This window comes from Lacerta agilis, chromosome 1 (assembly GCF_009819535.1).
Source record: "Lacerta agilis isolate rLacAgi1 chromosome 1, rLacAgi1.pri, whole genome shotgun sequence".
In the NCBI taxonomy this organism is placed as follows: Eukaryota; Metazoa; Chordata; class Lepidosauria; order Squamata; family Lacertidae; genus Lacerta; species Lacerta agilis.
This window is the reverse complement of record NC_046312.1, coordinates 51,278,750-51,350,838: the sequence shown is the minus strand read 5'-3', so window position 1 is coordinate 51,350,838 and position 72,089 is coordinate 51,278,750. Positions and strand designations below refer to the sequence as shown.

The window sequence follows — 72,089 nt, the reverse complement described above, 5'->3', positions numbered from 1 at the left end:
GAGCCAGTGTGGTGTAGTGGTTAAGAGCGGTAGACTCGTTATCTGGGGAACCGGGTTCGTGTCCCTGCTCCTCCACATGCAGCTGCTGGGTGACCTTGGGCTAGTCACACTTCTCTGAAGTCTCTCAGCCCCACTCACCTCACAGAGTGTTTGTTGTGGGGGAGGAAGGGAAAGGAGAATGTTAGCCGCTTTGAGACTCCTTCAGGTAGTGAAAAGCGGGATATCAAATCCAAACTCTTCTTCTTCTTCTTCTTCTCTGCTTCTGTTGATGCAGCCTAGAATAGTATTAGTTTTTCTGTTGATGCACCACATTGCTGACTCAAGTTAAGCTTGTGGTCTACTAAGACCTCTAGATCTGTTTCCTCCATCTTACATTTTTGCAGCTGATTATTCCTGCCTAAAGTGTAGAATCTTACATTTGTCCCTACTGAGATTCATTTTGTTTTGGCCCAGTTCTCCAATCTGTTACGGTCATTTTGAATTCTGAGTCTGTCTTCTGCATCATAGCTACAAGAGACAAGCCTCCTGCTCCAGTTCCATTTCCTGCCTTCACCACTGGTCTCTTACCTGCTCTAGGCCCGGCAAAAGAAAAAGGTGGGAATGCCATCTTGGAAGGGATTTTTCTTTCCTTTGTTCTTCCTTTATCTTCATTTCTTGGATCCACTCTTTCAGCTCCCTTCTGTTATCCATACCAGGTTCCCCCCCCCCCCTCTCGGATCTACTTTTGACTAGGTCTCCCTTTGGGCCTACAGTCTTTGGAGGCCTCTGGACTTGGGAGGAAAGCCTAGGAAAGGACTGAAACCCAGCAGAACGGGTTTTCCTTCTCAGGAGGAGACTTTCTTTTCTTTGAGATGGAACTTTCTCTGGATTCATCAGAGGGATCTGTGGGAACCCAAGCTACCTCCGCAAAGGGGCCTGGAATTCCCTTGAATTTAGCAGGATGGCAGGGTGCCAGGGAGGAGTAGTGTTGGCATTTTCACCCCTCACATTGCAAGAATCACCTGATCTTTTGTTTTGCTTTCATGTTATGAGAAAGGAAGGGGTGGAAGCTAATCTTTGGTTCTTCTGTCTCTGGTACTGAAAAACTTTTCGCTCTTATCTGTGTAGAGATAAGATGGCTGTATGAGAGCTGCTCCTCTCATGCATGTCTGTAGTGATTTGTAGTGACTGTTAGAAATAAATTAGGTATACTTCAAAACTTCCACAGCTTGCTTCTGTTTTTACTCTGCTGAGTTTGAGGTGCTCGCAATGAGCAGATGTAGTCCACTGCACCAGGACCTGTTCTCCGGGAATGCTGTGTCTATGTTCCTGTGATCGGAAGGTCGGTGAAGGTGCTCCAGTCGCCTAGCCCATGCACGTGCTTAAGACATGGGCTGATCCCTCCCCTTCCCCCTCAGAATACTACTCTTCTTGGAGCAGCCCCTTGTCCCCTCACAGGGGCTAGGAGAAGGCAGGGGCCTCAGCACAAGCGATGCCGGGTGCTGAGCAGGGGAGAAAGGGGCTCTGGCAGAAGGGCCTACAGGAGAACTGAACCTTCCCTTTCCCCTAGGGCAGCCAGTTCAGAAGATGCCTCATGCCCTCAACCCCTTTCTTCATCTTCCAGGCTTCATCCACGTCCTCAGGGAGGAGGGGGAGCATCTCCCCTGACTCTTTGAGCCCAGACATCAAGCAGCTCTTGGGAAAGGCTGCAAAGGCAGTCAGTCTCCCTGAGGAGGCCCAGCAAGCCAAGGAGCAACTCCAGGCAGCCGGCAATGCCTCCAAAGCCTTGCCCAAGCACAAGGCCCTTTCCAGTAGAGTTTAAGGAGAGCATCTTGCAGGAATGGCAGGCACCTGGGGCCTCCAAGGCAACACACTCTCTCATAAAGCGGCTACAGTATATCCATTTGATAAGTCTAGAGTGGGATTTCTGAGATGCCCCCCCCATATGTTCCCTTACTCGTGGATTCATGGTTTCCAGAGATGGGCAGGATTACTGCAGGAACCCTGAGGACAAAAGGGCAGAGTTTCTGCTATGCAGATCACATGAAGCTTCTGCACTAGCCATTAAGATCTCAGCTGCAGCTTCCTTCATGGCCAGGGTGGCCTGCATCTGGGCTCAGGCCTTTCAAGCAGAGGTCCCACCAGGGTTTGTCCATGTCTAGTCGGATGCCTTGCAATTTGCAGCAAGGGCCATGGCGGCAGTCGTGGCAGTGCACAGGAAAGGAAGGGAAATTCTTCTTCCTTTCGTTCCAATGGGGGCTCACTCAATGCTAGAGATTTCAAGAGATACAAACCCTCCTGGGGAGGGCAGGGTTTCCCAAATAGATCCTCATGTAGCCAGAGCTCCCTCAAGCAGCCTCAAGGCAGCAATTACAGGGGAGGCAAGAGGCGGCGACAGCAGGAAGCCTCGACCACAGATCTGTGGGTGTTCAGCATTATTCAGGAGGGTTACAATATAGAGTTGGACCAGTCTCTCTCTCTCCTGCCCCCATTCATTTCCTCCACACACTCCAAACACACACACACACACACACACACACACACACACACACACACAAACACCTCCCTATGCTTCAAGCAATCCAGCATCTGCTGGAGATCAGGGCAATAGAGCCTGTGCCAAAACCACAGCGAGGATCTGGCTGCTACTCTATTATGGTCCCAAAGAAATCAGGAAAATGAAGGGCCATTCTAGATCTCAAGTGGGTCTATCAGTACCTGACCTGAAAGAAATTCAGAATGGAAACCTTGAAGACCTTTCTAAAGGGTCTCAGGCCTGGAGACTTCATGGCTTCCCTAAACCTGACGGATGCTTACCTCCACAGCCTAGTTTACCCAGCACATTGCCAGTTTCTGCATTTTCCATACCAGGAAAAGCATTATCAGTACACCTGCCTGGCTTTTGCATTGGCCCAAAGTCTGATAATGTTTTCAAAGGTGTTGATAATTGTGGTGGCCCATCTATGGAAAAAGGCCATTTATCTTTTTCCATGCTTGGGCGATATTCTGATCAGGTCAGACTCACTCCATCAAGCCAGGAGCGATGTAGCAGAGACCCTAGACTGCCTGCAGCAGCACAGATCTTAGTGAACATGGAGAAAAGTAAGCTGTTTCCAGTGCAGGTCATGTTGCCCTAGGGAGCTTGAAAGCACCAAGCCTCTCCTCAGTGTGTGTGGGCAAGATTCGGACCTCGGTCCGACAGGTCCTGGGGGCAAAGAGGGCAGACACCTTCCAGCTGGCCAAACTGCAGAGGTACATGATCGCCTCCATGACCCGTGTGCCATGGGAGTGATTTCATGCCAAACCCCTGCAGTAGGCTCTCCATCCCTATCAGATGGACGTCATACTGCGGAGGCATGTCAGGCTGCAGTTGAGCAGGGAGACCAGGCAATCCCTAGAGTGGTGGCTTTCCCCAGCTTTAGAGAAGGGGCACTCTTTCAGGGAGCAGCCACAGGTCCAGATAACCATGGACACGAGTCTCTCGGGGTGGGGAGCGCACACAGGTGATCATTATGCCCAAGGGACCTGGTCCAAGGAGAAAGCATACTAACCGATAAACTGGTTGGAGCTCAGAGCAGTCAGACTGGCCCTCCTCCGCTTCAAGAAGTTGGTGGAGGGAAAACATGCTGATGCATTCAGACAACCTGGCTACCAAATCATATATATGCAGGGAGGACAGAAGCAGATCCCAGACCCTCATGCAGGAGGCCACCATTCTTCTGTCTTGGGCAGAAAGGCATCTAGAATCCCTATTGGCAGAGCACGTGTCATGCTCCAACACACAAGCGGACTGGCTCAGCCGTCACCGGGTATCTCAAGCAGGGTGAACCTGTTTGCAAGTTCAGAGAACTGAAAGATGGGGCTCTTCTGCTGGTTCATGATGAGGGGAGCGATGGGCATGGGTGCCTTGACCAGTGGCCAGGGGGACTTCTATATGCCTTCCCTCCCATGGCCCTGATCCAGAGACTGCTCAGGTGGGACAGGTCCAGCAGAGATCATTGTTGTGGCTCCCTTTTGGCTAAGGAGGCCTTGATTTGCAGATCTGAGGGCCTCATCAGTAGCAGACCCTTGGCCCCTACTTCAAAGGAGCAGTCTGTTGTTGGGAGAGGTCCACCACCTAGACTTAGATTGGCTACAACTCCATGCTTAGCTGTTGAGAGGGAATGCCTAAGGGTTGGGATTGACTGACGAGGTAACCTCCACCATCTTAGCTTCCGGCAGAGTCCACTCGGCGCATCTACGAATTCACCTGGCGGGCCTTTGTCAGGTGGGCACGTAGAAATTAGGTGGGTCCCCTAGCAGACATTCTAGCCCTCCTACAGGAGGCCTTGGAACAGGGGCTATGGCCAAACACCCTCCGCAGGCAGGTGGCAGCCTTGGGATCAATTCTCAGATCAACAAGAACTCCTCTGGGGTCCCTCTCCCTGGTAAGACACTTTCTGTTGTTGTTTAATTTTTTATTTATACTTGTACATCATACAAACAAACATTGAATAAAATGAACAAATAATACAAAAACAGAAGAAAATTCAAAAACAAAATTACAAGGATATAAACATAACAACAAACTACAATCGAAAACAGAAAAAGAAAAAAGTGACTTCCTATTAACTCCATGTGGATCTTTATCCCTCATATCACTGGTTGTCTGTAATGATTAAATTTAATTTCATCGGTAAGACACTTTCTGAAGGGAGCAGCTAAAACCACCCACAGTACAGATTCCCCTCTTGGAACCTTCACAGGGTACTGAAGGCACTCACAGGGCATCTCTTCACGCAGCTGCACTCTGTCCCCCTAAGGTTTTTGAGCTGGAAGGTCCTTTTCCTGGTGGCGGCAGAAGAAAGACTCAGAATTCAAAATGACCTTAACAGATTGGAGGAGTGAATGTTGGTACTTACCATGGTAAGTTCCTTCTCTGTAGGGAAAATTGGGAGGTGACACCAAATTTGCAGGTGACACCAAATGCCAGTGCCTTAAATCAGTATGTGAGCAGATCCACACCGCATAGCCCACCTGCTTTTTCTTCTTTTTTTCTTTTTTTAATCTTTAAAAGTAATCTGTATTAGATATTCAAACCATACACATCAAATTTAAAATCATACACACATACAATAAAAATTGACTTCATATTGCTTTTACATTGATTATCTTGAAATATATAACATTCCTATGCTTCGTCTCCTTTTCAAAATTATTCCCTTACACCTTGAGTAATCAATTAAAGCATCTCACCAATTCTGTTACTATTCCTTCTTTTTTTCAAATTAGCCCAGCTGCTTTTCTTGATGTCCATGGACAGTGCCAACATTGAAGGGAGAAAGCCTTTGCATGTTCAGCTGTAGGCGCAAAGGTATCAACACAATCACAATCTGCACAAAAGCTCCACATTGTTAACAGATAGGGAAGCTGGCGTGCATGGGGTAGGACTAATTGGCAAACCCCCACTCACAAGTTGAAGTGGCGAACAGGTCTGAAGGGGGCAAGGAAAGGGCCAGTGGTAACAGCATTAGGAGGACCCACCAACTCTATAGAAACGGAGTTTACATTACTCCTGGCAATTAGCCATGAAAAATGAAGGCTATTTCACACTTTGTAAAGAGAAACAGTGATTTAGAGCATGGCAACTGTCATTTATGTGGGGGGAAAGGCCCATGTGTTCCCTGGTAAGGAAGAAAACTTGTTCACTTGTGGCTGCTTTTTTAGTGCTGTGGTCCATAAGTGTATTTTGCCACAAAAACTGACTCCTTTGTGGAGTACTTAAGTATGGTTAGCACCAAGGTCTTTACTGAACACAGGTGCTCAGATATAGCTGGGAAATTAAATGCAAACTCTAAAAAAAGATGTAATCTTTATGTGCAGACTATAACTGCCTTAAAATACTTCTTTTTCCAATATAATTGCAGCAGCATACGCAACCATTCATGCACTGTTACACAAAAGAACCAGATTTACACCATATATGGACTAATACGTAGTGATTATTTTCATATATTGGGGCATGGGATTTGTACATGTTTGTACATGCACAGCCAATTGTGAAAATGTTCTTATTTAAGCATGGTAAAACAAACCATGACTCGTATGAAACAAGATACAACATTATCACAATTCAGAAGACTGGACTTATTAGAAATTTTTGACATACACATGTGCACATACACAGGCATTTTATATAATTTGTCTGTGTCAGCCACATACAAAATTGCTTAGAAATCAAGCAGAAATTGGGCCATGGGCTGTTAAAAAGTGGATAGTTTTTGATTTAATGAACATCTCTTCTGAGTAAGATTGTTGCTGGAGCTTTCTCATAAGAGCACAGAGCAGTGCATGGAAGGTTAGCCTTGTTGCACTTCTGACATTCTTTCCCGCAGCCACAAGGGAGCAGATCATAGCAAGTTAGGGAGGCATGATTTGTTTATCCTGCCTTTATTCAAGGACTCTCCATGCTTACTCCCTGCCTGGATTTCTCTACCATGTAACTCTGGCTGTGAGCTACCTCTGAATTGTTTTGTTTATTCAGGTTGGTCCATCCAGTTTCATTTATGTCATGTTCTCAGGCAGAAACACTGTTCAGTTACAGGTATGGGTTTGTTGCTATGGGTATTATAATGGGACTGTGAAGTCTTGGGTCCATTTCCAAAGAGGCTCTGTTGTAACTTGCATTTGTGATGTGGATGGTTAGCTTGTTCTAGCTAACGTGGCTTTAGGAGGCCCCGGCATCAACAACCAAACCAATGAACAGGTGCACCAGCTGCACCTGTCAGAACCAGCTACTGAAATTCAGCAGTCACAAACACATGCATACACATGCTGCTTGGGAGATGTCTGTTCCAATTGGACTGATGTTGCTTGCACAACCCTGTAAGAAAGGTCTCGTAGCCAGGTTGCCTCTAATGTCAAAGACTTATCTTCGTCCCCTTAATGTGTTAACATCTATGAACAGGACGAATTTGGACGAAAAAGGGGGAGGAGTGGCAGGTACAAGACACATTCTTGAAATGTCACGTGATAGAGAGTCCCAAGTGTACTGCTGTTCTTCTATAGTTTCATCACAAGGCCCACACAGTAGCAATGATCTGATTGATACACAACAAATACATTGAAATGCATTGCTGTATATCTGAAGTTGAGACAAACACCAGCTTAGATCAGATGGACGTTGCCTAGGAAGTATGAAGATGAGTTTGTGGTCGTGATTGGGAAGGTGGTTGGACCCAAGCCTTGGTACAAGGAATAGCAATGGTAGGAAATGCAAGCTTATTTCCCCAAACAACCATGTAGCATGCATTAGAAGACCACCCTAAATCCCAGTGGCAACTTTATACATGTTGTTGCACCCTGCCTATGGTAACTCATTCAGAAACAGGAAATTAGCCACTTTGAGGTTTCAAGCATGTTTTGAAGACTGAATACATAGTAGTGATTGGTTTCAGTACTGGGCAATTGTGATGGCAAAAATACTGTGCTTGGCATAAGTCTACATGTGCTCTCTGGAGAATGTTTCTTTGTGTATCTGGATGTGTTAATGGAACTCTCTCACACATATACCGTTTTTTGTTTTTGCATTTGACCATGTAATTATGCATGCTGGATCCCACTTTATCTGAAACATAAGGCTACATTATCAACATAGCATTTTCAAGTTGCCAAAGAACTTGGAAAGCTTTAGAAGAGAGGGAATTTGTTCATCCTCTATAGAAAGGAAATTGCAAACCCTTCTGCAGATGAGACACATAAAAAAATGGAGAAAATTGGCCAATACCATTTAAATGTGTTCATAAAATAACAGCTGATAGAAAGAACCAAACTAAATTGATGACAGTACACATCATAACTAAGTAATGTTATTTGGTACCTCAACAGCTAAGGGGTCAAAGAAAGGAATCAAGTTCACCTTAGTGAAAAAGAGATGTGCAGCTCTTTTTATAAATGTGTTGGCTGCCAAAAATGAGATGAGAATCTCAATGATATATTCAGACATGAAGAATCATTTCCTGGACTTAGAAAAACAACAGCCTCTTCCACATGGAATGCTCTGCTGGAGCTTACTGATGTACATTGTGTTTACCATCATGTTACATTACAGAATATGCTATGCATCCTGTTGGGAGGTTCATCATACTGCTCTACAACCAAACAAGCACCTGTGCTGAAGAACTCTGTGAAAAGTATTCTACCAACATGAGCTGCTTTCAAAGGCTTGCTCTTCCTTCCCCAATAAGCTATAGCTGGAAGTGACTGGATAATGAACTAAATATTAGAACGATGTAAAACAAAAAACACCCTCTGAACATCAGTGTTTGCTAAATAACCTGCTTATGCTGGCTCAGCTATTGGTTGCAAAGCACTGGAAGAAATCAAGCTTTCCTTTTATGGATATGTGGCTTCAAAGTTTGGTCTCAACAAAGATTACCCACTTTTAAAGACTGGAACAGTGGAAAATCCACACTGATAAACAATTGGATACCTTTTGTATTATACTGGAATGGAATTAAAATGTGAAGTACATCAAGACACATTGAATATTGTATAAATTCATTATTTTATAAAAAATACTAACAATTTTTAAAGATATAGAGAAATTATTTGAAAAATTCAGAAATGCCACTTTTTACATTCATAGTCAAAACCTTAAGGGCTTTTTGAGGTAATAAACACATACATACAAATAAATAAAGAATCTGCTTACTTCTGTACTTCTGTTAGCCTCTATCCAGCACCAGGGAGCCATGATGGTTAGGGATGTAAGGGTCTTGTGCTAATTTTTACTTTAAAAATACAGGTAAATTGCAGCTTATGCACATTAACTTTAGTGCATTCAGCTTTACATGGTCGGCAAAACAAGTTAGAAAGGGGGCAATTGTGAAAAAAGACTTTGGCAATCCCATCCATCCAATGTGTTTTGACTATATGCTATTTTGGCTTTACACACTATCCCCAGAACGTAACCCCTGTGTAAGTTGAGAATGGTCTGTAAATAAGTCTGAAGATATTTTAGCCCACAGAGCATTTTCTTACCCACTCAGTCACAGCAGCAGATAGAAATCAGGCATATGGGACATTTGTCTTCCATCAAGCAGTAAACCTATACAGTGGGATATGGGTTGCAGAAGGAGCCTTAGCATAGTGCAACTGCTCAGGTTTTGCATGATGTCCAGCCCCACTCTTGACCATCATGCATTCAGACCAGCATTTGCACAATTTGTGTAAAGGTAATAGGTAAAGGTAAATGACCCCTGGTTGGTTAAGTCCAGTCAAAAGCGACTATAGGGGACGGCACTCATCTCACTTCAGGCTGAAGGAGCTGACGTTTGTCCACAGACAGCTTTCCAGGTAATGTGGCCAGCATGACTAAACCTCTTGTGACACAACAGGACACCATGACGGAAGCCAGAGCATACGAAACGCCATTTACCTTTTCACCGCAGCGGTACTTATTTATCTACTTGCACTCGTGTGCTTTTGAACTGCTAGGTTGGTAGAAGCTGGGACAGAGCAATGGGAGCTCACCCTGTTGCACGGATTTGAACCACCAACCGTCCAGTCAGCAAGCCCAAGAGGCTCAGTGGTTTAGACCACAGTGCCACCCACATCCCTATGTACAAATTGTGTACACAAATGGGAATCCTGCAAAAAGCAGGGCTATCCACGTTCCTCAATTATCTTCTCAGCTTTTTCTTTCCCTACACTCCCTTTAGGATACTGTTTCTTTGTTTATACATTACCTACATTTACTTAATCCCCTTGAACTCTTAATTTAAATTACTTGCCTCCCAGTACCTCTTCCCAGTCTATCCAGATTAATAAACAGTAGATTTAAAAGTCTTTTGTGTGTGTTAGCATGTCCCCACCCTAGCTTTCTTTGATCCAAATGTTTAACACTGCTTGTCTCTTCTTTTAAACAGATACCATTTTTAATCAAGAACTGTGGACCTGAAGAAACTAAGTGTAAGTAACTTTTGTTTTCTGAGTACTCTGTTTCCCTGTGCTTGTGGAGTAGCACATTACCAGTATTTTGTCTCAAAAATGCCAAGCCCATACCCTCCAACATGTTGCAGCGGAAAACCGGGATCCCTGCCTTCTGGAGCCACGCTGTTGTGTGAATCATGTGACCCACATGAGAACATGCCCCCCAAAAAGGATGTCCTGATTTAATTGGGACAATTAAGGGGTATGCAAGCCAGCAAAGACTAACCAAGATTAGATAGTGGCATGCTACTTACTGGTAGCAGTGAACAGAAAAAGAGGCCTAGTCTACACTAGAACTTTCAAACTGGGCCCCTTACGTTCCTTTTGTTATTTTTCTGTGCACATTCAACTAGAAGACCCACATAACTCTGTTAAATTACTGAACTTACATATGTAGAATCTCAAAAGATAGCAGCACACCTTTTGGGGTGGTTTGCTATGGTCTGAATTCTAAAAGATTCAGCCCAACTGTCAGGCATAAATAGAAATAGCACTGGGTGTGGGTGCACAGGGTAATTTTATGACATGAAAATGTAATTTTTGCATTGCTTTGTTACTGCACACTGTATCTTCAATAAAGGTTTGGCAATCATTTTGCTTGAATGTGTATTTTTGTCAAACTCCCACAAGACTGGCCGGGCAGGTCTTACATTCTCATTCTTAATCATGGCTACTCACACATTCAAATTCACATTTAAAAAACAACGTTCTGTCTATCTCCAGCTTTATTTCATCCAATATATCAGTTTCCTGGTTTTTGTTTTTTGTTGATTTATTTTCTGGCCTGAAACAGCACTATATGCAATTATATTCTACAACAATTCTTTGATTGTTGTTTCTGGTTTGGTAGCCAGAGGTCTTCCTTCTCTGCCTCTCCATTTCTGTATCCAATTGTAGTCCCAGAATAAAAGGACAGACACTTGTCAAAAGCTGTAGCCCACCAGCCATATTTGGGTGTTTGGTTCCACCTGACCATTTTGTTGCAATCCCCCTTGTGACTGGGCACAACTCCCCCTCGTTACTGTGCTATGTGACACTTTAAAATGAGCGTCCTTATTCACTCTGCAGTCCCTAACCCTTCTGACCAGGCTTTGTTTGGAGGTGTCACTGGGAGGGAAGTGTTCTTTTTTCTGCTCTTATATGTAGTCTGCTGTACTGCAGTTCTGTAGTCACCTGATTTTGATTTATGAGAGTAGCATTGCTAAGCTGGTAATAAGTAGACCATTTATACTATTCCTGAAGTCAGGGTGAGCCTGCCTCATTAATTATTGTTCTGGGAATGGGTTACATAAGTCATGTACAGGCAGGGATGTTGCCAGAGGGGAAGGCAGAACTACTCAGGTGCTCATGAATTCAGCAAGCCACCATCTGGTTTTGGCAGTCTAGTGGGTTGGAATCTCCTTAAAAGTGCAGCACAACTTACATTAATTGTAGCAAATCCTATGTAAAAATTGATGGGGATATCCTAGTAAATCCCTACAAGTAGGCATGCCATTCACATTCTGCTCTATTCCAGGTTTCTCCTACGTTATCCAGTCTAAGATACAAACATATACAAATGAGCTTGGAGCAGCTTGATTTTCTCTCATTCCACTGCCATTTACCTGGGAGCGAGCACCCTTGAACTTAATTGCACTTACATCTGAGTAAACACGGTTAGGAATGTGCTGCTAGACTGCAAATCATTTGGAACAGAAGTAGTGCTTCCCTGAGTTTAAATAAACTTTGACATAGAATCACAGAACTGTAGAGTTGGAAGGGAACCTGAGGGTCATCTAGTCCAACCCCCTGCAATGCAGGAATCTCAGCTAAAGCATCCATGACAGATGGCCATTCAACCTCTGCTTGAAAACCTCCAAAAAAGGAGAGTCCGCCACCTTCCAAGGTTCCACGGTCAAACAGCTCTTACTTTCAGAAAGTTCTTCCTGATGTTTAGTCAGAATCTCATTTCTTGTAACTTGAAGCCATTGGTTCAAGTTACCTGAAGCAGGAGAAAACAACTTGCTCCACACCCAACTCCCTCAACTGTTCCTCATAAGGCTTGGTTTCCAGACCCTTGATCATCTTGGTCGCCCTCCTCTGCACACATTCTAGCTTGTCAATATCCTTCTTAAATTGTAGTGCCCAGAGCTGAACACAGTACTCAGGTGTGGTCTACTATTACTTCCCTTGATCAGGACACCGTATCTGGGCATAAAGTTATAAGTAGAAAATAGGAACTAACAACATTACTTGGCACAAACGACAAGGGTAAGTAATAGTGGTATGTTGGTGCACTAGTTTCAGAGCAGCAATCAAGAATAGGTACTTCGGATAAATGGGGCAACTGGAAGAGAAATGTAGAAAAGTTATCACTGCAAATTTTTCAGATGCTTCTCTAGCAATCTCTGCACACTCCTGCTCTCCCAGCACGTGGGTGTGGGTGCTATCACGCAGATGACCACCACTCCTCAATACCCCAGAGAGTGCCTGTGGATTCCAGACTTCTTGTGGTTTGGTTTTTCTTCTTCAGCAGCTATGTCACCAATTCTACCAGCACTACTGCGACTACTGATCCCACATGATTCAGAGTGGTTCACAGGGTTTTTCACATCTTCGGCATAACGTCATAATGACAAATTTAGCAAGAGGCTGACAGGCCAAAAAGCAAGGGTTGTCAGGTCAGTTCCAGCTCAGGCCAGCAGTTCCTCACCTCTGGGTTAAAAGAATTGACTTTCACAATGGCCTACTCAATAATAATAATAATAATATTTATTATTTGTACCCCGCCCATCTGGCTGGACCTCCCCAGCCACTCTGGGCGGCTTCCAACAAAAATCAGATACAAAAATATCACACATTAAAAACTTCCCTGAAAAGGGCTGCCTTCAGGTATTTTCTGAATGTCAGGTAGTTGTTTATCTCCTTGACCTGTGATGGGAGGGCGTTCCACAGGGCGGGCGCCACTACCGAGAAGGCCCTCTGCCTCGTTCCCTGTAGCTTTGCTTCTCGCAGTGAGGGAACCGCCAGAAGGCCCTCGGCACTGGATCTCAGTGTCCAGGCTGAATGATGGGGGTGGGACGCTCCTTCAGGTATACAGGACCGAGGCCGTTTAGGGCTTTAAAGGTCAGCACCAACACTTTGAATTGTGCCCGGAAACGTACTGGGAGCCAATGTAGATCTCTCAGGACCGGTGTTATGTGGTCCCGGCGGCCACTCCCAGTCACCAGTCTAGCTGCCGCATTCTGGATTAATTGCAGTTTCCGGGTCACCAACACAATAAATCCTATGTTCATCCTGCTTTACTAGTTTGGGATTTAGAAAGTTTTTGCCTAAGGAAGGGTGGGAATGTGAACAAACTGACAACACCTGTAGCAACTCTGTTAGGCAATTGCAACACTAGAGGCGTATGGCTTCACCTGGTGGGGCTGGGAAAGCCACCCACATATTAGTATTGCACAGAGAAATTTAAACTGTTAAGAGTTGGTGGTGGCGCCAATTTTCTAATCCATCCTAGCAGTTGTTAAAATATAAGGCAGGCTACCTTCCTCACAAGGTCATCACCTGGGATGGTGGGCCATTAAGAACAAAAGGCAATAGTCATTAAAAGAACACATGAAATGGGGTTCTGTGCCAGATAGCAAATGGGTGGGGGTCGAAAGGACGAAAGCCTGAGTTTGAAAGCAAAGTTTGTGTTATGTGAGCTAGAAGCTGGAAAAAAAGCAGCAAGCAGAGCATCAGAGAGCAATGTTCGATTTCTGATTGAATCTAAGGCTGCAGCTATTAGAGAAACAAGACCCTTTTAGGGTGCTGATGCTGTAGGCTCAGGTTGTAAATAAATTATATATCAGAAATACACCACAGTCTCTGCTGTCACTCAGTTACAAAAGGAAACATGGACCCGGAGTGAGTGCCTGGAATCCCTGGAAGCTTGCTCAGAAATTGGGGTAGTCAACAATATTTTAGTTCACAGGGTGCCTTACACAAATTTACCTTTTGTGCTGTTGCCACATCTACAGGTTATGTCCTGGCTCCTGTCCAAAACATGTGGATAGAGGCTCTTACTTTTAAGTAGGCAATAGATCTTTGTTCAGACAAGTAACAGCCATTTTCAGATTATAAACCGAGGCTCCCTAATTCTTCTGAATAGGACAAAAAAAGCAAACTGGAGCTGGTACTTTAAGACATGAAAACAAACAAGGTATCACACACCACTATCATATGCTGGCATTAATTACAAGAGATATAAAACTAGGTGAAATGAGAGCAAGGTATTTAAAATGATTTTTTTTAAAAAAAGTTTTGACATTCCTACTTGCTAGTTAACAAATGGAGCAATGCAGATAATAGCTTAAAAGAGAGTAGAAAATTGTCAGAAAGACAGCAAGATGAAAACTATCCATTCATTTGCACAAAAGCTACAGGTCACAAATGAAGTGATACATATTGGGGCAAAACGGTTGCTAATGGAGTCTGAGCTGGTGGTGACAGACCAAGAAGGAAACCTTGAGTTTGTGGTTAATAGCTGAATAAGGCAATGACCCAGCATGTGGCAGCTATGATAAAGACAAATTTCATGTTAGGGATCATTAGGGAAAAGATTGAAAATAAAACTGCCAATCTCCTGCCATTCAACAATTCTATGGATTAACCATGATTGGAATATTGTGTAAAGTTCTGGTTGCCCCATTTCAAAATGGATATTGTATAACTGAAAAAGGGCAACCAAAATGATCAAAGTGGACAAAGTGACTTCCCAAGAGGAAAGGTTACAGCATTTGGATTTTTTATTTTACTTCAGAGAAAAGGCACATGAGACATGACAAATATATAAAATTATACATGGTGTGGAAAGTGGATAGAAAGTAGTTTTTCTCCCTCCATGTTAGAAGCTGGGGCAATGCAATAAAGCTGAAAGTTGGAAGATTCAGGACAGATAAAAGTACAGAGTATTTCCTGCTCCTACAAGAAGTACCGGTAGTAATAGCCACCAGCTTGGATGACTTTAAAAGATTATAGACAAATTCACAGATGATAAAGCTATCAATGGTGTTTACTTGATGGCTATGTACAGTACCTCCTCCATTGTTGAAGTCAATACAGCATGTGTCAACACCAGGACTGCATGTGGGGATGGTGCTCGCGTCCTGCTGCAGGCTTCCCATTGCCATCCAGTTGGCTACTGTGAGAACAGGATGCTGGACTAGATGGGCCTTTGGCCTGATCCAATTGGCCTCTTAATTTTTCTAGATAGTCTCTCCAAGTGACTGGGTTGTCATGTAATGTGTTCATTATTACAACTGACACTCCAGACAATGATGTTGAGATAATCCTGCTTTTTTTAATCATTGCTAAAGTTTAACTCCCACACAACTGGGCATTACCAAGTACTGTAATTTCATATAGCGTGTAATGGTTGAGATAATCCTCTATAATCCTATGGGTTTTTCCCTTGAGTCGCAGGATACCTCACAAACCTCCTTGTATACATTTTCTTATGGTGAAGGCCTACCCACCATCTCTTACACTGGATAAACTGAATGTGCACCAATACAATATGAAGGTGCTGTAAGAGATGGACAGCAGAAAATGATAGTTGGGTATAGAAGTTTTCCATAAAGAAATCAAGTCAAATGTGCCTATAACCAAAATATCTGCAATCAAATGCTTACTCTAAGCATTGTACTTAGAGAATCACCACAATAAAAGTGTATTTAAAAGCAATTTGAAGTTCACTATAGATACAAACTGGGATAAATATATCCAATTAAAAGTGTTGCTAGAAAAGGAACAGCAACAGTAACAGAAGTTAGCTTCAAAGTGAAGCTAACGGCCAATTCCTCTATCATATGGAATGGACCTCCTGAGAAGAAGGTATCTGTATACTAATAACTTTCTCGAGAAAGAAGAGAGAGTATCTTATTTATTTTATTAAATTTGTATGCTGCTCTTCATCCGAAGATCACAGAGCAGTTCACAACACAAAAAAACAAAATGAGAACACAAAATATTAACAAAACAAAAACAAAACCAATACCAATAATCCTCTTTCCACAAACACATTTTAAAGGCCAAAGAATGTCAATCAGCCAAAGCCCTGGTTATAGAGAAATGCTTTTGCCTGGTGCCCAAAGCTATAAAATGGGGCTTTCCCCCCATATGCAAAAAGCTAAAAGATCCAATGCAACCTTCAGCCAAATGATTTATAGACACATGAACAATGAGATGAAGTCTTGTGATGTGTATTTTTTTGTGATGTGTATTCTTGTTATTATTAATTTTTGTTTGTTTGTGGTCTATGTAAAACTTGAAAGAAATAAAGAGTTTATTAAAAAAAAAACTAAAAAAAACAATGAGATGAAGTGAAACGTCTTGGGAGCTATAGCAGATACACCATGCAGGAAAAGTCACATAGCTGGCTACATGCCTGCAAGAAATTTGGGTGGTTCAAAAGTATTTGCCAATGCACATGAAAAGTTGTGAACATGCCTGTATAGATCTTAAACAGATACCCTCTGCATTGCAAGGCACTTGTTGCTTGCTGATGACATCATTTCTGAAGAGATACCTAGGGCTTGCTGATCAGAAGGTCGGTGGTTCAAATCCCCGCAACAGGGTGAGCTCCTGTTGCTCAGTCCCAGCTCCTGCCCACCTAGCAATTCGAAAGCACGTCAAATTGCAAGTAGATAAATAGGTACCGCTCCGGCGGGAAGGTAAACGGCGTTTCTGTGCGCTGCTCTGGTTTGCCAGAAGCGGCTTAGTCATGCTGGCCACATGATCCGGAAGCTGTACGCCGGCTCCCTCGGCCAGTAACGTGAGATGAGCGCCGCAACCCGAGAGTCGGACACGACTGGAACTAATGGTGAGGGGTCCCTTTACCTTTTTACCTCCTCCTGGGGAGCATAGATTTGAGCCTGCTTGCCCAACCATCTGGGGGGGGGGATAATTAGTTTTATTACGAGCTACTGTCTCCTATCATTTCCTCAGTTATGCCCCAATGAGGGAAAAACACTGTGGAGTTCAACCACACACAAATATCTCTAAGGAGAGTTGAAGAACTTAGCGGGGCAACATCTGCGCCCCCTCCCCCCAGCAGCCTCTTCCGATAACAGCAGTAGTAAGACTTCAGGCATGAAGGTCCCACGAGCCTCTTTTCATCCAGCACGTAAATATCTATATTGGGATCTGCTGCCCCTGTGGATCTTGCTTCCCGATGCAGTCGCCTCACCTTTGCCTCATGGTTGGGCCGGCCTTGAGCGTATGACTGCCTTCCCAGCGGACGTTGGACTCCACACGCGAGACACCCGATTGCTCCCCGCCTTCAATTTCCCCGCCGGAAAAAAACCGCCCACCTGCTTACCGCGTGGCCTCCAGATGAATGAAGAAGGCCTCGGCCAATCAGAGGCAAAGGAATAGGCTCCACCCCACCCCACCCCTGAGTACGCACTCGCGAAGGTACCAGCTTTTCTGTGTGGAGGAGGGCGGATTCGGGGAGAAAGAATGACTTGAGTAGGCCTCCGCGAGCGTGGACTCCCTGCGCGCTCCCCGCGAGCTGCAAAACGTCCAATGGGAGAGCGCGCGAGGGAATCAGCCAGCCAATGGCTACGCCGCGGGGGCGGGGCAGTTCCGTGGGATAGGCCCGGCAGGAGCCGGGCGGGCTCATTCTCGCCTCAGCCGTCTCGTCGTTGTGGTCGCGGGAGCTACGGCGGCGCTATGGGGGCCTCAGATTCTTTCTTGTCTTCCTACGCCGGCCTCTTCTACTGGGTCGGGGTGTCGAGCGTCGCCTACTTCGTGTGGCTGCAGCTTCAGCGCGTACTTTATGCCGTCCGCCTGTGGGTGCTGGGCGACCCGGCGGCGGTGGGCCCGCACCTGGGCGCGTGGGCAGGTGAGTCTACCCGCCCTCCGCCGCGCCGGTACCCCTTGGCTCGGAACTCTTCAGTGGAGGCCTCGGCATCCAACCCCCTTTTCCTTCTCTTGCTCCTTCGAGGTCTCTCCTCACAGTCCGGCCGGTGCCTTACACTCCTAGGCCTCTGTTCAGCCCTAGCAGTTTTCGGTTGCCTTCGTTTCTTCTTCTCCCCACTTCGTCAAACTCGCGCACGCCTTTTCTCTCCTGCGCAAGTGTGCTTGTGTCTTTCTCTAGCCCCTTTTATGTTGGCGGGGGTTAACTTTTGAGCGTTTCTCCAGGTTTTGAGAGGAGTTCTCCTTGTTCACCCCACCTCCTTACTGGCATTGGACTGGAATAAAGTGCGGTACACACTCAAGGTCACTCGCCACGGATTAGCCCGATCACTTCACATGCTGCTGCTGCTTTTCTGTAATCGGCGCTGTGGCAGATTTGGGGCGGGAAGAGTAAGTCTGTACATACTTTAATTGTTTAAAATTCTGTGCCCAGCGAAAGCTTCAACTGCACAGTAAGATTTATAAGATGAGTTCTTGCTTTTATACTTTTAAAAAGCCTTTACTTCTCTTTTGATGCATACTTATAGAGGTAATAATGTTTTTAGTGTTGTTGGTTATTGATGTAGATGGATTCCTGGCCACATGTATTGGAGGGGGACGACGATGTTATCTTGTTAATTGTTGTGATTTGGTTCCATCATAGAGATTGAGCGTTCAGAAGCAGGAATTGATAGTAATTATAGATTTTTTTGATCCAAGGAAAGTGGGGATAATCCTTTGTATCTACAGTATCTGCCTTTTGGCCCTTTCTCCCAAGAAATATTTATTTAGGGTCATTATTGAATTCATGTAAGACATCTTACTGGTAGAATGGAGCTTACTAGAATAGTTTTATCCTGTGCTTGGATCCCTTAAGGGTTAGGATGCCTATGGTATACTGAGGTTACCTTATACCCCAATTTTCTACAATTGAGAGTTACTCAACATAGTTTCCAAGTTTTTTTTTTTTAAAAAACAAGGAAAAGCAATGATAAAGGCAAAGCTTCTGAAATGGAAATTTAAAGCAGAATTAAAAGAACCTAAAGCAGGAACACTTTTTTTTAGAGTTTCTTTATAATGTAAAGGCTCTCATTAGGAGCCAAGTAAAGAAAATCAGAGTTATGCTTTTGTTTGATTGCTCTGCAACTGACCTGTATGAGCTTTTGAAACATGTTCTCATTTATGTTAATGTAATCAATAAATTTAATTATTGCCCCTGGTAAACTGCCAGTGTATTATAATATATGCATCATAGGGTCATGAATAATGTAGATTTTCCCCCTTAAAGAAATTAAAAACCTTATAAAATTGCTGATAACATAATATTTCTTTGTCATTGTACAGTACAGTGAAATTGGATGCCATCCCATCAAAACAACACAGAACACACTTCAGCTATGAAAACACGTACATACATACCCATCACAACTCTCTAGTTACAGCATTTAAGATGGTTATAGCTGTTGAATAGAAACTATTTTTTAATCTATTTGTTCTTGATTTAATTGTTCTATATCTCTTGCCCGAAGGCAGTAGCGCAAAAAGACTACCGGTATATCTAGGATGAGATGGAACTTTTAAAATATTTTTTACTTTAAGGCAATGGGAACTGTATAGTTCTTCCAAAGATTGGAGGGGATGACCAATAATATTTCCGGCTGTGGTTATGACCTTCTGGAGCACCTTCTTCTCCATTACTGTACAACTGGAGAACCAAGCACAAATACAATATGTAAGAATGCTCTCTATTGAGCTGCGGTAAAAGGACACCAGCATTTTCTCACTCAGATTGTTCTTCTTTAAAAGTCTGAGAAAATAAGTTCTCTGCTGGGCTTTCTTTACCAGAGCAGTGGTATTTGCACTCCAAGTCATACCCTGCTTGATAGTAACTCCTAAAAACTTGAATACAGTCACCCTCTCCACCCGATCCCCGCCAATATTCAGGGGCTGAATATCCCCCCCCCCCGGTAGTCCGCTAACAGTTCCTTGGTCTTGGCAGTATTAAGAGCCAGATTATTTTCTCCACACCTTTTATTAAACCAGCTTCTGTGCTTGTCAGTATGTGCCAGCTAGTAGCTCTTGATTTTTTTTTTTGAATTCTTCACCAGTAGTACCTTTAAAATTTAATTCTACTTTTCTGTTCTATTCTCTGGAACTGTGCAGAGTCATGTGCTGCAGTAGCTAGAATAGCATCCTGTGTGAGGCAAATAGGCATTACTTGTTTAACTCTGCCACATTTGCTTCTAGTAACAACTCCAAGTGCCCTTGAGTTACACCTTTGTTGGCATATTTTGCTCTGATTTCATTTAAGATGTTGCTATCCTTGTCTTTCTTGCTCTTCTATAGTACTCTTGAGACACTTTTGTATTATGGGCAGGTTATTCTGTAGTGCTGACACAGCAATCCTGATGGCAGTACCGACTTGTGTAGTGGCCTGGGGCAGTTTATATTGTGATTTTATGGGGTTTGGGGTGCCATAAATTAAGTGCTATAATTTAATCAATGCTTGGCTGCATTTAGCAGTGTAAAAATACAGGCCAGCCTGATAATGGCCGGTTTGTTAAGCAAACAAAGGCAGGGAATATGAGCCATTAACAGAGACTCTCTGTGCTGGACAGCAAAATGGGTGGAGCTCCACTCTGAACTGTGGGTAGCTAGCAGAAGACATTGCCAGTGTTTCTAGAAGGGAGTTTCAGGATTACAGTGGGAAATGATGTAAACTGGAGGGAAAACAGTTGCAGTTTGCAAGTGGTAGCAGGCTGGCAAAAGTGGGGAGAGAGCACAATGTGGGCAGACGGTTTGAATCCAAGGCTGCAGAAATGGAAGAAATGAAACCCTCTTGGAGTGTAATCCTGGAAGCCCCTACACCATAGGCTTAGGATGTATATATGTGTAAATAAACCATGTAACTTAAAGACATCACAGTCTCTACTGTGCCTTATTTCCAAAAGGAAACACAGACCCTGGGTAAGTGCCTGACCCCTGAAATCTTGCACTTCTGTGGAGATTGGAGTGGTGTGCAACAGTAAGATAAGAGGTGAAGTTTTACTGGCATTGGGGATTTCAATGCGCAACCCCATGCTCTTTGTGCAGTGATGCATGCATTACGACTATACTCGTTTATATTAACTGAAATTCTTGTTTTGTCCCAGAGTGTATCTTTGTCTAGTATCACTTGTGGAAGATATAGAAGTTTGATATTCCAAAAGAATCATTCCTAAATGGTTGATGTCATCGATGTGTAAAATGCAAAAGGAACAAGAACCCTGACTTCACAAGGAGTTGCTATGACTATCCAAATAAAATAAAAAGGCTACCACTCTCCACAACTATTTACCCCTCTCTGTATCCCATAATATTCACCCTTGTCTTTCTGCAGTAGTACATATTCTGCATCCCTTTCTTTCCCCTTTTTTCTTGTCTCTTTCTTATCCCCACCCCGTCTTTATTTCTTCTGAGTTCAGTAGCTGGAGTTTCACAACTAGTTTTCATTATTTCAATACAGTAATTCTCACTGTCTCAATCAGATTAGTCAGGTTCCAACAGACTGGAAAAACTAGTTCTAACTTTATCAGATCCTTCTAAATTCATGGTAAGAAGCAGTGATAGAATGTACTGTAGACAAGCTCCCATCCCTTCATCCCCCAATACTGGGAAGCCTGTTTGGCCTGCAGATTTGCACATACACAGAGAGAGAGATAGGAAAAGGCTATATATGGCTGAAGCTGCACATAGTTAGGGAGAGGACAGTGGTCTGCGCTTGGGTCTTATCTTGAGCAGGCTTGTGCTAATGTAATGTTTTTATTTTCATACAGTAAAAGGTCCAAATAAAAATGTTTTACGTACTCATTTTTTTCATAGATAACGTTTTAGGAATACGAGCATGTTGTGTGCTAAAAAGGCACTTAGATACTTCTACAAAAGTGCAAAATTTTAAACAGTTCACAATATAATGGTGTCATGTTAATTGTCTTAATACAACTCTAGGAGTCAGATGAACCACTTTTTAATACATTCTTAACAATTTAAATAAAAGTTTCTGAGAAAAAAAACCCATATCCGGTAGCTTGATGGCTGAGTATAGGCATACTAATTTAATTTTATAATCAGTTCCATTGGATAGCTTCCAAGACTCCAACTTTGGCAATCAAATTACATAATATTTATCCATTAGTACTTTCCTGCCACACTAAAACAACCTTCATCCTGATATCACTCACCTGATAATTCCATCAACCTATCAGATAATGTGTGGGTGTGCCTGTCTGTGTAGCTCTACCTAGGAGATTACATCTTGTGAAAACTGCATAATCTTGATCAGTTGATCCCAAATCCCACCCCCTCTTTAAAAATGCTTAGAGAACTGGCAGAGCACTCTTTGCTCCTTTTTTCTTTTGCCTTTTATAGCAGTGGTAATGCACTGTGCTATATGCCTTAAGATTTTTTAATTGTTTTTTGGCTTTTTATATCTTACACTCTATTTTATTGTAGTACAATTTAAATTTCACAGAGTTCTGTAGAATTCAAATTGTAAGCGTTTTTCACAGGCATGCTGTGGACCACACAAATACAGCTGATGGTCTGTGGACCACAGTTTGGGAACCCCCAGTCTAGGTGAATGATTATCAGAGAGTACTGAAACATGAGCATATTGTCCATGTGCTTAAGAGATACGCCACAGACATTATTTCTGGACTTCGCTCATGCTGTTGACAGTCCACAAGCTGCTTCTCACTTTCCCAAATAATGTGACATGTTCAGTGCCTTAGGCCAATTGCTCATTCTACACATGTAGCCACATACTTGAGATTATATTTGAGAGCAGCCTAGAGTAAAACAGCACTTTTCCAAGTTAACCTCCCTCAAAACATGTTACATTTACCATACATTAGCCATTATTCTCACATGCAATTCTAAAACCGAGTTTGTTCTTCGTGGAAAACCATACCCTTGCAGAAGGAAAATAGGAATGGTGGGGCTGTAGGGTGGTATTCAACTAAGGTTTACTCATAGTAAACCCAGTGAAATTAATCAACTTATTTGTCACTTTCATTTATTTTAATTAGTCTTCTCTGCATAAAAATTAGCTGAATATCACCTTTAGTTTCTTTACCTCCTTACTTCTAGTCTGCTGTATGTAAAAGTGTCATCCAGTGATGTCCACCAGTTTGCTCAGCAGATCTTCTGTTTTCTATTTTCCCTTCCAGAACAGATTTTAGGGGCACATCGGGGTGTGGAAAGGAAGAAGCCTAGATGTGCAGGTGGATGGCTGCTTGCACTATGGTTTGATCTTGCTCATATCAGCAACTAAAGGTCCTCAGGGTTACATTTACATTAAAAAATATCAGGCAACTATATTAAAATTAAAACTTGTAAGAATTACTTCAGCCAGAGATATCCTATCCACATCTGTCTCCCATTATTTAAGATAGAGACATAAACCCATCTTTGTTTCCGATAACATTGTGGTTTGTCCATATAGTCCATATAGGTAAGCCAAAATTCCACTCCTTTAATACATGCTTTGAGGTGGTCCAATTTACCGTGTGTTGAAACACAGCTAGTTTGGAATCTTGTACCTGTACCTGTCTTCCAGAAAAGTACCTCTCAGTTTTAACAAATGCTTTAGTAGGGGATAGGACAAACTTTCTATTTGTCTTCATCCTCATAGTATGACATTTGGGAATGGGACATGTTAATCCAGATAAAATCTCACTAGGGTGGAATAAACAGCCTAGTTTTCCTCTGTACAACCATCTCTTGTTCCTCAGTCAGGAATAAAGGCAGTGTGGACAAGTTGTTAGAGTGCTGGGCTAGGACCTGGGAGGCCAGGATTCAGGTCCCTACTCAGCCTTGAAGCCTACCAGGTGAGACTTTGGGCTAGTCAAACAGCCTAACATACCGTATTTTTCTCTCCATAAGACACACCTTTTTCCTCCTAAAAAGTAAGGGGAAATATCTGTGTGCCTTATGGAACGAATGGTGGTCCCTGGAGCTGAATTGCCCAGGGGCCAAAAGAGGATCATGCTTTTTATTTTACAAAGAGAAAAGGGGGTGTTGAAAGAACCCAGCTGATCAGTTGATCAGCAAGAGATCGGGAGAGAGATAAGAGTCCCCGGCTCCCTTTCAGCCCCGCCTTCTTGCCCAGGCCTCCATTGTTGAATATGCTGCAGAGGGAGATTGTTTGTTTCCCCAGCGACATGTGACTGGCTGATTAGATTATCTGTCTGGAAACTGTAGAAAAGGCTCCCTTTCCTTTAGAAGTCACAGAAATGCGAGTTGAACCCCATAAAAACGGGGCTTTTCCTCTTTGCATTTCCACCTTTGCAAAAGAAGCTTTGCTTTTCCCCCTTTGCAAAAAAGCTGCAAAACTTTTAGCTGATCCTCAAAAACACAGGGCTTTCCCCTTTGCAAAAAAGCTGCAAAACTTTTAGCTGATCCTCAAAAAAAACAGGGCTTTTAAAGGAGGAAAACCAGAAAAATATTTTTTTCCCTTGTTTCCTCCTCTAAAAACGAGGTGGTTCAGTGCGCCCTATTTAGCGAAAAATACGGTACCTCACATGGTTCTTGTGAGGATAAAATTTCCTCTTTAGCTCTTTGGGGGGGAAAGGTGGGTTATAAATGTAATAATAAATAAATAAAATCTGCAGTCTTTACACCCAAGCACAAAATACATAAGGGATATTGTGCACCTCTAGAAGACATTCATCCCACAGCATAAGGCAGAGGTTTTCAACATTTTTCAGTCCACGGCTCCCTTAATGAACTACACTCTTTCTGTGGCACCCCTGTGGGGCTCAGGAGCTCAGTTATGTCACCCCTTGCCTCCAGAGCTGGCAGCCTCTCACCCTTTTGCAAACACTTTCCCTTGTGGAGTGTTTCCTCAGCCTCCTCTCCTTTCCCCTCTCCTTGGGAGTCCTGCTGCTGCCCCTGGTCTCTGAGCTGCCCCCCCCAAAAGGTGGCTCCCATAGGCACCATTCCCCTGCAAAGCTTATAGCCAGGGCTGTAATAAAAAGCTATGCAAGCCTTTGGGAGGCAGAGACATGAGAGGGCATCAGAGGAGGGAGGGAAGGAAAGAGGGACAGAGGCCAGTGTTGCCCACGGTACCCCTGACCATCATTCAAAGCACCCCAGGGTGCCATGGCACACAAACCACTGGTGTAGGGAATCAGTTACCACTATTTCCTCTGACTTGTGCAATCTATACAGATATATTGGAAATGGATTTTTATTATTTTTTATATTAGAACTTTAAAAATAAAAAATACAGTATATAAAAACAAGTGTTAGGGGTTGCCAAGTTGTACCTACATCTTGAAAAATCCAGAAGCGGCAAGAAAATTGCAGCTGCTGTGGCACATTGTGTCTTTATTAATCACTTTGCCCTGCATCTTTTGTAGGAATCAGAAGTTGAGCCCCCCCCCCAAAAAAAACTGGTGAGCAAGGGGATTGGTTGCAATATAATGAACATAGGCACAATCCATGTGAACTGTCCCTTATAACCTAATGGAATGGTATCAGTTGAGTGTACAAGACCCCACATACTGCAAATCCTGGATGTGGGTCTTTGTGAAAATGCTGGAAGAAGCCACACAGACACAACCGAGATAGAGATGTAGGATGGACCAGCAGGCCTGACACTTCCATGTCTCACAATGCCTGTGAATTTTCCCAGATGCCTTTACCCCTCATCCATACACACACTTTTTGTTTGATAGTTAATCAATACTTACAATATTATTCTGCTCTTCCATTGGAGTCTTTAAGAGTGGCTTAGCATTTAAGAGGATAAAAGTATAAAATAAGATAATTAAGGGCTGCTTCAGCATAATCTCAATAAACAAAAAAAAAAAAAAAACAGAAAAACACAAAACAAAAATTCTGGGTTATTTTAAGATATTTGCCTTGCAGTGAAAACACATAATTGAAGACAGTCAGATCTTGGGGAAGAACATTCCTCAATACCTATAGTTATGAACAACAGAAGGCCCCCTTTGTGATCATCACTCACCTCAGAAGGCAGGGAGAAGCCTCAAAGGGCCTACAAAGATGGTGTTTAGATTGGCAGGTTCATGTGGGGGGAGGCAGTCCTCCAAGTATCTGGGTCTTAAGCGATTTGAGGCTTTAAATATGAAAACCAGCTCATTGACTTTTACCTGGAAATGAACTAGGAAGTTACAGAGTTTTGAGAGGGATTCCATTTGACCAATCCCAGATAGAAATCTAGCTGCAGTTTGTTGTTCCAGTTGAAGTTTCCTTGTAGTCTTTAAATGCACACTACGGCTCATTAAAGTAGTCTAAATGGATTGTCACTAGTACATGAATAACTGGCAAAACTTTCTCTATGGGGTTGGAACTAGTGCAACAGCTGTAGTTGGTTGAACATAATTTCTATGACAGAATCCACTTGGACTTCCACAGATGGGGCCAGCTCTAACAGCACCCTCAAGCTCCAGCCTGACCCTTAGAGGGGAGCAAGTAGGAAAAATAGTTGTCCTATTTATTGCATAAGTGTTCTGTAAGGATTGGTAGTTCATCGTGTACCATCCTTTCTGGGGGTATTTGGCCCCCTTTGAAACCTGCAAGGCAGATTCCATGCTTTCCATTGTGCTGCTAAAGAAAGGGGAGAGAATGAGAAAGGGAGGGACGGAGGGACTTGGTCATATCTCGTGTTGCGCACCTCCACAATCTGGAAGTCCTCCAGAGCGCGCAGAACCATTCTGCGCATGCGCAGAAGCGCAAAAACCTGCAGACTTCCGGGTTTTTTCTTTCTTTCCTTTTTTTTTTGGTTCATTCGTGTTACGTACACCCAGGTTACATGGCACGACCCGGAACGGATCGTGTACGTAACACGGGGTACCACTGTACTTAAACACTTAAATTTCAGTCCTTGGACCATCATGTGAACTTGTACTTACTGGTTTTTTTCTTTTATTAAGAATCTTGGATAGCTTTTTAGAAATAAAAACATAAACCATGCATTCTGGTTTTGCTGGGACAGACCTGACTTGATATTTGGCACATGCAGAAGTGAGCAAATTGTCGTTGCTCAGCTCCTTTAGTTAGAAGAAAGTTTCTTGGTGAAGTTAGAAGTGTTTACTTTTACATTGCATGTTCTCATAATTGTTGTTGCCTTTTACTTAACCAGAAGGAACAATGACTTTTTAAGCTGCCCTGTAAATGCAGATATGATGCATCTAAACCATACAATTAATAGAGACCCTGTGTAATTTTTAGAGCATGTAAAATGTTGAGTTATATGCAGTTGCTTCTTAACTGTTCAAGTAAACCCCTCTGGCAGTTTTTCTAAAGAAACTTGAAGAGTGAGTAGTGTAATGAAGAAGTTGCTTCATGGTCATGTTTGTTGGGAAAACATTCTGGTTTGAAATTGATTGTGCTTTTGAGAGTGTCTTAGCTGTAGAATGAAGCTTTTTTATGTATTGCTACACAGCATCCTCTGTTGGCTAACTTGTGAATCGACCTCCTTATTTTTATGCCTACAACTGTAGCGTTCCTTTAAAAATACAGTATTCTCTTCAGTTATGTAATTACTGTACTGCCAAACAGTTGAACACAACAGTGAAGGCTGGTATGTGTATAATATATATCTCTAACGTAGGAATCTTCACTGAACAATGTTGGTGCATTATTTTAAAATGTATTGTAATAAACATCTATGCTGCTCCTTGATTGTGTTTCCACTGGTGTCCCAACTAAATTAACCCTATTTGGCTCATATATAATTTCAGATTTACTCAGATCTTGAATGGACTTCCTTGACAGAGTGAGGCAGCCACTCCACCTATAGAAGGAAATACTTTGGGTGGGGTGGCTTTCTTTGTTAAGAGTTATTGCACATGCAGGCAAAGATGTCAACAAAGTTCTCCTGAGGCAGGCTCATAAAAGACCACCTCAAGCAAGAAGCAAGCTTTCAAATCCCTGAGTCCTCTCAGAGCTTGGTTTTTGATCTGAGCTGGAAAGCATTCCCAACTATTCCTGTTCATCCCTTAATATCTGTGAAATGCCTCCCAAAGTGGTTTACAACCATATTAAATTACCAATTAAAAATATTGTCAAAACCATTAACATTTAAAACATCCACGGTCCATCCAAATATAAAGCAGCATACCACAAAAGAAAAGAAATAATATAATGATGTAAAAACACGGCATACAACTTAGATCCCAAAGGCCATGGTAAAAGAAGTCTATCTAGTTTTCTGTATTTTGGCCTGTTATGTTAGTTCATGAAATCAGATGTTGTCAGTTTGAACAGTTACTTGTATAGAAAGGAAAATTCTGTGCTTATGTTAAGTTCATTTCCCACCATAACTTGGGCTACTTCATACCTTGTATACATGAGAAATACTTTCGTGTAGGCAATAAAATGCAGTTTATTTATTCTTTATTATTACCGCAGGGCTTGCAAAATGGAGCTGTTCCACCAGGCCTTTGGCCAAGGCAGTCTGACCCCCTTTCTCCTTCTGTAATCTTCATAGAACTCTAACCCGATGATTGCCATTAATTTGATTCTGAATTGATTCTAGAATGTGTTTTAATTAATTGACACTGCGATTTTATGTACACTGTGCTATTTTTACCTGTTGTTAGCTGCTCTAAGCCTGGCTTTGGCCAGGGAGGGCGGGATACAAATAAAAAATTATTATTATTATTATTACAACAACATATGAAGCTGTTCTATTATCACACCTTCGGTCCATTTAGTCCAGGATTTTCTATTTTGAATGTCAGCAGCTCTTTGGGATCTTGGACAGAGGTCTCTTCCATCACCTGTTTATTACCTTATCCTTTCACTGAAGATTTGGGATTTGAACCTAAGACCTTCTTGATGCAAAGCATTTGCTCCAGCACTCCTCATGCTTGTAGATAACTGTATGTGATAAGCAACATGTAGGATTATACATTGCTTCCTTTCCTATACAGAAATTTGATGTACACCCTTTAAGCTCTATGTTTAAGCCAATTTAAGGGTTGCTTTCCCCACATTTCTGCTGTGGATCTTTTTTATTTTTTGGCACACCTTTCTTGCATGCTTTCAAACACCACTGCGAATCTCTGGAACTCATGATTGAGTAGGGCTCCTAATAGTGTATTTATAGTGTGGTCGCAGACATGTGAATATATGTACTGAAAGGGCACTGAATTGTGGAAACACAGAAATATATCTGTCTTTTAACTTGTGAAGGAGCCTGAATTATTGGTATTGGGACACACCATATATTGTGTTTAACTTCTTCAGTAAACTGAGCATTGTGAATTGGCCAGTCTTTGAATTCAGTTGCACCATTCATCTGCTTATGCTGTCGTATGAATGTGCTGTGTTCCCAGTGAGCAGTGGGACTCAACTGCTTGTTTGGTGAATAGATGTGACTGAACCCCAAAGGGGAGAAGTGCCATGTGTCAAGGACATGCTCAAAATCCATGTGTTCTTAACCGGGATGAGGGATTGCTATGGTGAGCATAGCATTCTGATGCCTATATAGTGTCCTCTTTGTTCTTTCAGTGAAAATAAGATACATCAAACAAACTAACAGAAATGCTTAAAGAAGCTTGATAGTTGCACTTCTGTCTTTATATTGTTGAGCTTCTCTACAGGGCAAACAGCCTTCCTGTTAATGCTCAGTATTGAATAGTATTTTAAGAAAGCATTTTGGCTTCCTTCATGGCATTTATAAACAAAAGTAACTTATACTTACTCAGCCACAAATGAACAATTGCAGAACTTTTTTCAAGAAAGTCTCAGATAAATCAAATAAGTATTTATTTATCCTAATGGTTAAGTTCCGACATAATGGCAATCCATGCTGTAGAAGCCTAGAATAAATAGACTTTGATGTTCTCTATCTGGTGTTCTGCAGTTTCCCCTTCCTGGTTTGCTATTAGGTTCATGATGGCAAGTGGTGGTTTGCTGTGAACCAAGAGTGGAGAGAATTGTATCAAGTGAGGGTAGGAGAAAGTGAGAAGCCAGTGCTCATTCCAGGCTATTTTTCATAATGCCAAGAGGGTGTTGGAGGGTGACTTCAGATCTCAGTCAGCCATGTAGCTCACTAGATGTTCATGGTCTAATCCCTGCCTTTCATACTGGTGTACTTCACAAGTGACATCAGGTGTGGGGCAGATCTGGGGAAATTGACATGTGGGCAAAACTGGGGCCTGGCCAAATTTGACCCCCTGGCCAGAATTTCCCCACCCCTGATAAAAATAATATGAGAGGGTAGAAATGTGAACCAAAATGAAGACATGTTGAATGTAAATATAATGTTAACATTTCACCATATTGAAATGTATATTTGAATATGCAAAGCAAATATATGTCAAGCAAAATATGTTGGGTTTTGTGTGTGTGTGTGTGTGTGTGTGTGTGTGTATTTGTTCAAGATGGAAGAGGAAATAAAACAGGGAATTTTTAGTTTTCCCATTGTACAATCAGCTTTAGTGTATCTCCTTTCTGACACCATAGTATAAAATAGAGAGGTGGCAAGTCATCTTTTAACGGGCTTATGTACTTTCTTATAAAGTGCTATAAGGCAGCTTCTTGGAGAGACTTTATGGTTGTTACATCATTTTAGCTAAGAATAGATGTTGTGATGTGTAAAATAGCTTACTTGCATCCCAAATAGACACAATAGACAAAAATGGTTTTCATGAAGGTTGCAATAGGATACATTACATCTTAATTTTTAAATATTGAGAGCATTCTGTCATGAGTTGCAGATATTAAAAATTAAGAAGTACATTGTTCTGTTGCCTAGAGTGTAAGGAGGAATATTCCTTTACAGAAATGGGCATTTCTGATTGCTACTAGCTTCTGCAGTCTACAAATTTGAAAGTAAATGCACACCATAAATCTAGATTTCTGTATGTTTCTCTTTCTTGCAAATAGAATGTTTTCAATAACCATTTCCCCTCTTCCTGCATTGTGAAATGGTGGCAGCATATCAGCAAGGAATTGCATTGGTATTCTAGAAGCATAGCCAAACCAGACAGGTCTGCAGCACACTAGTCTATTTTTAGACTGTAGGTTGCCATTTTTATCCTGTAAAAATATTCATCAGTGTCTGGGTGACAGGCCATCAGTTTTTGTAAATGTGGCAGAGACCATATTTACCCTTCTACCTATCTACTCTGTTTTATGCTTTGCAGTGTGTAGTTTGGAGTAGGGGGAGGTGGTTACATTGGATTTCAATTCATGCATTAAACTCCTCAGTTCACAGATCTTTAACGTCATGCACTTCATTCATCTTTTTCTATACGCAGCTGCTTACGCATCTCTGCTTATTGTCTATTATGGCTGAACTGTTCTAGTGCACAAAAGTAAGTGCGCTGGGGGGGGGAATTAATGGATTTAGATGCCTTTCTATAATTTCCAATCTCTCCTGACATTCTTCAACTTCAGCCACAAAGCACTAAATTTAAAACCACATTGGTACTGTGGGTAAGATATTCTCTTTTTCTCAGAGCAAATACAGTACAGTGGTACCTCAGGTTAAGTACTTAATTCGTTCTGGAGGTCCGTTCTTAACCTGAAGCGTACTTAACCTGAAGCACCACTTTAGGTAATGGGACCTCCTGCTGCCGCTGCGCCGCCAGAGTACGAGGTACCACTGTACTATGGGGAGATTCTCCTGAAATCAATATGGGTTGGTGGGTTGTGTTAGATTGGTTGTGCTTCAGCAATGAGTCCCGAGTTCCAGTTCCTGTTTGGGAATAAAAATTCTCAGTAGCCTTGAGCAAGTCATGCCCTCATTTTTTAAGTTATTACAATCTTATTGACCTAATACACAAATTGATTGCGCAGTTTAATGTATACTTAGCATGCAGAAAGATGTTTTCAGAGTGATTAATAACAATCCTCAGGGTATCCTTTGAGGAGATCTGCAACCAGCAAAGGCAAAGTAATCAAGACACACATGGTGCTTGTTTTATGGTTTCTGTCCCTTCTCTGACAAAGGGCAGACAGAAAGTTATGTAGCATGGAATGTAGTAGCATGTAGGGCAATAGAACAGTCTTCATTTTTCTCAAAAACCATATAAACCGATGTACATTGAAATGTATAGGTAGGTTGATTGAATCCCAAGTCTAAGAACAGTGGACAGTAATTTATAGGAATGTATTTTAATCACTTGCTGGATAAATGTAACTTAACAATAAATGAACATAATGGAGAGATGAGGTGACTTGCATTTTTAAGGCTTGTTACCTTGGCACATATGAGTTTTACAATGGCTGGTGGTAGATACCGGTACTATGTCAGAAATTCTCAAATCTAGTCATGTTGCATGTTAAATATAACCCTAACCCCATTTGTACAGTACTGAAGAGCCTCCTTAATACTTGTGTATTCATACTTGTCTCATCATTTCACATTTCTGCAGTATAATGTGACATGCAGATAAAGACAATGCAACACTTGGGTACTGAACAAAGAATTGTAACAGTTGTAATACTTGGAGTTGTGCATGGGTATTGGCAGTTGTAATTAACTGGTGAACTCAGTCAAATGCAAAGACTCAGATCTGAAAGTTTTTTTAAAAATCTATTTACTTCCTATGAAAAACTTAAAAAGAATCTATTTAACTTCCTTTTGTTCATTTCTTGCCTTTATGACAAGGAATCTCCAAATTAAATGTTTCCTGGCTTATGCTCTTAATCATCACAACAGATGCAGTAGCAAAAAAACTAATGCTAGTCTAGGCTGCATCATCAATATGCAGATGACACCCAGCTCTACCTCTCTTTTAAATCAGAACCAGTGAAGGCGGTGAAGGTCCTGTGTGAGTGCCTGGAGGCTGTTGGAGGATGGATGGCGGCTAACAGATTGAGGTTGAATCCTGACAAGACAGAAGTACTGTTTTTGGGGGACAGGAGGCGGGCGGGTGTGGGGGACTCCCTGGTCCTGAATGGGGTAACTGTGCCCCTGAAGGACCAGGTGCGCAGCCTGGGAGTCATTTTGGACTCACAGCTGTCCATGGAAGCGCAGGTTAATTCTGTGTCCAGGGCAGCTGTCTACCAGCTCCATCTGGTACGCAGGCTGAGACCCTACCTGCCCGCAGACTGTCTTGTCAGAGTGGTGCATGCTCTGGTTATCTCCCGCTTGGACTACTGCAATGCGCTCTACGTGGGGCTACCTTTGAAGGTGACCCGGAAACTGCAATTAATCCAGAATGCGGCAGCTAGACTGGTGACTGGGAGTGGCCGCCGGGACCACATAACACCGGTCCTGAGAGATCTGCATTGGCTCCCAGTACGTTTCCGAGCACAATTCAAAGTGTTGGTGTTGACCTTTAAAGCCCTAAACGGCCTCGGTCCTGTATACCTGAAGGAGCGTCTCCACCCCCATCATTCAGCCCGGACACTGAGATCCAGCGCCGAGGTCCTTCTGGCGGTTCCCTCACTGCGAGAAGCAAAACTACAGGGAACCAGGCAGAGGGACTTCTCGGTAGTGGCGCCCGCCCTGTGGAACGCCCTCCCGTCAGAAGTCAAGGGAATAAACAACTACCTGACATTCAGAAAACACCTAAAGGCAGCCCTGTTTAGGGAAGTTTTTAATTTGTGACTCTGTATTGTATTTTGATATTTGTTGGAGGCCGCCCAGAGTGGCTGGGGAGACCCGGCCAGATGGGCGGGGTATAAATAATAAATTATTATTATTATAAATTATTATTATTATAACAGAAGTATAATGTCCAGATCAATGGATATAATAGTACTGCTCTATTCTGTCAAACCCCACCTAAAGTACTGTGTTCAGTTCCTGGGAACCACAGTTTAAAAAGATACTGACAAGCTGTAACGTGCAGAGGAGGGCAACCAAGATGATCAAGGGTCTGGAAAACAAGCCATATGAGGAATGGTTGAGGGAGTTGGGTATGTTTAGCCAGGAGAAGAGAAGACTGAGAGGAGATACGATAGCCAAATATATAAAGGGCTATCACATGGAAGATGAAGTAAGCTTGTGTTCTCCTGCTCTGGAGGGTAGGACTCAAACCAATGGCTTCAAGTTCAAAGAAAGGAGATTCCGACCTAAACATCTGTAAGAATTTTCTGACAGTAAGAGCTTTTCAACAGTGGACCAGACTCCCTCGGAAGGTGGTGGACTCTTCTTCCTAGGAGGTTTTTAAGCAGAGGTTGGATGGCCATCTGTCTTGGATGCTTTAGTTGAGATTCCTGCATTGTAGGGGGACTAGATGACCTTTGTGTCCCTTCCAATTCTACAATTCTGTGAACCTCAGAGAAGCTCAGCTGGTTCAAATAAAAGACCAATCTCGTTCAGCATCCTTTACACCCTCTGGCCAGTCAGGTGCCTGTGGAAAGCCTGTAAGCAGGACATGAGGATTACAGCATTGGCCCTCACTTTTTCTCCAGCAACTGGTCGTCAGAAGTATACTGCCTCAAATAATTGAGGTAGTAGTTGTAAATGACCAGTAGCCATGGATACTAGTCTTATTCTCCATGAATATGTTTAAAGCCCTCCAGGTTGGTGGTCATCACCTCATCTTGTGGTGGCAAATTCCACTCCTTAACATTGCTTTCTTACTCTTTCCATAATTGACTCCCTCGGGAGGCTGTGGACTCTCCTTCATTAGAGGTTTTTAAGCAGAGGTTGGATGGTCATCTGCCATGGATGCTCTGGTTGAGATTCTTTCATTGCAGGGGATTGGATTAGATGAGCCTCAGGATCTTTTCCAACTCTACAATTCTAACCCACAGCACTCCAACATGATTGTACATATTCTATCGCTGATCGTTTTGTTTTTTTTAAAAGTGTGCTGCATTTTGAAATGGAATCTTTGTTCAGTGGTTGAGTGCTAAAGACAATGAGTTGGATCCAGAGGAGAAAGAACAGTGAGCTTAAGGGTTCTCTTGCAAAGTGTCTCAAGCCAAGTGTCCCCTTTCATTATATTTCCCAGTGCCCTAACCCACACTATTCTAGACAGTTCCTGAACCTTCAGTGGCTTGCCACAAGATCTGACTACCACATATTATCATGCCTATAATCTATCATATGAAATGCACTGTGGGTGCCAAAGAGAAGGGAGAATATGCAAAATCTGAACATTTGTGGTTGCAATTTGAGTGAGAAATAGGAGGTTTAGAAGCAAACATTTGTCTCATTTTCTGCACCAGATTTTCTGTTCAGTAAACGTATTGTGTTTCTGCTGTCCTATTAACTTGCAGAGTCTGCACGCTTATCTTCTTTGTTCTTGTTAAAATATGAGCTGGCATGTGTTAGACTGCATTAGCGTTCACTTCTAGGGACTTCAGTGCCTTCTAAATTTGGCATTGCTAAGCTGGTGCCCTGTTTGCTTGAATCAATTGGGGTAGCTATTTTTAGCAACAAAGGGGAATTGAAATAGCAATTTTCTTTCCATGCAATAGATCCCAAGAGGAATACTGATGCAAGCTCTCTGTCATTGCATATACTCGCCCCTCCTCAAAAACCCTCAGACAAACGGCAGCTGTCACAGTTTGCGGCAGTATTAATCTTTAATCAATTGAGTGTTTTCTGCATTCAGGTGTTCTGAGGGGGAAACGGGTCATGAGGAGAACCTGTCTGGAATAACTAAGCATTCTGTTTGGTGGGTAATGGCAGGGAATAGGCAGAGCAGCTAAAAATAGTATTTGCTTCAAGTGTTCCTCCAGTCTATTTTTGATACTTGATTTTGATAAGGTTGATTGGGCTTTTACTAAAAATAAGTTTCTTCCAGGCTAGCAACACATGCGCGCGCGCGCACACACACACACACATAGTAAAATGTTTTTAACTAACACAAACTAAAATGCTTTAGTGGGCTGCAGATAATCTTGGAAGAAAGTGTTGGTCAGATGCCAGTGTTTATATATTCTGTTAAATGAGGCATTATTTGATGCCAACCAGGACTTGTCTCTATTCTTTCCAGTTTTTGTTGTGTTGAAGGGCTAGTATGACTTGTTTGCCTTTCACAAGCTTCTTGTAGTGGAAATAGCAGTGGACCCCCCCCCCCTTTACATAATTCACACCTATTCAGTGTTACCATTTTCTGTTACATGCCTTGATTTGGAAGACTGTTTTGTTAACTCCTGCTAAAAGCTGTATTTAATATAGATTCTCTTTAAGTAATATATTGGAATATTACTTGCAGCTACTTATAACTGAGGAGAGAGATGCTTGATTTCCCACATTCGCGACATAAATTTTGGACTATGCATAACTTCAGTTAGTTAAAACCATGACTTCAGATATTTTGTCCTGTGTGTTAGGTCTATGCGGAGTAAAAATCATAGTTGTCTTTTAACGGGGGTTGCAGTGATGTCACTATATACGTTGGATAAGTCACAGGCACTACCAGTGGCAACTGTGTGTATAGGTATATATATACCATTTGAGAATCTAAGCCAGCAAGTGCACAGATGTATGACTGGCAGGAAGGACTAATCAGTGTTTGATCATGGTGGTAGGAAAGGTACCAGCATCTTGCCCTGCATTTTTCTTCACATATTATAAGAGTTCACCCTCTTAATCCCAAAATGAAATGTCACTTAGAATTTTCTGTCTACTTCTCCATCTAAGGAGTAGAAGGCAGGGTGTGGATTCAAATATATAGCTGAAACAGCCTCTCCCTAAATAAAGCAACGCTGATAGTTTTCATGAAAGTGGCTTGCCCAAGACTACTCAGCAGTCTTCATGTTTGAGTGATGACATAGCTGAATTGCTTCTATCAAATACTATCTTATTTATTCTTATATCACTCTCCTTTGTGCTGTTTTCTTCCAGTTCAATACTATAAAAATACTAATTCACAGTAGTCTTGAATCCGAATCCGAAGGAGGCAAGCATTATTTTTCAGATGAAGAAATGCTGAATCGGTATAATGCTTGGATTGAAGGAGCGAATTAGAGGTGTCATTACAACATAACAAGTAAAATTAACGTGTGTTGTAAAGCTTTCATTAATGGTTCATAAGACATACATGCTAAATTGGATTTGAATAAAAAATTCCTAAACTAAGTCAACTTTTCCAGAAAACTTGTATCACTTCTAGAAGTTGAAGGATTTATGGCATTATGATATAAGCTTTGGAAACACACTAACATCTCTGTTCTTCTGCCTTTCATGTTTTATAGTTATCACAGGAGCTACTGATGGAATTGGAAAGGCGTATGCAGAAGAGGTAAGTTGTGATTAATGTAACATATTGTACCTTTGTGCATTTTGACATGCATACAACAAATTGGAGTCTATCCTGTGCTGTATGTATGTCATGTTCTTGTTTTGCCTGAATGATAGGGCAAATTGTTCTTTAACACAGGGACAATGTGGGAAAGTATAACCTGCATGAAAACACTGTTTGTGTAACAGAGCTAACTTAGCATGGCAGTCTAACAATCTGAATGAATTCTGGGATGGGTCTGGTGCATGTTACCGTATCTGTTATTCAGGTCAGATGTGTATTATAGTTCATTATATATAGTGCTGTTCTTCTATAAAAACAAAAGAGGTGCCACAACTCACTATGAACTCCTCCCTCGTTCTCTTATAATGGCAAGGGAGCCCACCTGAGAAGTACCATAACTGAGTTCTGGTGAATTCCGGCTGAAAAAGGCCCTGATTATATATAATGTGCATTACAATTTGCTCTACGAAGACTCCTGCCCTTAAGTTATTGCTTGTTGTCTGGATATCATATGAATATATGATTCCACCCATATTTGCAAGACGAGCATATTGCGTAAAGCAAAAGAAAAAAAGAACTTTGATCCTTAAAACATGACCCATTAACAGTTTGACATCCTTTCCAATGTCTTCATTTGTACTAGGCAGTGTCTGCTTACACATAGTACTTTGGATTCAGTGTTAAGGTTTGGCAGCCAAGTCAGGTAATATTTCTACATTTGGATACCTAAAGCCTCATCTGAAGATTAATGCCTGTATTTACACTAGGAGTGGAGAATTCCTGGCTTACTGGTCACATTTGACCAAGCACTGGTCCCAGTTTGGCTCCCAAGTCCGATCTGATACATGGTGTCAGATGTGGGGCAGGTAGAGATGCAGAAGGATCTGCTGCACCAGTAAATTCCCTGTGGAACTCATGTTGGAGTTCCCTAATCCCAGCAGAAAGTAGGCTTGAAGTCATTATCCATCAGCTGATAGGTAGTAATTTCAAGCCTGCTGATCAGCAGCAATTCAAAGCACTAAGGAGGGTTCTTTGTAAAAAGTTCTAACAATCATCACCTGATGTCAGGTGGGTTGGTAGATGGGTGACCCTTCCAACCTCACCAGTTTGGTCCTTGGGAGATAGGTGAGATAAGGATTTGCTCCATTGGCCAGTTCAGGTTCCCTATCCTGTCTCACACATTCACAAGTGATCTGGTTAGATCAGTGGATTGGTGTCTTAGAAGAGATCTAGCTCAATGTCCATCCTAATTATGAATCTTCGCTCAGTTACCATAGATTATTAATTTCCTACTCTTTATGTCAAATTTATATTTGTAATTCCTTTTTTTCTATTATTTGTTAACCTAATTTGAGCCAAATATTTCCTCCTGATGGAGAGGAGATATCTTTAGATCTAATTCTGTAATTGAATTTCCTGTATAAATAGTGGTGTTGATCAGTAAAATGCTACCATAGAGTTGTAACTGGCACTCTTAGACTTTTGCCCTTATTTTTTCAGTTAGCAAGGCGTGGAATGAAGGTGGTTCTTATAAGCAGATCTCAGGAAAAATTGGATCAGGTTGCCAAGGAAATAAGTAAGTAGATTTCTGGTCTTTACTCAACTAGATTATTGAGAGCTAGAACAAGGGATGATGGGATTCGAGCAGTGAGCCTCATCAGCAGAAGCCCTATGCACAGCTTCCCTGCCTTTCATCTGCCCCTCCAGATGTTGCTGAACTCAACTATTATGGCCAATGGGATTATGAGAGTTGAAGGTTAAGCAACATCTGAAAGCTAGGAGGTTAATCAGCATTTACATAGGGCGGATCCAGTAGACATCGTGCAAGCACCAGCTTCTAAAAAGCCTTTTCACAGGTCAGGTTCTCTTATGAAGTAAAAACTGGTTAAAGAGCAGAGGAAGCAGAGAGTAGATATAAATTGACAGTCCTCTCAGTGGAGTTATATAATGCATGGTTGGCAGTTCTGATAACCACACCTCAAAAATTATATTGTGGAGCTGGAAAAAATGTAGAAAGGGGCAACAAAAGGGGGCTGGAGCAATTCCCCTTCAACATTTTAATTGAAAGGAAGAGAGCACATGATAGAGGTGCATAAGACTCATTGAAAATACAGATTTGCATTTAAAGCTGCCCATTTGTGCATAGGCTTTAGAACCAGTAGAAGGTCCTATTGGAAAATTTAAGGATTGAACAGTATTGAACCTGTATATATTTTTCATCAGTTTTTACATGTACATGTCACAAGTGCTCTGCTTTTGTTCCTTGTCCATAAATAAGCTAAAACCTAAAAGCACAGTGAAAATACCATGTAATCATCATTGTAAGTAGCTGAGAATGAATATAAGTTACAGTCTCCCCTAGAATGTAGTTGGCAGGAGACCAGTGCCAGAAATATGGTGGTAGAAAATATTAGCTAGTTTATGGCAGGTTAAATTTATTTCCAAAATTATATTCAGAACATACTTGACACACCACCAGGAAACACTTTTACTCTGCAGGAATAATCAGTTTGCCAGCTTTAATAAAACAGCAGTTAAATAAAGGTTAAATAGCAGTGTTAAAACGATCAAATACTCAAATCACGCGTACTGTTATATATACTATGATCAACACATTTTCTAGAACTACCAAGAACCTGGGTGCTTCAAATCCCCCCTCCCCAATTTGTAACCATTCTAATTTTTTTAAAAAAATACCCAAGCAGTGTACAAAATACAATAGAAAATACAAACCATAAAACAAAGTTAAAAACATAAATTGACAAGAATTAAAAGCTTCTAAAATAGAATAAACTAATTAGCATGTTGTTGAGTTTGGAAGTAATTGTTGATTTCTTTGTAAAAACAAAGAAACAAAAACCATATTGGAAGATAGCGTTCCCAGCACCTGGCATTCAGAGGCATACTACCTCCGACAGTAGGAGGAGAACATAGCCAATCTGGCTACTAGCCATTGATAGCCTTATCCTCCATGAATTTGTCTACTTTCTTTTTAACCATCCAAGTTGGTGATCATCATTATTTCTTGTGAGAGTGAATTCCAGAATTTAACTATGTGTTGTGTGAATAACAGCTTTCTTTTGTCTGTTTTGAATCTTCCAGTATTTGTTTTCTTTGGATGTCCAGAAATTCTTACATCTTATCCTACAACTATTCAGGGAAGACTGGCTTGAATTCTCTGTGATAATGTATTATGTGTATAATATATATTTATAATAGTAAGTGGGAGAGCCATGCTTGATAATTCTAGGCAGAAGGTGAAAAGGGATGCATTCACATCAAATTCATATCATGAAAGCCTTTTGAAATAGAGTGGGGAAAGTTGTCGAAGAGCTTAACTATTGTTGTACTGTGTATTTTGGGTCTATCGACTGCACTCAAGCTGTGTGTGTGTGTGTGTGTGTGTGTGTGTGTGTGTGTGTGTGTGTGTGTTTCAAATATATAAGCATTAATATCTATGAGCTGGCCAACCTTTAAAAAACCCCAGAATTAAGTTAGAGTTTTACAATTCTGGAATACTATAAACAGGTTTGGGTATGGAGAACTCTGTTTTACAAGCAGCAATGTCTACATTTATGAAAGATCTGGAATCATCATTGTGGGCTATTGATGCCAGAAAGCTTTGTAGCCACCCTTTTTCCTCTGCTGTGTAATAATTCCATGGTAAGAGGTGGTGGCTGAAATAGAGATAGGCCCCTGCTGGCAGATTTTTTTAAACAAAATAATTCTACTCTGAGTAGATTAGTATTTTATTTCATGTCAAAATTGTAGTAATTTGGGTTCAGGAAGAAATTTCTGTCATGTTTGCGAGTGATAGAATAGAAGTAGGAGATGTCTTGTAGTTAGTGCTTTTCCTAAATTGTGTGAACCATCAAGAAGAAGAAGGAAGAGTTTGGATTTGATATCCCGCTTTATCACTACCTGAAGGAGTCTCAAAGCGGCTAACATTCTCCTTTCCCTTCCTCCCCCACAACAAACACTCTGTGAGGTGAGTGGGGCTGAGAGACTTCAAAAGGAGTGTGACTAGCCCAAGGTCACCCAGCAGCTGCATGTGGAGGAGCGGAGACACGAACCCGGTTCCCCAGATTATGAGTCTACCGCTCTTTACCACTACACCACACTGGCAATATCTTGTATGCAATATCTTGAAAAATATTGATACATACCCCACATCTTGTTTAAGTTAACAACAGTAAAAAGGTAAAGAGACCCCTGACCATTAGGTCCAGTCGTGTCTGACTCTGGGGTTGCGGCGCTCATCTCGCATTACTGGCCGAGAGAGCCGGCGTACAGCTTCCGGGTCATGTGGCCAGCATGACAAAGCCACTTCTGGTGAACCAGAGCAGCGCACGGAAACACCATTTACCTTTCCGCCTGAGCGGTCCCTATTTATCTACTTGCACTTTGACGTGCTTTCGAACTGCTGGGTGGGCAGGAGCTGGGACTGAGCAACGGGAGCTCGCCCCGTCGCGGGGATTCGAACCGCCGACCTTTTGATCGGCAAGCCCTAATCTCAGTGGTTTAACCCACAGCGCCACCCGCGTCCCGGTCTTAACAACAGTAGAAAGCAATAAAACAATGAAATCAAGCAACAAAAGAGATTGGAGATGAAGATCAGAACAGAATCAGACAAAACTACCAGAACCAGAGAACAATAAAATCAACAAACTCAAAGACAGTGTTGAATATTACAAAACAACATTAGTATAATTATAATTGTGGTAAGAAATATGTTTAATGTGGTATTACATAAAAGAGTTCACCATGTTTACTAAAGGGAACTTAGTTTGCATTGGGTCTGTCATTGTTGTAGTAAATATATCCCCTAAGCTCTATTTTGACAGTCTTATTACCGTAAGTGCTAGTAAATAGGTGCACTTTTATTCATACCATAGTTTGAATTTTTATTATAAAAAGAGCTTGTCTAGCTACTAATTGACATTTTCAACAACTGTTGCTATAAGTAATGATGATTTTAAAATGCAATGTTCAAATAAAGTATCCAGGTTTAAAACTGAGTTTAGCAATCCACTAGATTGTATATATGGTGCAATCTGTGCAGGAACCTCTGGGCAGGTGTTTGCCTTTCAACAAGGCTAAAAATAGCTTTCATTACCATAAGCATGAGGAACACACTCAGACATGAGCAGCATCACGATAACCTTGTTGCAGAACTTGGAAATGAACACAGTATTTTTCTTTCCATTGCCAAATCATCCAAACTGGTGTAAACTACTTGAATGAAATTAATTTCCTCACCTTTCAAAATCAAGGTTTTTGTCATGTTTTCAGTGGATTGAAGGGAGGGCAATTCCTTCTCTCTGCTTACCCCATTCCATGTCTGTAGAACTGAAGCAGTTGTATCCTGTCAGGTATGATAAAACACAGCATAATACATATGTGGTGCTATTGAGTTTTTAAAGAGTTGCTAGTCTAGGAGTATATTTGGTTATACTTGGTGTTACTGAAGATACTTGGCACCACATGATTGGCAGAACACAACTTCCTACTCCCTAATTTACAAGAGTGATTGTAGTGGGTGAAAGGATTTTGTAACATCTACAGATGGGATTAACAATGCTGCAGTATTCAGCAAGTAAAAAAACAAAAACATTGGCATTCCATTTTAATATAACATGGAACACAGCTTCCCACTTTTCAACTTGCAGAATACAATGCCTGATATAATGGAAGATGTGCTTTTCTATGGTATACAGCTACAACCAATTTGCATGGGGGTTATATTCCCGATTCCTTCTCATGGTTAATTTGAATTTTCTATTTAGGTTATAGGATTCTGTTGGTTCTGCCTGTTTAGTATGAGAAAAATGAAGACTCCCTTTAAGGAGGGCTGTTGTGGAGTGGGTGTTGGATTGGACAGAGGCATACCTACGCTTAGGCTTCTCAACTTTCCACTGGCTCTTGCCCACAGAGTGACACCTGTGTCACTCGACTAGTGTGGAGCTCCCTGCTCCAGCTACTGAGTGGGTGGTGCTGTGGTCTAAACCACTGAGCCTCTTGGGCTTGCTGATAGGAAGGTCAGCAGTTCAAATCCCCATGATGGGGTGAGCTCCCGTTGCTCTGTCCCAGCTTCTGCCAACCTAGCAGTTCAAAAGCACACCAGTGCAAATAGATAAATAGGAATATGTTAAATCCTGAGCAGGCCCCATGTCCATTGTGTAGCTCCTTTGGGCTGATCATCCCTGTAAATGATATGAAATATTTGTTTCTCTCACTCAACTTGGCAACTTTCCTCATTGCAGTACATGTGGTTTTTTTTTAACCAAGCTATTGCTAAATTGTGCATTCATGGCAGAAAATGCTATGTAGCAGTGCATATTAATGTTACTCTTTTTCTAAATCCTGGATTATTTCTAAATCTTGGATTATTACTTTTGCTAGCAGTAAAAACCTCAAGTACTTCATAACAAAGAAAGGAGAATGGGTAGTGCCCATTGATATATTTATCTGCAAATACGCTGACCGCAAGATTTCAAACATGAATGTGTAGTGATACAGCAGATGTTGCTAAAAATAGCAAGCCTCCACCTCCCTTCACAGAGATGTTGAACTTGATTTTCTTCTGACGTGATCACAAGACCACTGCTGCAGTGGGGACTTAATGCTATTTACGTCGTTATTTTGCATAGCAGCATATCCCTCGGGATTTATAAACAATGCAGCTGTTCTGAAAGATGAAGTAGGAAGCAAACAGTTGCATCTGCCATTAGGGATATTAGGAGGGGGAGGGGGAAGCAAGCAACTGAATACAATTAGGTTCACAAGTCTGCATGAATGCATAAGCAATTGTTTTTCTCGGTTGGGAGAAACTTAGGAATGACTTTGTCCTTTAAACTCACAACTATTTTTTATGAATTACTTGAAGTATTTTGCCTTACCAGTGTCTGTTAAAACAATCACTTAGAATGAAGTTATGTTTAGGGTTATTGCATCTTTTTGATTTTATAATACTATGAATTCCATTCAACAGTTAGCATAACTGATCTGCCACTGCCCCCATGCGCCTCTAAAAGCCCTCTTTGGAGTTGAGTAGTGAGGTAAATTGGAGGGGGGAAGACCATGGAAGCACTGAAGGCAAGAACAGTGAGTTTGTTGGGTGAGAGAGTGGACAAGAAGAGTGCATAGTGGTTAAAGGGGTGTTGCATGGTCTGTACAATGAGATAAGTGGGTTATTTTATCAGCAAAGGTCTGGATGAAGGTGAAAAGACTGAAGTGAAAATGATAGAGAAAAAGCTTGCGGTCAAATTGGATGATTTCTAGAGCATGCATCATTTGACAAAGGCCACATGCTGACAACTTAGTAAGTCATAAACCAGGGCTTACCATAAAAGAGCAACTTGTTAGTGCACACTGCTGAATTGCTCCGGCTGCACTTTCCCCCAGTATCTATGGGAGCAATAAACTACAATCCTTTGTTAAAAAAGAACTAGCACTCGAAACTTTTCAAAGGAACCATGATCTAGTGTGCTCTGGGCCACAAATATTTATACTGCAGGAAACTAGTATGTTTGCAACAAAAACATGAGGTGTGTAACACCTGAAAAACTAAAATACATACCCTACTGTTGTATGAAGGTAATGCCATAGTTTCTTCAATGCCTGAGAATGTTTCAGTGAGGAATAACTTAGCTTGCCTGAATAGAGGAAACAAAGGATGTGTGTGTCAGCAATAAAACAATGGTGGTATCAGAGAATATGGAGGATATAGAGTGAGAGGAATACTTAGAAGAAAACAAGTTCAGTGATGGATTATTTTGTGTTTGAGGCAATAGTGAGCCATCCATCTGTCCATGAAGAAGGGTTGAATGGGGGAAAGTATGGGATAGAAGCAGAACTTGGTGTCCTATGTATTAGTGGTACTGAAAGTCAAGGAATTTGCTAAAGTCTTTCAGTGGCAGCCTATAAAGAAAGAATGCCACAGAAATCACAGAAGCATTGTCTTTTGTTTCTGCAACTGAGGCAGGGAGGAAAGTAGATAAAGCATTTTTCTTGGGTAGACGATGGATAAATGAATGAATAGTGACACAGGGAGGAAGAGAACCCACTAAGCACAGTTTCTCAGTGGCCCAAACCATAAAGGAGAAGTTTAGATTTTTGTCCCTTCAATTTCAGAATTGATTCAGACTGTTCAGTTGAGACCCAAGAAAACAAGGCAAGAATTACATTCTACTTATAAGATTGTGGACAGCTGTCTCAATTTTGTACCTTTTGTTCAGTCTACAAAATGGAGAGATTCATTTATCTCACAGGGTGGTTAAACATAATTTGACTATAGGCTGACAAGTCTGTTTGGTTTTAAGTCTCTTTGGGTTGCCTTGGACAAGATAAAGTCACTAACAAATTTAATTAATTAATAAGTTGTAAAAGCAGGAATAGAGAACCCTAGGTGCTCAACCTTATTTCATGTGGGTGTGAGGAGCCAGAGAAACTGAGCAGGTGGAGGAAAGAGTGATAGGAAAAGGAGGAAGCCCTTAGTTCAGACTTGGGTCTTTCCCATTTATGACTTTGACTCAGCCTATCGCCAGCATGCAGCTCCTGACAGATTACTTCCAAGGGATTGTGGCCCTTAACATATTTTTTTTTAATCCACCCCATGCATAAAGCTTTTCTATGTGATATGTCTTAGCTCCGCATAAGACTGCAGTTGTATGGAAGATTTGGCATACAATGCAGTTTGTCCCCCAAATAAGGTTGCACCATCTTGCAAGCAGTTTCTTTAATCAACACTTAACATTTTTGATCCATCACAAGCTGAAAATACTGCAATAAGGTACAGCTTTCTCTCCTTACATACACTTAAGTCCCTCAGAATGCTTAAACCATGTTGTTTGGAAGAGCTTTGGATTATGTGAACATACTTAAGAGTGACATACTCATCCCTGTCACTAACAAACACTAGGAAACTACTTTCAGTGTCCCAAGCAGCTGAATATTTTGCTCCCATTGCACAGTGATTTTAACACAAAGGACAAATCTATGCAGTATATTATTCCTTCACAAGGATGCTTATGTTGGAACTTGGTTTGGTCCAGTGTGTCAGATGGATCATTTAAAATTGGTCTTAATGGCAAAAGACTGGTAGTTTCATTCTGGTAAGAACAACTTTAAATGCATGCCATGTGTTGATGATGTTTATTTGACCCATTAGGACTTAACAGAAGAGGTTTGCATTGGAATTTTAACGTTTTCCATGTTTGCTGTAAAATAATCCATGTTTATTTGTGTGTGTGCTTTATTTCAGGAGAGCGGTTTAAGGTGGAAACGAAAACCATTCCTGCTGATTTTGAAGATCGTGAATCTATTTACAAAAACATAAAAGCAGGCCTGGAAGGTCTTGAGATTGGTGTGCTAGGTTTGTATCTTATTCTTATTTCCATGTTATTTGCTATGTTCTTGGAATCTTTGCTCCCAAGGAAAGTACCGTAGATAAAATTACTCAGTTCATAGCAACAAGTCCTTTTGGAATAAACTTTGAAGCCTCTGTGCTTCATAAAATGGTTGTTTAGAAGTGGAAGAATTTGCACTGTTATCAAGAGTAGCTTATCCTACGAAAAAGGTCACCTCCTCTCTTATGTCCTTCATGCTTCAGACATCTGTCTAGGTACCTTTGTAGTAGTTTTCTTGTATTTTCCAGCATGGAGAAGTTCAAGTATTGAGGCTAAAGCAGCTTCAAAGCTTAACCTCTTCCATTTTACCCCTGCCTTCTACTGCATGTGTGATTGCTTAAATATGGCTAATAATATAGAGTCTAGGCCCCAGACATTTTTTCACCTCCTCAGTCAGAGATTACTATTCTTGTTTAGTGGATTAGATGGTTCCTTTAGGATTGGAGGACTTTAATAGAAGTCTTTCTTATTCTTCAGGCTCCTGCTTGTCTTGCACTCTTTATTCTGAGCCATATTAAGGAAATCTCTTCAAATGCATTTGAAATCCAGTAATGTGTTGCATCTCCTTTCTGACTAGAGTATATCATAGAATTGTAGAACTGGAAAGGGACGCTGAGGATCATCTAGTCTAACCTCCTGCAGTGCAGGAATCCCATATGGGGATCGAACCTGTGACCTTGGTATTATCAGCACCACGCTCTAAAATCAACTGAGTTATCCAGTGGTTGTATGAGTGGTAGAATATATGTAAATCTGCATCCACGTATTCACTCAGTGTTATAGGTTAGATTTCTGCTTGTGGAAATGAAGCATTTTGCAGGGTATGATCAAATATAGGTGATCCCAGATTCATAAGTTATTAATTTGTTGCATTGGAGGCTGAAACTGCAGAAATGATATTACTGAGGGACAGCAAACTAGTTTATATTGTTCACCAACTGGAGGAAAGACTGGGAAAAAATAAGTTGGTACTCCTCTTCCCTTGGGCATTGATTGCTCTGTTTCTGCCACCACAAGTTCCCTGAAGTGAGAAGTGCCCTGCTTACATTGGCTGAAATCAATTTCCATATCTCCCATTCATCTGTTTTGCTGACATTTGGATAGTTAAATAGTTCATCGTAATATGTTGGAAAGTTGCTACGCCCATAGTGACTGGAGTTCTAGACTTGGACTGCTTCCAAGTCAGTTCTTCTCAGCCCAGCCTATGTTATAGTGACATTAAAATGGGATAATGCCATGCATGTTGCTCTGAGATCATTAAAGATTAACTTGCCCACCTACAGTGTGAGAACATGCCAGGGGCAAATGGCAACTGTTTGGGGGATACTTTCAATTCAGTAGGATTATCAGCTTAAACCAGGACTCACCAAGTACAGGATCTCCTCTTTGAGGATGTGCATTCATAAGACTCCCTTTGGAGCGACTCAGTGTATTTATACCATGCAACTTTCTCCTACAATGCCCAAATTGGTCCCTCACTTGACTGCATGGCAGATGGAAGCCATAGCATACCAGTACAGATTTCAGTTGCTCCACACAAAGTTAAGTGCAATGCCACATGAAGTGGTCCTATACCATACTGTTAGACAGTATATGCATACTGACGTGTGAATTTAGGAATAAAGGACCAGTAAACAAAGCAAGAGAAGCTCATACTAGCAGTTAAAATTAATTTAGATATTCCCAGTTCTCTCTGCACTTTGGGAGATGATGGGAGGTTTTCCCTGATATATTGGAGTGTCTACATTAGTGTAAGCAATGAGTCTGATAATAAAACTTAGGGGACACTATATTGTTCCATTGAAAAATTAGATTTAAACAATGCTCAGTAAATTTCATATGCTACAAATTGGGGGTGGAAGGAAGGGTACAATTTCACAGATATGAAGGGTATGAAAACAGCTTTATGGAATGCTTTCATTTGTTGAATCTGTGTATAATGTACCTTGAAATCGCACAGGAGCAAGCAAACCTATTCAGAAAGCCAGTAATTGTTGCTGAAAAAATAGAATGCTTAATGTAATAAGAACACCATTAATGAGGTTTCTCTTGCATTACTCTTTCACTCTACCTCTTCATCTATCTCCCAAAATTCTTTATGATCTGTTTTCAAAGAGCTAGTGTAGTGTGTTGGTTTATACTGCCATCTAACGTACTGATTATGATCTGATTTGGGACTGATGTAAGAATACTGTCCCTTTGCAGGTACTTTCTTTCCAAAATGACTCACTGTGTCATAAATACCTACTCTTCTGCAGACATTTCTAATAAACAGAATCACAGTGGATGCTGTGATACAGTTTATGATCAGAAACTTGGAATGTTAATTGCTGATAATGAAATAAACTATTGCTCAGTATCCTTGCAAGTGTCAAGTGGAAAGTTTATTGGCATTGGACATAATGCACACAAAAAGTCAAAACAAAGAAAGATATTCTGTGAATAAATTTTTGCAAAATGGAGGGGGGAAAGTAGAGATCAACTCTGTTAGCAGCCCATTATTATTAATATTTAAATCTCTTACCCTCCATCATAAAAACATTTTTTAAAAAATTGCACTCACAGGCATAGGGTGGGTGCTGAAAATATTTATCTTGGTTTTTTTTAACAAGAATTTATTGGTTTTCCACATCAAAACAAATACAAATACAATAGAAAAACAACAACAACAACAAATACAACAAGAAAAACAGAAATAAAAGAAAATACATACCTACACCGGAACACCAACACTCCATACATTTAATTAAAATCTTATTTCAAATCTAATTAGGGGGACTTCCCCCGTTCTCTCCTTTGCTTCCAATTCTAATTTACTTTAGTAACTTTCTATTTCAACAATTCATTCACCTAAATTCATAATCTTCATCTCTAAAATTTAAGTCATTTAACATCAAGATATCAAAATACAACTTCTTAATATGAATCTTAACTTCTTATAACCTTATCTATCTCTTATTCCACTAAAACTGCTGCTGGTATTTCTAATTCAAACCTTATATAATAAACCATCCTTCTTTAAAAACAGTCCAAGTATCTCTTCTCTAATCCAAATCAAATTTTTTAACACTCTGACTTCGGGGTACCATGATAAGCCTTCCTGATTACACATCTAAATTTTTTCACCCTACCCCTCTTCTTACCATTTTTTTCTCCCCACCTCGGAATCACCCACCAGACTTCCCTCCACCCCTTTCCAAAACCATTGTCCAGAATGTCCTCTTTTTCCTTGTATCTAAAGGCCAAAGCCTTGTCCAGAAGCATCCTTGCAAAGCTCTTCAGGAAATATAATACGTCACCATCCGGCATCTCCATTTCAAACTTCCAATCAACTTTTAATTGTAATTCCCAAGATTGTTGTTCCTTCATTTCTGGGCTCCCACCCCAGAAATCGGATATAATATGTCTAAATTCAACCCTGGGCCTCTCACACCCACAGGGTTTTTCTTCTTCTTGGAGTTGCGTAGTCACTGTGTCTTGTTCTCCAAATATTTCCTCAAGTTCCCCAGCAAGGTTCTCCTCAAGTTCATTAGCAAAGTTCTCAGAAACCTTACCAATTCCGAAAAACTTTTCGTCGACATTCTGATTCAGCAGTTCTAATTTCTGGTTTAAAAGTTCTAGTTTCAAAAGAATTATCCTTTGTCCTTGGGTCATTCCCGGATCTAAAGTCATTTTAAAAGCGAAACCAAAAATGGCAGAAGCAGGCAGGAAATAACAAAGTTCAGTACTTTTCCATCTTTAAGCCTCAAGTTTCAGCCGCCATTTCCCCCTAATCAGGGTGCGAAAATTATATTCCACCAACTTTGAGAAGAAATGCTTTAAAATTCTCAATCCTCCCCTAGCAGGGGTTTTAACAGATCATACTTGTCAGAGAAACTCCAATAGAAACATTGTATCAGCCAAATGCAGCAACAGCCAGATACATTGTTACTTTCTTCCAATTCGGCAGGGAGAGGAACGGGCTTCCTTTTGACATTCCTCCCCAAAAGCCAATTAAATTTTTTTTTTAAGGCCAATTAAACTCCGTACTTACAGCTTACGGGGTTCTTCTTTTGCTTCAATTTAGGTAAGAACGATACGCTCATCGCCGGCGGCAGCCGCCACTTAGCTTCCCCGGCTGGGGCAAAACCTCCACAGCCCCGCGCAGTTGCCCTTTCACTCCTGCGCCCCTTTTACAAGGGGAACGGAGAAAGGGTCAGCGCAATGGGGCCAGCTGGAGAGCCCACGCCGCAGGACGCTCGACCCGCGGCTTAACGGAGCCCGCTGCGCGGTAGCGGAGCTCCTAGCCCCCGGGGAAGCCAGGGTCGTCTCGCTGCCGAGACAACCCTCGACCGCCGGCAATGGCGCCCTCGCCGGAAGCCCTGAAAATATTTATCTTGAGTGCCAAAGGTGCATCTTCAGCATTCAGTGGGAACTATATAATAACTATAAAATAGATGCATCTCTGTGGGGAATTCCACAACTTAGTAGTTACACAGAATTCCCTCTCCCAAGCCACCGCCATCCTGAACCTCTGAGGGCACTGAAATTACCAAGAAGGGCCCCTTTTATGCTCAACATTCAAGAGGGAAGGAGGTAGTCTTCAAGAGGGAAGGAGGTAGTTTAGGGGTTTTGAACACTAAAATGAGCACCTTGAAATGTGCTCCAAAATGACAGGTAGTCAATGCAGCTGATCTAAAATAGGGATTATATGAGTTCTAAATTGAACCCCAGCTGTTGCATTTTGGAACAGTTGAAGTTTCTGAGTCCTCTTTAGCGTCTGTCTTACCAGGATTCAAACACATTTTATTGGCCCTTATCCAGTCCATCACTGCATCTAGACACCAATTCAGAGCTTTCACAGCCTCTCCTGATTCAGATGTTATGGAGAAGTATGTCATCAGCATACTGGAGTTGCCTTTAACAGAATAAGTTATGTTGCCTTTCTTTTGCCGTTGGTCAATGATCTTCTGTGTCCACATTGTTGATATTGTAAGAAACTCAGATGAATTTATAATCTGAATTAGCAATAGTTTTCCCACCAGGAGCTGAGAGTCTAGGTATCAAGTGAATTCAGATTATTTAAAAGCTGAATATAGTGATGTACACATTTAATTTCAGAATGTAACGGATGGGTGGGATATAAATAAATTATTATTATTATTATTATTATTATTATATGAACTTAACCCTTCTATTTCTCCCCCCCCCCCAGTAAATAATGTGGGTATTTCATATACTTATCCTGAATTCTTCCTTGAGATTCCAGACCTAGATAAAGTAAGTATTGTCTTCTACTCTTGTCCCTATTTTAAAATTTTAAGATAGACTTGTAAAAAAATAAGCACAACTTTGGATGTATTTCTATAAACATGGTAAAAATAAGGTAGAATGTGGTAGCGAAAAGAACAAAGAGTTTTCTATGCAGTCTCATAAATAATTGAATAGTAAAATTGAGGTTCACAGTGGTCATGTAATCCAAATTCAAGGATTTAGGTTGTCACAACCCAGTCCCATCCCCTAAATACTGATAAGATGGCTTTAAGTTAAACTTAATTTTGCATATCTGTTTCTTAAGGTGGTTAGGCAGGTTTCCTCTCAATTTTATTAAGGTATTTATTTTGACACAGAAGAATCCAGGTTCTATATTTGTTGAATAATGTTATGGGAAAAACAGCTTCCTTGGTGGCCAAATTTCTTTTTCTAGCTCTTAAGTGCCGTAAGACTAAAATTGATTGCATTGACATGAGTTTATCTGTATAACTTCATGTTAGTGCTGGCTATGTTTTATTCTAAAGTTCCTTTAGATATTTTAATTTTGTATGGATAAATGTATTTTTTTCTGACTGACGGTTAAATAAAGAATGATGATGATACAGAAGAATCAACAGTTGAGGCTACCATGCTAGTCACTAAGACCAAGAATTGACCCATTTTGTGTTTTGCAACTACTTCATGTTTAAATTATCTTGATTGTTTTAACTGCTCATAAAATTTGGAATATGTGAGCAATATAGTGCTGAATGGTTTATACTGCACTGTGCTATCATGTTGATAAAACCTATTTCCACCCACTTGGGTTTTCCTTGGCTTGGTTTGACTATATTGACTATATATATATATATATTGGTTTGGCAATAAGCCAAAATGTTTTCTCAAAACCTGAGAAAATACAGGCTTATTTCTAGCCACTCAGAGGTAAATCAGAGTTTGCTGAGATTTGTATTATCAGCCAAGAAATTATGAAGCTAAGAAGCATCTCTGTCCCAATCTCTTGTCCAATTCACTTCCTTATCACATGAAACAGTGTAAGTTATTCAATAGCATTTATTACCAGAGCAAAGGTACTTTTTCTGCATACCTGTGAAGTGTTCTGTGTTGAGTATAGCTGATTTGATAGTGGGAAACTTTTGTGTTATTTTTAAAATTTAACAACTGCTTCCTTACCTGACTTAAGAAAATACATATATAAGCATGTCATACATCTCAATTGCTGCAGTTTTTGTTTAAATCAGGAATTTATGGTATCCTGCTATAGTGCTGTATTTCATTGGGTTTTTTTCTTATAGACAATTGACAGGCTGGTGAATATTAATATCTTATCTGTGTGCAAGGTAAGTGCCAACTTATGTAGATTTGTGGGGAGAGGATATGGCACCTTTTTCTATTTGTCAGTATCAAGTAATTCAGTTGTTTGTCATAAATATCATATTCATCCATGCAGTCTGCCTATTGTAGGTGCAGTTTCACACTACTGTTTTGTCAAGTTGTTACAATAGCTTCCACATAAGCCTGTTTTCTTTAGTAGCCTCTGGAAGTGACTCTGCAGCTGATAATAACACAACTTTCTCTCTCAGAATGCTCTGGGACACTATAGGGAGACATCAGTGGTGGCTGTAAGCAATGGTACACTCAGAGTGTTAATGCTGCCTGCCCATCAGAGGGAATCCACCAGAGAGCATTTTGCTCTGGTCCAAAACTATTCTTTTGTTACCCACAGTGCTCATTTTAAAAGAATATTGGAGTTCTGAAAATTAGTTATAATTTCTAAAGCACTCTTCCTGGCATCTCTCCCCACCCCCAATAGAATATAACGTTGGGGAAGGAGCCCCACTGAGTCACATAAGCACATCACACCAGTGCCAATGCTCACATCTACTGACTGTTCTTTTATTCAAACAGCTTCAAGCATGTGGCCCTTCTGAGATTTTTCAGGTGGACACTGCATGTGAAGTGGTCATAAGCTCTTGATTGCCCTTGCAGACAATCACTATGATTACATGGTTTGTCCCATTACCACATGAAAATGCTTAACTGAAAGACTGTAAGTGATGGTTAATAAAAGTAGGAAATACCTTTATATTTGTCATATTTAGCTTGGATTTAACTCTCCAAGGTCCCCTGTTTCTGTTATGTTTGCATGGTTATCCTTTCCCCCATCTCCAAATACAAGGATATAGAGATGACAGCTTTTTTAAAAAAGTTTATCATAGAAATTATAAAAGGTGACATTAGGAATAGTGCTCCCAAAATGTAAATTGCTGTACAAGTTTGTACATTGTTGCAACTTCTGTCTGGCATAGGTTGTTTTTCATTCCTGCTTTACACATGATTAGTGTGACTCAGCAAAAGTCACCAATTTACTCCCATGACGGACCCAGGACATCTACATTCTCCAAGGCCATCTCTTGGCAAAGGAATTGTGTAGGGTAGGACATTATGCAAAATGTGTACAAAATGGCTATCCCCATTCTGCTTCAATTACGACACCAGTGATTTGTTTAGACCTGGCACAATCCATTAAAAAAGAAGCATTGTAGCCAGACCACTTCAGTTCATGTCAGCAAGATTTGCCCATGGCTCACAGCCATTAAAGATGATAGAGGCCGCATTGTGGATTGCATTGCTTGTCCTGTTCTCACACTTTAGCATTCTGTGATGCTGGATTTTAGAATTGGTTGGTGCCTATTAAGAAGAAGAATAGAATCTAAGGTAGAATGGAGCCAAAAGAGCATCTATTTGTCTTTCTACCTTAAATCACAGTACCATACAAACTTCATGATAATCCTCACAAAGCTTCCACTGCCCTTATGCCATCATTTGAACTTTGTGGTGTGGTGGTGGTGTAACTAGAATTCTTGTACCTCTACTAGAAACCAGTGCCTAGAATCAGTATTAAGAGATCCAGGACTGCAGGTATTTGGCTGTAATTCCACCAAGATGGTATTTAGAAGCCCCTAATAAGTGGTGCTGTAGCAGTGCAAACCAGAAAGAAGAGCAGACTACTGGTGTGTGCTGTAACAAGTGCAGATGAGTTCATCTGATTCACTGCACATGCTTTGTGCAAGAACCAAGTGACACCAATAGAATAAAAATATGCTGCTTCCACAAATGAAGGCCTTCAATTCTCCTAGACTATTTTGAGGTGAAGAGGGGTCGGTTTCTTTATGAGGAGGCAGAGAGGCTTTCCTCAGTCTGGTGTCTGCATCCCACTCAATCACCAGGTTTTTGTTTCTTATTTATTTTTTCAGATGACACGATTGGTGCTGCCCAGCATGCTGGAAAGGTGAGTCACACAAATACTATCCAGACAGTCATCATTATTTATAGGGGAGAATCCTTTCTTTGAAAAATTCATTACTATGACTAATCAGCCTGGCCTCCATGTTTTAGTGGCAAAGTAATGCCATATGAGTCATGGTTCTGGGTGCATGAATCATCAGACGTGGAAGCCTATCTCCACTTGATTCCCTTTTTTATTTTCCCTTTCCCCTTCACTGTTGTGGTGATTTCTTTTAAAATGGAATTTAAAAAAAACCCTTCTGACTCATCGGCGTGAACTCAACAACCTGAAGTTCTGTGGGGGTGGCTGTGGTTACTGGGATGTTCCCGGGAATAACCTTCTTAAAGCCATTTCTGAGAGGCACGGGAAGCAAAATGGGTATAGAGAATAAGCTCTAGTTGTATTGCAGGTGGCAGATTGGGGGAAGTGTGCAAACAAAAGCAGGAAGCTCCTGGAATAACATGGTGCTGTAATATATACAACCTTTTGGTGCTTGTCTCCTGTAATGCATCCTGCCTATAAGGCTAGCACACCAACTCCTATAGAGCTTCTGTTGGGGTTTCCCAGTCATTTGACTGCTGCATGAGGCAGGTAGTCCTTCTGAAAGTGTAAAACTTCCCACTTCCCCCATTCCTCCCAAGTGAATTAGAAAGAAAGAATGGATGCAAAAAGACACCCTGCCATTGGTATCTTCCTCATCCTGCTTCAGACTGGTATAAGTGTCATTTTCAGCACTGTGTCTTGTTCAACATTACAAATGGTCTTCCATCCTTTCAGGATTCTTCTATCGCAGAGGGGAATGTGTGGTATTCCAGATGTTGCTGAGCTATTGATCATGTCATCTCTGATGACTGGTCATGCTGGCTGAGGCTGATGGGAGATGGGAGGCCAACAGCATCTCGAGAGCCATAGGTTTGCCACCCCTCTTCTGCAGGGATCAATTCCTTCTTGCTCGGTTGAGACACATACTAAGGTAGCTGGAAAACCAGTCTTGCTGCAGGTGATCTGTTCCAATCTCTTCATTCTTGGTAGGGTTCCTGCTTGCCTCCATAAGAATTCTGCCAACCCACTTTTACTGACTTGCAGTGACTCAGTCTAGAGATCAAATAATTGCTAATGTATATTTCACTAGCTTCTGAATTTCTTGACTTCATCCGTAACAATGTTGATGCAGACAGTTCAATTCCCTTTTATAGATTTTCTCTTATATGTGTTCCTCACATATCTCAGACTTGTTCAGAACTTCTCTGAGACCGCAGTAGTCTTTAGCATCCAGTTTAATACTGCCATACCACTTGCTCCAGTTCCTGAGCATAATACAGTGGAGATCATCTGTTCACTCCTTGTGGGTGATGGCACACTATCCTTCTCTGGAGTTTGGGATGATCAGGAAGAGTTGGAAGTAGCCAACATTTTATTTTAAATTACTCAGTATTTGGGACCTTACACATGCGGAGATGATTATGGTCAGGAATGCCCCTCCTTGTTCCAGCATTTAGCCTTCTTACTCTCCATGGAAAGAAAAACAGATACATATTTTGTTCTCGAGTTGCAGATACTTAACTTTCCTAACCTTTCTGGCATCCCTGCTTGCCCTTGTGTGGTGGTCTTGTTGCTTGTATCTCTCCATAGATTCTGAGAGTTGTGTATGACAGATTTCAGTCATTTTCTCTGTGTTACTCAAGGAATAGCTTCGACTTACCATGTTCTCACACAAGTGTCTGTCAATCTTAAATACCACTCAGTGTCTTCCATTACTAGCCCACTGTTCTTCTTATCCAGTTCTTTTTGCAGTTAATAATCCAGGACTCTATTGACCTATCTGAGATTATATTTGGCCTGATATCCAGCAACATTTAGCTAAGCATGTACAAGTTTTGGTATTTTGTTCAGGTTAGGAGCTGCTGGTGACATCTGCAGAGATGAGGAACCCCTTATGCTGGTACATCTCCCAAAGGCTTATGGATCTCTATGGATTTCTGTTGTTCCTTGGAATTTTCCTACTGGTGGTTCTATTATAGCCCTAGTTGATCTCTGAAATAAGGAGAGACAAGCTAATGACACAATTTGCTTCTAAATGTCCTTTCCCTATCCATAGAGCATGGCTATCCCTTGGTTTTCTGAGGAGGTAGGAATAATTAAATGAAAGGGAATGCTGTTAGGTGTGCAAATGGCAGAAGACTCAGACCAAACACATTAGTCCCATACTAGGGTCAACTCTGGGGTTGTGATGATTGTAAAGACTCTTACCTCTGCCACCATTGCATTTGCTCATTGTTGTCCAGAGGAACTCTTTTGGATGGTGAAAGGCCATGTTATTAACTAGTTTTGTATCCAGTCTTTAATACTTTTTAGCTACACGTTCAAATATGCAGTTGCATCTCCACTCCAGAGTTTTCTGAATAAAACCGATTATTTGGATCTGTTCTAGGCTGGTTTTAGGCCTTGTTTTGACACAAACAGCTATGGTGGATAACTTATCTGTGAGATGGACAAGGGAGAGTGCTAGCCTACTGTTTCTTTTGGATCTGTCAGTAGTTTTCAGAACTATCAACTGTTAGATGCTTCTGGGCCATCTTGCTGGGATGAGTATATGTGATACCATTCTTCCAGCAGTTCCATTACCATACAGATATCTGTACTCAGAAAGTGGTGATTGGAGACTGCTGTCTTACCCTGTGGCCTTTGGCCTATGGTGTGCCATAAAGTTCCATTTTTTTCTCGTGCTTTTGAATACATCAAATCTTTGGATGAAATCATCTGGCGTTTTTGAGCTTAGATGTCAGCAGGATACAGATGACACACAGCTTTTCCTCTTGATTCCATTGTCTGATCTCAGGGAGGCAGTGGAAGTGATGAACCAGTGTCTAGAGTCAGTGCAGGGTGAATACAGGTTAACAAGCTGAAACTTAATTCCACAAAGCAGAGCTATTATTGATTATGAGTACTGGAGACCTAGATAAGATGGTTCAATCTGTCCTGGTTGGGGTTACACTGTTCTTGGAGTAGTAGTAGTAGTAGTAGTAGAAGAAGAAGAATACCTTGGGGGTATTCCTTGATCCATCACTTTCCATGGATGCTCAATTGGTGGTTGCCAACTTGTGTTTTGTCATCTTCAATTGATAATCCACCTGTGACCAAACCTGCAGAAGATGGGCTTGGCATAAGTAATTCATGCAAAGATCCACCACCACGTTTGGTGTATAATATTTGTATACTATTTTAGGATGATGCTGAAGACAGTAATGATAATAATAAATGTGCACTTTGACTTTATAAAACATATTTTATAGCCACAAGAATTGAGAACAAAAAGCATTAAGCATCAAATGCATTGCAGCCATAAATTGGTGATTTAGTACTGCAACAATCATGATTTCACATATACAAATAGAAAATAATCCCCTGCCTCAGCCCACTCTGTGGTATAATAAAACCACAGTGGTATGAAATTGATGCCTTCTATAAAATAGACAGAAATTGATTATTAAAAATAATTAATAGTTGCAAGGCAGTTCACAGAACTAAAGCAATTAAATACATATCTCCTCCGTTTCCTATCTAAAAATAGCAGCACACCACACTTCACCAGAAAGTGCGCTGGGGGAAAAATGTCTTCATAGTCTGCTTAAAGGTCAATGCAGACCACTCTGACCACTCGTGAGCAGCATCTTGTGCGAGTAGATGGTTGTTAAAACAGACTGACAATCCCTGAGAAGCAAATACTATGCAGTCTTTCTCGAGGTGCTAGAAATTGTTCCAACCCTCTTAAGAAAAAGATCCACATTCTGTGGTAAGGTTACTTACATTCTGCATAAAGCCAAATTCATCACCTGTTATGTATATTTTATCCATAACCATACTGCAGAAAGATAAGTGGTACACTGTTCAGCACAACAGCACAATCTTTGCCTAGAGCAGTGGTGCACAATTCAAATCACGGCAAACATATTGTTGGCTTCCCCCCCCCCCCGGCCGCCTCTAGAAGTTAATTGTATTACAGAGGCAGCTTGCTTTTTACCACTTTACATAGAGCTGGGGCAGACGAGGGTTGCCATAACAACAATGGGAGAGCTAAATATAGCATGTTTTTCTACAATATTGCTTAAGGTAGAATGCTGATGAGGTATTAGGGTGTGTTCAGTCAGTCACTTTGTGCATTCATGTTAGACAAATATGATTAGAGAGAGATAGAGAATGTGTAGTAAAATTTTATATATAAAGATATCCATTGGCTCAGTTCCAGCTTGCCAAGCTATTGTCCGGTCTCTCACACCTTCTCCTAACCCCCCCCCCCCCCAATTTTGGTATCAGCAAAATCTTCATAATTGCTGTTGCTTTTATAATTCTTACCCTCTAACCTATCTTTGGGTTAATATGTAGCCTTGACTTTCACAAAGGAAAAATGCATGAATGGAACCATTGTTGCGTGGAAAACATTTTGTTTTGTCATTGAATTTTTTCCGGCTAGTGCCCCACTGTGTTGCACCTACAAAGAGATAACCTTAGTGCCCTGGACTTCAGGGAAATCTTGTAGCCACTAGGACTGTAGCATTAAAATGTTTGGATTGCTCCATTTAAATTTTTTTTTTAATCAACTGCAAATTGGGTAAGAGACTTTTAAATTTGTTGTACTTATTTAGTACTGGTAAAAAATGCAGACAGAAACCCCCATGTTAAAAAAAGCATTCACTTTTTTGTGTGAGAGATTGAAGAATGCCCGTTCTAAATTATGCCTGTTGCAAAACATGCATGTTTATATAAAGGAAAGGGCATGTACTTGGTTTTTAGAGTGTTTACTTTCTTACAGTTTTCTTGAATGCATGCTTACTTGGATTCTTGATTATTCTATTAGCCAACGCATTGAATTAGTGCAATTAAGATTTCTAGGAGCAGCTATTTTTGAAATTGACCCACCAACACTGTGTAGATAGTGTTGCGTACTTATTGCAATATCTTTTCATTATGCATGCTCTTCAGTATTCCACAAAGTCGTGTCCCTAATGCACAGGAAGTATTAACTTGCCTGCTCTGTGCTAATTATCACCCCCTCCCATATAACATTAACATATTAATTGTAGCTATCGTGTGATGGCTTGAATGCATGAAATAACTGTCCTCAGTCACATGATGGTGACTTTAAAAGTTAGAATGGAGGATTAGAGAGAACCAAGTGAATTCCCCTGCTGTGAGTTGCATGGAAGTAATTCTTTCCCTCCTCAGGCAACTGGCTAACTGCAAGTTTACTTTAAAACATCTTACCCAAATTACCATATTTCATTTACGATAGAAGAGGTCCCAAAGTTTGGCTTTTGGCTTACTGGCAACTGAAACAAAAACTCCAAAATGGTTGCAAAGAACATTTTCTAAATGAGTAGCGTGATCTAGTAAAATATCATTGAGCTTGATGGAGGGTTTTTTAACCTGTAACAGGAAAAGCAGACTATGTTGTGCAAAGCTGGAATTGCATTTTGTTTGAAATGATATCTGCAAAAGGCAAATCCAATTGTTAGGGGTAGACCATGGGCAGCATTTTGAGATGAGTGTAGAGTGAGTAAGATAGTCCAGGGATCAGACCTGATGAAAGAGGTAGGGCCAAACATGGTCAGGGTCCAAGCTAGGAGTTGGAACCAAAGAAACATGTAAGAGCTCTGCCAGATAAAAATTAGGCAAGAAATTTTATAATTTGCTGTACTATTTTGTTCAAGTAACTGCAGCATTCTGTCCGGCATCTAGTCCAGCATTCTGTTTTCACATTGGCCAACCAGATTCCTATGGGAAGTCCACAAGCAGGACATGAGCACAGTAGCAATCTTCTACTCAAGATCCCCAACAAAGTGGCATTCAGACAGGTTCTGCCTCTGACACTGGCAAATATAGTACATAGCAGTCGTGACCAGTGGCCATTGATAGCCTTCACCATCATGAATTTTTCTTCTCTCCTTTTAAGGCTGTCCAAGTTGGCAGCCATCACTATATCCTGTAGTACAAATTCCATATAACTGTATTCTCTGATCTACTTTCTTTTGTCTATCCTGAAGCACTCACCATTCAGCTTCGTTGGATGACCCTCTGTTTCTAATATTATGTGAGAGGAAGAAAAGCTTTGCTCTTTCTACTTTCTCCACACCTCTATTGTGTCCTCCTTTACAATTTGGGACAGAGATGGAAATAAGAAGCAGGACTGAAGAATAAGATGGGCCAAAAAAAACCAACTAAGCCAGAATTCACAAACATGCCAGAGTTCAGGAAGACCTTTATGCTTCTTCCTACCCAGAAGGATTCAGTGAGTGGGTGGAACCAGGCAAGAAAGTTCTTTGCTGAGAAGACCAATTCAGTAACATAGGGCAAGGCAGTGCATACAGATCCAGCACTTCCTGACAGCCATGGTGGTGATAAAATAGATCTTTACATTACTGTAGAAGGTTAAAGTTTCGTACTTCTTGGAAGTAGATGTAGCATTTTCGTACTTCTTGGAAGTAGATGTAGCATTTTCAGTGATTACAAATAACCACGTTCATTAGGCATGCAAAGACTTGTCAGACTTTCCCCATTGATTCTTAGCTTGTGGGAAACTGCCATGCTGTAGAAATAAATAAATAAAAATTGTCCAGAAGCACCTTAGCAGAACAACTAAGTTTGCTCAGGGCATAAGCTTTCGTGTGCATGCACACTTCTTCAGATACACTGAAACAGAAGTCACCAGACCTTTATATGCCATGCTGTAGAAAGGATCATCAGGATTTCAGCTGCAAAGTAGCAAATACTTAAAGAAACATTCCTTTGGTTTTTTTTTTAAAAAAAATCATTGACAACAACATTTGTCTTCTGTAAAATCTGTACAGTGTGGGGAATCAGAATTATTTGTCCCTATTAACTCATGCTGCTTTTCTTTTAGTTGGCATCTGAAGAGGTCTCTCTGAATGTACACATGGGTGTGTTGACTTTCATTTTATAGCAGAAGCATGACCTGGGATTGTGGGTTAGCACCAGAGGATTGTGAGGTTGGGCATTTCTCTTAGAAGAAAAGAAGGCATCAAAGCAGGAGCCAGAGAGAAGCTAAGCTCTAAGAGGCATTAAATTATCATTTCAGTACAATATGATGTTATCACGTATCCATGCCTACACAGGTATATGCACCCATAGAGCACATGCTAAGACCTAAACTGTCATTTAGGGAACTGGCGGTGGAAAAAATATTTGTAAACCAAACTTTGGTTTCTGTAATAACCTGTTTCAGTTCTTCTGTTTCTAATGGTTTGATTTGATATTTTATGTTTACCTGTTTAGGTCCAAGGGAGTTATAGTAAACATTTCCTCTTTTTCTGCGATTAACCCAACTCCATTGCTGACTGTGTATTCCGCAACCAAGGTAAATTTATTTATCCCTTTATTGCATTTATGTATTGTGCATCCTACCAAGTTATCTGGATGGTATACAGTAGACAGTAAAATACTGAATATAATTCACAATAAAATCCTTTAAAATTAAAATTGTAAAATAATTCACAAAGAAGAAAGCCCATCAAAAAGTGAGCATAGGTGGGTTTTTTATATTTCATGTCCTAAAATCTTCTAGTTAAGAGATGATATAATGTTGTCTCAGTTCATGCTTTCCCACAGATGTTGTGAACTGCACCTCCTATCAGATATTTAAAAAATTAACCAAGTGCTTTCTGGTGGGCAGTCACTGTAATTTGTAAGCATGTTTAGCAAATGAACTTGTTCATATTTCAAGCAACGTTTAGAGCAGGGGATAGCATACATCAAAGTTGATGCCTCTCAAATTGCACAGGGTGAGGGTATTCCAGAGAACCAACATCACAATAGAAAAGTTGTCACGAGATGGCAATCCACCAGCCATGATGGCACAACCAGCTAGACTGCCTCCAATGATGGTAAAGATTGATGATTTCTGTCTAGAGCAGTGTTTTTCAACCTTTTTTGGGCAAAGGCACACTTGTTTCATGAAAAAAATCACGAGGCACACCACCATTAGAAAATGTTAAATTTAACTCTGTGCCTATATTGACTATATATAAAGTAATTCTCTTGAATTTTTCAATTTTTCCCACGGCACACCAGGCAACACCTCGCGGCACACTAGTGTGCCGCGGAACAGTGGTTGAAAAACACTGGTCTAGAGGAAGGGAGTCTGCAAGGTATCTCCGGTCCCAAGTTGTTCAGAGCTTTATATGTTAAAAACAAAGCACTGAGCATGGTTTGATAGCAAATAAGATAGCTATTCTTTTTACTCTTTTAGTGCATGTGTGTTGTTTATTTATTTCATTATGAGTCACTTCTCATGAGACATCCCAAAGCACTTTACAAAAGGTGTATTATGTGTATAGCTAGGTACCCTACTCAGCACCCTAACTGCTGCTAGTTGCAGTTTCCATGCTAAGTCCAAGGGTAGCCCCTCATAAAGCTCATTACAGCAATCTAATTATGAGGTTACAAGTAATTATGAGATTATTTGTCCTTCTGAGATTGCCACATGCAAAACTCCCATATCAGACCTTAGTTAGCCCATTCTCATGAGATTTAAGACAGCTTTGTTCACTATTGAGGTTGGTTGGATATAATACTAAACCACCATTTAGCATTATGAATATAAACCACTGTGAGGTTTGGGCTCATGTAGCTCTGTGTCTCTTCCAGCAAAGCTGTGAGGAGTTGAGAAGCTTTTGTTTCCAGTTTAGATTAACCACAGCTTGCTGTGTTATGCAATACAAGTTGTGACTATTGTTGACTAAGTTTGGTTGAAACAAATTAATTTTAAAACATTTTAGGAAAGTGAGTTTTTTCAACTACCCTTAGTTAAGATTAATGACAGCTGACAACTACAGATTAACCTGTAGTTAATCTGAAATGGAAGTGGGAAGCTTCTGATTGCCTTGTGGCTTCTCTGAAGGAGGACAGAGTTGAGGGGAGAATGTGAGGCTGTGACTCATCCTTGTCACGTTAAACCATTGTTTGGCATTATGTTAACAAGCCACACCGTAATCTCTAAAGGCTGAGATTCTTAGAAAATGGAATGTTGCGTTTCTAGGGAAGTGTAGTATATATGTTGTATATATGTATGGGACTCACATTTGACATTTCTAATTCATCTGTTTAAAGTACCGGTAGATGAGAATATAGTTTGAACACAAAGTGATGGTTATGAACATGTTTTAGTTGGTGAAGATGAAGTACTTTTTTAAAAACTTAGCTAAGCATGTGATTCTAGAAACTCTGGAGAAAGGAGAGCATCTAGATTAGCATCCTCATCCTGATCAACCATGGTTTGGTTGCAGTCCTCTTGTATAACTTCCGTCACATACACACAGCTTTTGGCTTGGAATACCACCTTCCGCCGAATGCTATATTTGTAGAATTAGGCAGGGTTTGTCTTTCGTGAGGAAAATATATAAATTATGCTGCAAGTTCATCTGCATATAATACATTCCTAACATACTTTCCCATTGCATTTATTTAGGCTTTTGTTGATTACTTCTCTCAAGGTCTCAGTGCAGAATACAAAAAGAAAGGTATCATTGTGCAGGTGAGGTGAACTGTTTTGTTCTTATAGCAGGTGGCGCTGTGGGTGTTATAGCTCTACTGTTGTTTAACTGGTTGTTTCCAGTTAAGATAGAGAAAGTGTGGCAACATCTGAGGCTTTGCTTGAAGTCCCAGTGCTGACCTAGGCTTAGTGGAAGCAGTGCCTTTTCATCAGTTGTGCCCACTTTGTGGACATAACTCCCTCGGGAGGTAGCTTTATTTATTTAATTATTTATTTTTAGTGTCTGCTTGAACATGACTGTTCCAAAATTTCTTTAAGGTGGAACAGTTTCTTATATTGAGTTGCTTTTACTGCTGCTGCTCCTCATGACCAATTTTTGTATTCTAATTGGTACTTACAAGGTTTACAAGGTTTAAAGTGTAACTTTTAATTTTATTTATTTAGTCCATTTTTAAACTGCTCTTCATCAGTTAAGAACCTAGGGCAGTTTAAAATATATCTATTTAAAACAATATTTTTAAATTAAATTTAAAGTGATATTCCTTACTTGGGAGTAGACTCATTGAAATAAATGGATTTAACTTCATTGATTGTGGTTGGAAGATCCTTTGCTGTTTTTCTGTAACTTTACTTTGGGGAAATGGAACACCTATGTAAGCTATCTTAGAAGGTGAATGAATAAAATATTTAGTTGAGGAAAGGCAATGTGGAAAGGTATTACAGTACTAAATGTGTATTTAAAGAATGATGGAGATGAATAGACCAGCTCTTAGACCAAAAACTGTATAATGCTGTGACTGCGCTATACTACAGTTTGGTTGCCAGTAGTCCATCCTTTGGCGCCACCCAGTGCTGTAGCTGAGCAACACAACTTTAGATATTAGGCAAGTTTGCACGTAATATTAAACCATGGTTTAGTACCACATGCATGAGCGAAAACAATCCCAAGCAAAGACTCATGCTTGCATGTTGAGCTCTTTTTCTCAGCTTTTTCCAGGCAGCTGGGAAAAGGACTTTGGCCATGTTTCCTTTCAGGCATCCCATCCAATCAAGATTGTGGTTTAGCACATAGGGAGGACACAAAGGAATATGGTTCCCCATCCCTGGCTTCTCTGTCCAGCCCTCAGAACTCTCTCAAGGCCACACCCTCCAATGTCCCCCCCCCTTCTTTAAGTATGTTTACCTGGCTGGAATCTCTCCCTGACCTCTAATAATTCACCTGTATTGCCTGGGTGCAGTATAGAGAGGCATGTATGAGGTGGGTGTAGAAACAACAAAGGTAAAAAATTGTATTCATTTCTCTATCCACTTTTGCCTCCTGCCCACCAATGGCAGGTGGCTCCTGAAGAGTTGCCCAGAAAAGAACATAGCCCTTGGACTGAAAAAGGTTACCCACCCCTGGTTTATCACAAAATCTGGTTAGTTAAACAAACCCGTTCCACAACCTGTTGTTAAAGGTTGATCAGAGTTAGCATGGACTACGACCCCCAGTTTGGACAGCACAAGGCAAAGCCATTGTCCTGGCTCTGCAGCTGGTGGATTGGGGAGGCATCTTAACATGCAAGCCTAATGCTTCACTTGGGATTGTTCCAACTCAAGCTCACAGTATTAAGCCATGGTTTGGTGTTGGGTGAAAGTGGGGCTTTCAAGACTTAGTTAATTAACTTATACAGTATTTGATCCCCTGCTAAATTTGCCCGTTTGCCCTCTGATGAAGAAATGTAGGTGTCTTTTGTACAGGTACTGTAACGAGCTGGGATTACAGGTAAGACCTCTCCCTTACAGCAGGTGCTTCTAATCTCAGCTCATTACATACAGTGAAGATACCAGGTAGCCTGACATCTGGCTGGTTGATAGGGGATCAAATGCTTATTTCACTCATTATAATGCACATCTCTGACTTTTGTCTTCTGAGTTTCTGGGGTTTTCCCTGTTGTTATTCTACAATAAACCTACCATTAAAATTATGGACTGCTCATTTCTTCATCAGAGGGCAAACAGGAAAATTTAGCAGGGGATAAAATACATTCCCCCCTCACTGTATCTTGCATTTTGGTCTTATAAACTGTGTTAATAAGAATAGATTGCTTTGTGTATGCAGGATGCTACCCAGAGGTATGGTACAATGAGAGCTACACAGTGAGATATGGCTTGATATGAGCTACCCATCTTCTATTTCCATTGCAGACAGTAGTCTTATTGGCACCTATAAGCAGTATCAAAATGATGCATATTACTACTATTTCTAATAAATACTCTGGAAATCAACAGTGACTAGTTTTTAACTACCCAAATGGTCTTATTTCCACAAGGGGATATTTACATCAGGCCTGCCACATCCTTAAGAACCAGCATACCTGAGTCAGGCAAAGCTTGTTACTGCTTTGTGCCAGCCCTTTCTGCTGATTTGGAATAACTGGGTTGGTGACAACAGCAGGGCAGGGAGAGGAGAGAGCAAGTGGGAGCACATATGTGGAAGAGAAGTACCATATCCCTGTCAGCAGTTATCTAATGCAAGGTCTTCTGATGGCCATTTTAGTAGAGATAATGGCTATTGGGGTGAACTAGTAGTTGTGTTTGGAGAAGAATTTGCACATCATGAATTACTGATGTTTTAATGATTTTCTATAAATTGCTATGTGATGTCTTCCTGAAAAGCAAAAAAGTGTAATAATAAATCGTTGAATGTGAAAACATATTGCATACGATAATATAGTGAAAGCTGTTTGCATGTTGAATCACTTCGTATTCATCGTGATACTTGTTTCTTGGCATAATAATTATCCATGAAGGCATATTTTAAGAACAAGAAAAACATTCTGCTATTCCTTTCCTTTTCAGAGCGTTCAGCCATATTTTATAGTTACAAAAATGACCAACATCCGTAAACCATCAGCCTTTAAACCCACTCCTAAAGACTATGTAAAATATGCCCTCAACACCGTTGGTCTTGAGACACAAACTGCTGGATGCCCAACTCATGCATTGGTGGTATGTATTAGTCAGTTTATTACTCTTAGTACATTTGCTATTTGTGGAAAGAAAATGGGGATGGAGAACCTTTTCGACTCCCATTGCAGGTCAGCTTTGACAGATGGGTGGGACAACCTACCTGTCATTCACATGATGTCATGATGACACCAGATAGCTCACAAGTGAGTTGTCCTGCCCACCAGCTGGCTGCCGGGGACTTGGGAAGCACTATGCAAAGCCCTGCACAGCTGATCCAGAAGGCTTTAGCTGAAATAATTTTTGCAGGCTTTGGTGTTTGGCTCCTTGAACCAAATACTTTCCCTTGCCAATGCACTACAGGGATTGCACTTTTAAGGCTCCCAGCTGTGCCATGTCTTTATCTGCCCCACACCTGACATCATATATGACAATAAAGTTGAACCCCCAGCAGGCTAAGTTGGGTCCATGGACTGGAGGCTCCCCTCCTGTTTTAGAATACCAGGTGCTGTTTGTGGGCTTCCTATAGGCATCTGGTCGCAACTGTAAGAACAGGTTGTTGGACTAGATAGCCACGGGTGGGGAATATTTGGCTCTCCAAATATTATTGACTAGTGGTTTAAGCCCGTTAAAATAATGGACGCTAGAACATATGTTGTCAATTATACACACACATATACACACACACATTTTTATATTCAGTAAAGCAAATAATTCAATTAGACAGCGCCTATATGATATCGAGAGACAGAATAATATATATAGAGAGAAAGAGAATATATATACAGAAGCCATGACTGTTTAAACCGGCATCGTCGCGCTTTCCCCGCACTGTGCAGACGGGCCCCTATCCAAGAGCAGACCCCGGCCGAGACCAACGGGGCCTGCAGCCAGCTCAGGGGGCCTACTCTGAGCAAGGCGCCCGTGGACCGCTACGTGGCATCCTCCCCCGGCCCTCCCCGTCTGTCAGAGGCCCCTGCGGGAAGAGAGGCGGGCGAGGGCCGGGGAGGAGTAGGAGGAGGTGTGTGCCTAGGCCGTCGCTGTGAGGCGGCTCCTCCCGGGCCGAAGGGGAGCCTCTCCCCCGGCCGCTCCGCCCAATCAGCGCTGGCCCGGCTCGGCCAGCGGCTCCTCCTCCCCGGCAGACTCTTCCTTTCCCTCGAGCGAGGCAGAGCTTTCGCCGGCCAGGCTGGGCAAGCCCCGACATCGACGCCCGCCATGGACGTCCAGCGGCTTTGCAGGGGCCCGGCCGGCTCCGAGCCCTTCTGGGTGAGAGTGTGGGGTGGGGAGGGAGAGAGATGGGGCAGCATCCCTGGACCCAGGGGCCGGGCTTTGTGGGGCGGGAGGGGGGTCCCCCCTCGCCCGGCAGCGGCGAGGCAAAGCCCCTTTGTGTGTGCACCGCCTCCACCCTCAGCAACTGGGATTCAGTAGGGAAACTGGCAGGGTGGGGACGACGACAGGCAGCGTGGCCTCCCTTCTCGGCCTCCCCTCGGCCTCTGGAGGCTGGCGTTCTGAATCAACCGCCCCGCTTCAACTGCCGCCGCTGCTCCCGGCCGATGTCTCTCCATCCAATCCCTGTGTCCCTGGGGCACATGCACAGTAGCGCAAACCCAGAGGCACAGGGACTGGACGCAGAGACACTTGCGTTTTATATATATAGATGCTTTCATCATCCCTGGCCATTGTCCATATTTGCCGGGGCTGATGGCAGTTGTCATTCCTCAACATCTGAAGGACCAAAGATTTCCCACTCCTGAAAGTCCTTTGACCTGATCCAGCAGGGCTCTTGTATCTTGTTAATATCTGGGTTTCACTGTTATAATTAGGTTTCCCTTATGGTCACATTAAATTCTGGTCTTCAGAGATTTGATAATGAACCTTTTTCTTCCTCCATTTCTTAGACCTGGTTTAGCAGGCTTGTGCCCCAGTGGTATTTCACAAAGATGGCGCTTGACACGAACATAAAACTGAGAGCTCGTTATTTGAAGAAACTAAAGGGGAACTGAGTTGCATCATCATGACCAATTGGTTGGTAGTTCTGTGGATACATTGAGGAGCGAAATACTGGTCATATCTTAAAGTTCTTTCAAATGGGATTTTCTTTTGGGACCACAGTCCAGCGTGAACAAAGAGAAAACTGAGGAGCATGGAAAAGGCAACCAGCAACTTGTTGATTTTGTTTGTTGTTGTTCTGCATTATTGTTTTAGAATGTGCTTTTTCGATGTGACTTGAAACAGTAATGGATACTTGTAGTTACTAGCTTTACTAAAATGCACTTAACACCAACAGATGTTTGGTTTCAAATTCAAATTCAAACTTTATTTGCGTAGCCGACTGGCCATAGCATCTAAAAGACAAACACCAACAAAAATACAACAAATATGGTTACCAATAAAACCTTATAACCTATTAAAACTCAAGGTAATAGCTCCTTGGCACTTAACATAAATAGTAAAATGATAATAATAATGATAATAATAAAATTCTATGCTCGGAATCCGGATGACTACACTGTTGTCGTTCAGATAGCAGCTCTCAGTCTCATTGCTCTCTCGATATGTTTGGTTTGGGATGTTTGGTTTGGGAAATGATGTGTGATAAATTTGACAGAATTTGGTGTGGAACATTGTTGGTGTTGATACAGAACAACACTAATAATAGTATTGAACTGGTCAATGCAGTATTTCTTTCATTAAATATTTGTTGTCGTTTATTTTTACTTTGCAAGAAGTCACACAGTCTTTATCATGAATGAAATTGGACAAGTTTTTCCTCCATCACACATGGGCCACAAAATCCTTGCCTTGTCAGCAGAGACTTCTTTAGGCATTCTACTCCCTTCTACACAATCTCCCCACCTAAGACACTGTAAATGTGAAATTGTTGCAGTTTATATGATCAGATTGAAGTGAAAGGGCTTTATGTGATAACTGTATTGATTTTATCCATTGGCAATACTTTTGTTTACTAATATATTGAGAGGTGGGCTTTATCAAACTGTTGGAAGAAAAATGCTACAGATTGCAGTAACAAATCTTGCCAGTTACTCTGATAGTGATTTAGCTCAGTTGGTAGAGCAATGAGACTCTTAATACCAGGGTTTTGGGTTCAAGCCACATGTTGGATGAAAGATTCCTGCACTGCAAGGAGTTGGACTAGATGATCCTTGTGGTCTCTTCCAATTCTATGAAAAAAATCCTTAAATTACTCGTACCCTGGATTGAAAGATGTGCTTGTACAACAGGGCTTTCCTGCGCCACCCCTCCCAAAGCTACCTCTGAGGATTGAGGAAACCCTTTAGAATAGTATAGAGTGTCACAGAAGGCTACAATAGGAAGGGAAAATTGGGGGAAAGAGGAATCTTGTGCAAACTGACATGCCCTCCTCTTGCACCAGAACTCTTGGATCCAAGCCTGTGTTGTTGCTTAACATAACAGTGTTTGAAATTAGATACTGATAGAAATATTTTATGTGTATATATTGGCCCTACACTACAGACCCAATGAACTGAGAATGTGCATCGTGGAAACTACATTTTAAAAAATTGGCTGCCTTTACATGCAAATTAAGATTTCCGTGCTAATGTTCTAGATTTTCTCTGCTCAAGCATTACCAGTTGTATGTTTTTTACTCAAGTAAAATTAAAATGCTGTATCTTTAGATCAGAGAAGAGGAACCTTTCGGATACTGAGAACCACAAAATATTTTGGGGGCTGTACATTGGGAAAACACAATGTGGGGGCCTGAAGTTAACAGTGGCATTGACCAGAGATAGCAGTAGGCCGCTCATTTTCTTTCTGCTACCCCCCCCCCTTATTCTCTTTTTCTTTTCCTTCATTTCCCCCTATCAAATATTCCTTCCCCAAGCATGATTAGGCTTTGAAATAAAATTCCCATTTGTGCAAATGGGACCCTTCCTCATCCCTATTTAACTGCTGGGTAGAATTGAGGGGAGACTGTGGGACCAGATCCAAAGGTGCAGCAGGCTGGCAATTTCCTGCATTTAGATACTTTCATGGCGTACAGAGGACAGTTTTATCACCATAGCACATGATCAGTTGTAAATGAACTCTGTATAGAGAGCAAAGAATCCTAAGGGTGCTGAACTAATGGTGGCTAGTGGTAACTGAAGAACCCTACCTATAAGGTGAATCAGAAAAGCAAAAATTGCCCACTACCATTGCCCTTAAATGATGGGTCGTGATCAGTTGCCTATGTCCTGAAGAATCACGTGTGTGTTTGAGCACATTTATTGATGGTAGAAACACTGCATTCTGTTTCATCTACTACCATTGGAGAAGTAATTTAAGGCTCTGGTTTGAAAGTAAATGTGTGTTAAATGATACTGTACATAGAAAATAAATGAAAACCGATGCAATGGTGCTGATAAGGATTGAGAAACAAGTTTTGTCCCAGAATGTGCTTGAATTTTCTATATAGTTATTTGAAAGAAGATGGATTTTGGCTGTATAAAGCTTCTCTTATAACCATTTGTAAGGCAGTTGCAATGCTGCTGTGCTATCCCAGCCGCAAGACTGCTCAAAGAGATGGGGTGGGGCAAGGGCAGTGGAAGCAATGGGTTGGTGGTGGCAGCAGGCATAGATGCAGACACACATGCACCCACTAACACAAGGAAAAGTTGTGC

General features: G+C 41.3%; 1 protein-coding gene across 1 annotated transcript; it reads left to right on the top strand.

Annotated features, from left to right (window-relative positions):
• The first annotated feature begins 17,568 nt into the window (after window positions 1-17,568).
• On the top strand, window positions 17,569-69,738 carry HSD17B12 (hydroxysteroid 17-beta dehydrogenase 12). The gene is made up of 11 exons (XM_033149534.1): window positions 17,569-17,815; window positions 36,994-37,040; window positions 38,544-38,619; window positions 46,306-46,416; window positions 51,645-51,709; window positions 52,999-53,043; window positions 54,961-54,995; window positions 62,283-62,364; window positions 64,474-64,539; window positions 67,339-67,488; window positions 69,345-69,738. The coding sequence occupies exons 1-11, from the start codon at window positions 17,644-17,646 to the stop codon at window positions 69,447-69,449; spliced, it is 954 nt and encodes a 317-aa protein (XP_033005425.1). The 5' UTR covers window positions 17,569-17,643; the 3' UTR covers window positions 69,450-69,738.
• Window positions 69,739-72,089: the final 2,351 nt, after the last annotated feature.

Bases quoted from the DNA above. Each gene is read 5' to 3' on its own strand.
- HSD17B12 (XM_033149534.1), top strand. From the start codon at position 17,644: ATGGGGGCCTCAGATTCTTTCTTGTCTTCCTACGCCGGCCTCTTCTAC. The intron at 46,417-51,644 runs GTTTGTATCTTA...CCCCCCCCCCAG, and splicing joins TCTTGAGATTGGTGTGCTAG to TAAATAATGTGGGTATTTCA. The intron at 53,044-54,960 runs GTAAGTGCCAAC...TTATTTTTTCAG, and splicing joins ATATCTTATCTGTGTGCAAG to ATGACACGATTGGTGCTGCC.